Source organism: Sphaerodactylus townsendi, linkage group LG02 (genome assembly GCF_021028975.2).
Source record: "Sphaerodactylus townsendi isolate TG3544 linkage group LG02, MPM_Stown_v2.3, whole genome shotgun sequence".
NCBI lineage: Eukaryota > Metazoa > Chordata > Lepidosauria > Squamata > Sphaerodactylidae > Sphaerodactylus > Sphaerodactylus townsendi.
In genome coordinates, this window is record NC_059426.1 from 68,738,583 (window position 1) to 68,810,671 (window position 72,089).

General features: G+C 43.4%; 1 protein-coding gene across 1 annotated transcript; it reads right to left on the bottom strand.

Annotated features, from left to right (window-relative positions):
* Positions 1–755: 755 nt before the first annotated feature.
* On the bottom strand, positions 756–40,033 carry SPTB (spectrin beta, erythrocytic). The gene is made up of 23 exons (XM_048485781.1): positions 40,011–40,033; positions 36,401–36,518; positions 34,880–35,075; positions 33,847–33,964; positions 33,152–33,310; positions 31,180–31,482; positions 29,956–30,106; positions 28,281–29,151; positions 25,450–25,587; positions 22,565–23,321; positions 21,443–21,645; positions 19,469–19,559; positions 18,321–18,467; positions 16,177–16,440; positions 15,435–15,650; positions 15,106–15,195; positions 13,553–13,837; positions 5,913–6,043; positions 5,481–5,685; positions 4,233–4,607; positions 3,429–3,673; positions 2,370–2,508; positions 756–1,331 (listed from the first exon to the last, which is right to left on the bottom strand). The coding sequence occupies exons 3-23, from the start codon at positions 35,062–35,064 to the stop codon at positions 1,311–1,313; spliced, it is 5,094 nt and encodes a 1,697-aa protein (XP_048341738.1). The 5' UTR covers positions 35,065–35,075; positions 36,401–36,518; positions 40,011–40,033; the 3' UTR covers positions 756–1,310.
* Between the last annotated feature and the right edge of the window lie 32,056 nt (positions 40,034–72,089).

The window sequence follows — 72,089 nt, forward strand, 5'->3', positions numbered from 1 at the left end:
GCAAGTAACAGAGGGAGGTGGTCCCTTCTTGACTACCAAACATGTTCTGTGAGACCTGAATGACATAAAGCCATGCATGATGGGATTTGCCCTATGAAGTGGCCATAAGGAGCTCAAGGGCAAGACTGAATAGAAACACTGGTAGGCTCCAGTATAGACTGGTTTTGTTGAAAACAAAAACATTTTTTTACCCTTCTGTGATATGAACACCCAGACACTTAAATTCTTTTTCGTATTTGCTTCAATGAATGCTCAAAACATAGAGACTAGACAGACACTATATTTATATGCAAATCATTCAGATGAATCCAGCTCCCAATTTCCCCACCTTTCATGCACACACACAAATGCATAAGTAACTAATAACAACATTTGCATCACTGTCAATGTTCATGGGAGTATGATTTGTGAATGTCACCAACTTGCAAATTTACAAATTTGCTGTAACATACCAATGTAACAGTTATTCACTGCAACTCACTTTTCACTCCATTTAATCTGTCACTAGAAGTCTGTATATAGTGTGAGAATCTCCTTAATGACCAGGGCCAGGGTTGAAAGAAGCATGCAACAAATTGTGCATGGAAAAGGAGCTTTAGGATGTCTTTCTCACACAGTAGTTCTACTCCAGGCTCGGCTGCTGACAAGAGGGGACTGGGGGAGGGGACAAAATTCAGGCTGCCAAGTCAGCTGCATCCAGCCAAACATCTTTCTGCCAATTTTCCTTTTGATGCAGTTCTGAATGCAGCCACTAGGGGTACAAGCAAGCTGAAAAGAGTAAAAGGCCCTCCACTAGACTAACCTTGCAAAACCAAGGTAAACAGTAGTGTGTTGCAACAAGATAAAATAAACTTTCCCTTTCTTTTTCTTAATTTCCCTCTTTTCCACTCCTTTCTCATTCAACACAAGCTGCCCTGAACTGTACTGTTCTCCTGTCCTCCATTTCATCCTCACAATGACACTGGCTGAGAATGTGTTACCCAGTAACCTTCTATGTTGGATTATTTGCATATTAGAAGCATATGACAGTATTCTTATTGCATCTTGTCTTAGCGTTCTAATCAACCCCCCCCCCCTTTTTTGGCACTGCAACTTCCATCATTCTGGGAGGGGTGACCAGTTTTCAAGCGTGTGGCATTATTTTCTGATGACTTAAGCCTGTCACACAGAGATCATTAGCATCCATTGCAAATAGTGCAAGGGTGTGTATGTCTCACCTGGGGCCAGGATATTCCCATGCCTTTCAAGTTTAGCCCTAGAACTCCTACAGATCACCCTGAAGTTGGAGGTCAATTCTGAATCTCCTAGCTTTATACTCTGATGAGTTTGGCCTGCCAAAAAAGGACAAATGGATTGACATACTGATTCTTTTATTATTATAGTTTCATGGTAACAACAAGCAAATTGATTTGTTTCGTTATATTTGGTTTGGATCAGAGTCATATGGGGGCCCGGGTGAAATTTTTGTCCAGGGGCCCATGATGGCTCTTGGCAGGATGTCTAGTCAAACAGCAAGGAAGTTTTAAAAGCACCAATGGTGAAGTAGCGGTAGCAAAGTAGTTGTTATTTTAAGAGTAAAAAAAAGTTTTACTGAATGCTCAGGTCACTGGGACACATTAAGTAGCTCTCCATACACCTCTGAATATATTCTGACAGAAAAGGGAATGTTGATAAATTAATTCACTTGCCTCCCGGCTTCTTTAACCCCAAATGTTATAGTTAGCATCTCAGTGTAGAAAAAAATGGGGGCATTTATTTGTTCATTAGATTTTATTCTACCGTTTCTCCAAGAAGAACAGGGTGGCATACATGGCCCCACTCACCCCATGTTTCCTCATCATATCCATTTGAGATAGGTAGACTTAAAGAGAGTGACTGGTCCAAGACCACCCATTGAACTTCATGGCAGAATGGGGATTTGAATCCAGTTCCACATGGTCACAGTCCAAAATTCTAACCACTATACTACATCACACTGGGTTATCGTCTGTGGATAATTGCGACCCTTCCCATAAAATTGCTCCTACTCTCAAAATCCCATTCAATTCCTGCCCAATTTGGTTTCTTTCTTTCTTTGCCATAATTCTTGTCAACTGTAACATTTTTACACTCCACACCATTCTGCAACAAAAGGAAAACCATAACCCCCCCTTCTTTTGAGAAGAAATAGTGGAAAGTTCACTAGAAATGGCTGCATTGTTGCAGATTTAAAACCAGACTTGGGGAAGGGCTGGAAGCTCTTCAGTTCCTGCAATTCATTGTTTATTTACATCTCTATGAACCTACAAAGGAGGCAGTACATGTACCCACTTAGTGCAGTCTGTCTTACTCCTTATTTGGCAGCAAGGCTGATGCATGAAAACCCTCACCTCAGCCATAGCATGGTGCTTGCGCTGTAGCAACGTTTTGCCGAGATCGATGCAGGTAACAAAGCTTTTGTCTCTGGTGTCTATCTCCGACTTAATGCCCTGGTGGTATTTCATCAGAAGTTCCACAGACGAAACATCCCTTCAATGTGGAAGACATTTGAGAAATAAGCAGGACATTTTTAACAGCCAGCCGTTCTCAAAAAGGCAACATGCTCCACTGAAATATTCAGAGCTCCATTAGACATCAGACAGTTATGACACACAGTAACTCTAGAGAACTGTTCCCAAAGACATATAAGCCCTGTTTCTGACAACTGGGGCTTAACTAATGTTACGTTTTTCCATGGGTTATATCTGAGTTCCTCCTGCTGACTTTCAATCAGGTGCTGACTGAGAGTTTTCCACTGGGTACTCAATTCTCAAGTGCGGTGTGTGTGGGGGGGAGGGGCATTATTTGCAGAAACCTTTGCATATCCCATCTATTCACATGCAGCACTCCCAGAGCTTTTTTAGGTTGGGAAAACGGTGTGTGTGTGTGTGTTGGTGGTGGTGGCTTAAGCTCCTACTTCTCACACATCACAATCTCAATCAAAATTGGGCCCCCGCATGTTTGGGAATTGAGTTCTTCATGGCGATTTCATAGCTGACATTTACTGCTCCAGTGATCATAGAGAGAATATGTGAAAAATATAACATGCAGTTAGTTATGTACTGTTGAGGTTTTCCAGAATATTGCACCCTTAGAATGTAATAATAATTAAAAAGAAAGAAATTCCTGGAGATTTTTTTGGAGGGGGGATGGAGACTGGGAAGAATGGGGTTTGGGTGGGAGCTCGGTAAGTTATTATGCCATACAGTTCACTCTCTAAAGTAAACATTTTCTCCAAGGAAACAGGTTCTCTGTAGCCTGCAGGTCAATTATAATTTTAAGAGATCTCTAAGCCCCAACCTGGAGGTTGGCGACACTAGCTGAAATGCTGAAGCTTGCACAAGTTTCACCTGGCATCAACTAGGGAAAGGAACACGAAGGACCTTGGCTCCTTTCCACCACCTTGTTACCTGGGCTTCTCCTGAGTTTCGATCTGCCGTATCACATTTTCCATCCAAAATATCAGGTCCCGGACCATGATGAAGAAACGGAATTTCTCTGCTGTATCAACCAGCTGATCCCGCCGTCCCTCGCAAGCTGCAAGCAAGGCCTTCCAAGCTTTCACTACCTCTTGCTCTTGTTTCTGGATAGCGACGGCTTTTTCCCCAGCATAGGCTGCTTGCAGACGTGCTCCTACTTCTTGGAAATGCTGAACCTGTCATGGAAGTCCAGAGAAAAGACGACTTTGCATTGAACTGTGGGAAACCCTGAGTTCAAATCCTCCATTCAGCCAAGTCTAGATAGACAACTTTGTATCAGTCCTAGTTTTCCTAGGTTTAAAATGGGAATATTGCCTATTTCACCAAGTTCTTTTGAATGAAGGTCTCGACCAGGGCTCTGCATACGTAGACATTTGCCCTTTCTGAACCTTGGTCTCAGAGATATTTGGAAGAATCTCATTTAGTATGTTCAAAAATCTTTCAAGAAGAGTTGGATACAGGGGCAATTTGGCTGTGACATTTGTCACCCCACTGATCACCAGGGTTGCTCTTTCAAGGAGAGCTGTTCTCAATCAAGTCATCAACATCAACATTCAAACTGTCCCTTCAGCACAACATGCATCCAATCTGAGATTCCACTGGGTTGCAAAATAAATCAATTCGCAAAATGTGAAAAGATAGTGGATAACACCCCTGAGGTATTCTCATAGATATATTTTCTATTGTCTATTTCAGGGATGGACGTGACCTTCCTTCTAATAATGAAGCAGTTACCTGCACTCCCAGCAAGTGGATATCACGCTCAAAAGCTGTGTGCAGCCTGTGAAAAGACTCTGCTGTGTTGGCATCCCGGCCTAACTCCTCAGGTAGCTCCTTTTGCTTCTCCTCGATGAGAACCAAGATCTCACCACCATCGTAGAAGAACTTGTGCAGGTCATAGGAGGCAGCCAGCAGCTGCATCCTGGTGTCGATCAGTTCCAGTAGATCAGCCCAGCTCTCATTTAGACTATCCTTCATTTCTGCAATCGTGGCAGCCTCCGGGTGACCAGCATCAATCAGCTGCTCAATTATGAGATTGACATTGTCCACCCGCTCCTGCCCGATGCTTCCTGTTTCCCTGGCAAAATCACGAAACTTTTCCCGCAGCAGCTAGTCAAGAAACAAACCAAAATGAACAGATAAGCATTCTAAGAATTTTGGAGCCATTCAACAGTGGATGCATTTTTCATAATTTAATCCAAAAATTAAAAATTAAATGCTGAAACTTCAGTGCAATTCATATCTCATATGTTATACATGTCTGTATATATTCTACATTTTCTTGTGCTCAGGGATCATAATGGACACTCCTTCTTATAAGCAGCCACTCTTTGTATTAGCAATGTACAGGTCTTCTTGGGCTAAGGGGAATTCTAATGCACCCAACCATCTGTCAGCAATTTCCCCTCTAGATGCAAAGTAGCACTGCTGACAATCTATCACACTCATTCCTCCTTATCATGAAACCCAGCCTGAGAGAGCCACACTTGTTTCAGTAAAACTTGGGTCTTTTTCTCCAATAACTCCAACTAGCTGAGTAAACGATTTTTATTGAAAAATAGAAATCAAAGAAGTAAAATAAAATGCGGTTACAGAGATTGCTCTGCTGAATACATTCTTATGGATCTCTCCGGACATCCAGCCCAGAGGTGCTTCTCTTAGCTTAGCCCATCATAGAGTCATCTAGGTCTTTGTTCTTAGACTCCAAGAAAACTTCCCTGCTGGCCATGCGGTTCCCCAAATCTTTGAAGTGCCTTATTTGGGCATCTTCCTGTCCTGGGTGAATTTCCATGGCCTTTTGGTTTCCCCATCCGGCCAATCAAAGACCATTTGATCAAAGACCCTTTTTAGCACGTAAGTGTGATGCTGCCAGCTTTTACAGTACTATTCCACCACACTCCTGCACTATGCTAAGGCAACAGAGGCTAAGAAACATGGCCTTGAGGGTCAGGGCCAGGACACATTCTCACAGAGCTTGCTCACAGTGACATGGTCAAGGTCTTGCCCCATCTCTTGGGATGATGCCACTACATCTCTCTCTGCAATCCACTGCTCAAGGTCATCTACTTCTCGCTTCAGCTGGAAGAGGTGGTACATGTGCTCCAGCTTATGTTTGCGTTCCTCAGCTAGATCCTTCAAGCCTGCATACTGCTTGTCTACTTGCCCCTGCAACCGGATGATCTGCTCCCTAGAAAAAAACACACACATATTTTTTGAAACAAGTTTCCTGTCAAAGAAAGAGAAACAGCACAATCCAGTACATATGCACTGGACTAGGATTCTGGAAAACATAACAGTTTGGTAAAATGATATGATGCATAACCTTAGGTCAGACACCACCATGCTCTTTTACCCTCCTGACCATTGCTTGCTACTACTTCCAGAACTTAACCAGCATTGATTATAGATACGCACCCTTCTGGGTGGCCACTGGAGAGCAGCTTCTGAGCTCGGCCAGCCAGCTGCTTGATATTTTTTCCATAGTCTTCTATTGATCGTTGCTGTCGAAGTTGTCTTTTCAGCATCACAATCCCACTCTCTTCATCCTGCAACCCAAAATCCCTTCAGTCATTGAGCATGTGAGACATGGTAGTGTTAACTATCCTTGGCATTAGCAAGCATGTCTATGACTCCACTGGAATGAGGCCCATTTATGTAGCCTCTTGTGAAGAATAATTCCTCTGCTGTATCAAGCATTGTGTACTGATTTATTAATAAGCAAAATGCACAATTTCAGGGCCTAGAGTATGTAAGCTCCACAAGTTCTCCAAGAAATTGCAATTTATAGACACTTCTTTTTGTATTGATTAACAGTTAATAGCCATAAGTCACTACAATATAAGTTACATATATGGTATATAAACTGACAAATATACTCATGTATATAAAATGTAAAAAAGTGTATATACGTTGTAAATTCAAGATTAATAAATCAGTGTTAAAAACGTCTGTTAAAACTGTTTGGGAGGGATGTTACTCTCACTCACTATAAATCTGGCCAGTATCTTTTTAGCAGCCAAGCAAAAAGTGACATACTGTGAGTAGTAAAAGGATCAGCATCGGATAAAAGAAAAAAAAACTTCTCTGAGTCTGAGAAATTATTCAAATCTGTTAACTGCTTATCAAGAAATTTGGCCCTAGGCTCTGAGTAAAAGGGTCAGAAAAGGACATAATGTATTAAAGTCCTCAGGGACTCACGATCCATAAATTCAAAAATGCAGAGCCACCAGATTTGGAAATAGCAACAAGCAAGAAAGGTTGAACACAGTGTGAAAGCAAACTGAGGTAAAGGTCATTCATAGATTTGGTGAGGTTATACTGACTAAATAAGAAGCTCTGACCTAGAGATAACCTAACAATTTCCTGGTCTAAATTTTCACCTTGGTTTAAAATGATAAAAATTGCTATGTTCTCTCTCACAGCATCACACTTATACACTCCGTAAGGAATAGTAAAACCAGCAATAGGGGCCTCCGGGGTACCATTCGGTACAGAATACTAATAGAGAATGTTATTGAAATAAACTGTCCATTCCAAAGGAAAAAAGAACGTAGGCTGTCACTTCTAGATTATCATGCATTTAGTTCTTTTGTTTTCTTTTGTTACATGAGTTGTTACTGCTTCCCTCACCCTTCTGTTTCATTCATACAGAGAATGATTCAAGTCTGAAGTAGGGGAGCTCCATAATTAGAATTTCCCACAATTTTTGAAAGGCTAAAAGCAGGTTCCGGGGAAGGACCTCACCCGACCCCACTGCTTTAAACCCTACAGGAAGGTCTAATCATAGATCTTTCAGGCCAAATGAGGTTTGACTTCTGCTGCTGCCTACTGTACATATAGCAAGCAGAGCACCTCTACAGCCCAGATAGCTTCAAGAATGTAATAAAACCACTTAAAATCACGAGCTGCTGGATGCATCTGCCCCCTGTGCTCAGCAAAGTCTGAAGCCTCCACCAGCTTAAGGAGCCCTCCCTTTGTTGAATTGGCTCTTTATCCAGGAGCAGAGCCACTTATATTGGGGGATGTCTCCTTAGGCTGGAGGAAGGCTTCAGCATTCGCTCAGTGGCATGGCAACATACACCCCTGTGAGACTTAACAGGTATTGCCTAGTTGAATAAATTGGAGAGATTTGAACTGTTCCATATTGATTGCGAGTGGGGAGCATTACCCTCTATTCCCAGCTCCAATGTTCACTCACCCAGGCCCAAGTCACCACTACTAGCACCATAATTCCATCTCTGCTCTCTTCTTGCATACCTCCCAGAGGAGTCTGAGGGACAGGGGAGGTGCTGGTTCATTTTTGGCACCCAAAATAATCCTGAACAAGGCTGGAAATATACTGCTTAAGCACTTGTATCAGCATGTAGAAATTTAAAGTATTCTTCAAATCCTGCCTCTGAGTGATGTGTGAAAGGAGCACAGACATTTCTTGCTGACACAGCATTTCTGCCACTGCCTAATCTGGGGGAGGTCCATTGTAGGGGTGAGCCCGCGAACCCAGCAGAACCGTAGAAAGAGCGCCTGGGATGCCGGTGCCGGCTACGGCCTTCTGGGCGCACTCGCTCCCCCAACCCCCGTTCCCCCGTGAGTCACAGGTCATGAGATGCCTGACTCACGGTCACCAGATGTTCCAGACAAAGGGACAAAGGGGCTCTTGCCCCCAGGTGTGGATTAGACCCAGACATGGATGCTTCCTCCTGCACGTAGCAGCCCGATGAGATCATGCATCACATGATGATCTCCCGCTCTCCCGCTCTCCTGCCTCCCGGTCCACCCACATTGCCCCCCCCTCTTGTAAACCCTAATAAAGGAGGCAGAGCCTAGCACACCGCGGCAGAGTTGCCAGGATCCGCGGGATCCAGCGCTTCCTGCTACTGGCTCTCTCCACCAGATGGAGATCTCGGCGTCGTCTCTTCCCTTGGGGCCTGCCGTGGAGGCAAGACTACAAGCTGGTGCCGAGGCAACCCGGGGAATCGCCAGAACCTCCCGCCCGTGCCCGTGCAGCCTGAGAAAGGGCTTCTCGGTACCGATACCGTCCGGCTGGATCCGAGGCGGCATCCATGACGGATCTGCGTTCTAGGACACTCTCTGCGTCTGACGAGAACCACCCGGTAAGCATGAGAGCTTGCAAAAGCCGCGGCCTTATGACAAGCTTACGTTAGCGAGCTGAAAGCGCTTGCAAAGCAGGCAGGGACTCCAGAAAAAGAGGGGAGCTGCGCGAATTGGGTGAGGTGATTGACAGGCAATTTCCATGGTACCCAGAAAGGGGACATTCAATCTTAAGGACGCTAGCAGAGGAAAACATGGGAGCACTCTGCACAGAGAGCCTCGGCGGCGCCCGATGTCATTGCTACTGACGATGGAGACAATGTTATGCTAATAGCCATCAGCCTGCAGCAGGTCCATGAATTGTCTTTGCCGCTTGGATCTCCCTCCTTTAGCACGTCTTTCACCTACTGAATTTCAAGCCCGGAACTTTCTCTATCCACTAAGCAGGACACCTGTCCTCCTCCCGTTTCACTTGCTTCCCTCTCCCCATTCAAACTCTCCCATTTCTGCGTGCTCACCAGCGGCCCTGCCGCCTCACTCGCTTTGCTCCGCCTTCTGCTCCGCTTCCCCCCTCCCGTTTCCGAAGCCACCACACCTTTGTCAATGCCACATAATAGTGCGGGTTTCAAAACTCCTAGCAGGCGTATTTACCACGATCTCGCGGAGGAAGGAAACCCTGACAGAAAGAGCGGCAAGCCGACCTCCTAAGCATCATGTGCCCTGTCACTTCACCCGACCATGTGTGGGGAAAGAGGCGACACCAGCGAGTTGTCGAACATCGCCCCATAAGGTTACAAGCGTTCTCACTGAACTCCGCAAGGCAAGCAGCGCGCATAGCCACTGATTTGCAGCGGAAGAAGAAATGCACCCGGCGGAAGAAATGCCAACATTCTGGCACCATGCCCAGTCAATCTCAGCTAACCAAGAGAGGGACTACGACCTTGAGACCTCCGCCAAAATGCCCCCATAGCCAATCTACAGGGCAGGGAGGCCTGGGAGGAGGAAGATACTCACGCATAATGGCCTTAAGCCTAGAGTCCTTCATAAAGAAGAAGCCCCTTGGCCCCCTCCTCAGCAGTAGGTTCAAGCCAGATCTCATGGCCTCTGAGGCATGATGCAGAGTCCCTAAGCTCAAAGCACCCAGCAACGGCAAACTTCAGCCAGTACCTCTCAGGGAAGAGCAGGGATCCCAGCCTGCAAAGGAACCGCCCTCGCGAGATCCAGAGGTTAAGCTTCCCAAATCCAGGTGTAGCCATTCTCGCTTAAAGATCCAACATAATGCGTACCTCTAAGAAAGACCAGAATGAGTGGGTTGAATCAAGCCCATAGAGAACAAAGGCTTGCACGATTCCACCGTCGACCCCCACCTAAACCTTCTTTTTTCACAGCGTTCAGCTCATGTTGTTTCCTCCTAGAGATGTCCCCAATTGTATGTTCAATAAAAATGATCCAGCTTGGAAACACTTCCTACAGAATTGGGACAAAGACTAACCCCATTTCCTTTTCAGCTTTGTTTATATTGATGACTGAATTGCCTTGCTTATTATATGTGCTTTATGCTCTGCGTGTCTTGCCCGTTTAAAAAGGACCCCTAAGGTTTTCCCCTCATAAGAGGGATTTTTCCGTTGCTTCTAAACTATGCTCTTGTGCTTCAATCTAGAGTTTTCCTCCTTTTGGTTATGTGTGCCAATGCCTTGAAAGGTTTCACCCATTACAGCATCGGCCTTTAAAAGGAACACAGTCCGTGTACTCCCTAGGATGCCAGTGGAAACTGCTTCAAGCCGCCTCCATCTTAGCTTAAACCCTCTAATTCTTTCTCAAACCTTTCCTTGAGAACCTTTTCCTTTGTGTATCTGAGCCTACACTGCCACATTGGCGTGGCGCAAGTTTATATGTGAAGCCAGAATTATTTCCGTGCTCCCACATTTTCTGCTGAGTGCCACCTGGCTAGTCACAGTGCCAGGGGGGGGTCTCTCAGCCCCATCTATCTTACACAGCCTCCCACTTCGTGTGAAGATCGGGCGAAAGCTCAAACCAGCGAGAGTCTCCCTTACAGGAGGGGCAGGTAAGGAGTTAACTTCCGGACCCTTCCCCTCCCTTCTCTTCTGCACACCTCCTCCTTCTCTCTCGAATGGGCTGGACGCATTACTCCACCTCTATAGATCTAGGATTTGATAAAGGGTTTTTGCAAACCCCTCTCCAAGTTGCTCGTGTGATCAAACTCTCCAAGCCCAGGAACTGTTTCTTTCTTTTACATTTTTTTCTTTCTAAATCTTTTCCTATGGATTGTTTATATTCACGATATGACTATAAGTGTTGTGAATTGTTTAAAAGTTGCTTTTACTAAAACCTACACTCTAGACGGGTGATTGGGATTGTTTTGCAAACAAGCACCCGACCTGGAGTGTGACCCCTCCCCTCCTCTCCCTCCTCCCCAAGCCTTCCGGCCAATTCCTGTCTCTGCCTTGTGTTTTCCTAACGCCTTTGCAGATGTTGCAAGTGATGCGGGCCGGAATGGGCCCAGCTAACTGCACCTAAGGAAATCTTGGCCAAACAAACAAAGAAAGGGGAGTAGCCCCCCCCCCCACTCAGGGCTCAGCCCCACTCAGGGCTCAGGTTTTCCATTGTCATCTGTGAGGAAATAACTCAGCAAAACTAACTTCAGCCAGCGCACAAACCCCCTGAAAAGCGTTGCTTGTTTTCTCTCTTCCACACACAGGTTTTCCAGCTTTCGATGGGGCCAACTCAATCCCAGGGGATGAGGAGAAGCCCGGACCCCTATTGCTGAGAGGGCACGATCGCCCCCAGCCTGGGCCGAGGAATGGGAGGGGATCTCTCTGGAGCCAGCACACCTATTCTTCCATGGAGATCGCCAGCCCCCGCTGTCCCCCCCCCCCCCAGGGAACGGCAGCCTGGAGCCAGCACATGGCTCAGAGGTTGAGAGTGCTGTGTGTCAAGCTGCTCCTCATCTACAATCGCTATTCTCTCTCCCCTCTCTGCCGCCCTGGCTGAAGCTTGGAGTTGCAGCCAGGAACATTCCTGGGATAGGTTAACCTTTGGAACTTCTCTCGCTGTTTTCAGCCACCACTGATTGTTATCGGAACATGCCTTCTCCGCCGCAGCCTTAGCTCGCGGGAGTCACTGAACTGCTACAATGCCACAAAGACTATCAGTAGCTCTCCTCTCACGCTCTTGAGAAATCCATGGACTCTAACACCATTGCTCTGTAGCTTTGGTAGTCAAACAGCAAGAGCCATGCATTGGTTCTTCAATTATGCAGCCACGGGTTTTGCCTCCCCTTTCGCATTACATCATCCAGCTTATGTATCGCTTTTTAGCTTAATGCTTATTGTTTACTGTAACCCAACTGATGGTTGAAGTTATTGCATGCCTTGGATTTTAGAAGTTATATTATTTGTTTGTTTGTCCAACATCCCGCTCGATTTTTCCGCTGGGACTCTCTGCTGTCTCAGCCGCCTTACCATCGTCTTGCCTCAGGCTCCGCCCCGGGAGCCCAGTATCCGCCCTTCCCGCTCCGCCCTTCCCCTCGACCCCTCTTGCCGGAACAACGCTGGTTGCCGCTTCGAAGCAGAGTATAAGTTTCCCTCGCTGACTTCCCTTGTGCAGCCCAGGTCCCTGGACTTGTTTCCGGAACGCCAAGGAAATTATCGGCCCGTCATTGGCCCTGCGCCCTATACGAAGTCCATCAACTCCATTCCTCGACTGCTTTGGATGCTCCTTGGCCTCCGAGGCGGCAAGGTAAGAGCTAAGATCAAAGCACGACCTTAGATAATCAATGCCGCTACCGACAGTTGCTTGTTATTGTTGAGGATTCATATGACAGTGCGTGAGTTGCCGGGATACTGTGCTGCTGTTCTATTTCTGCATTGGATTTGATTGTATATGCCTTATCGTTGGAGCCCTTTCTATGCAATGTATTTCTAGCCTTGCTTATAATGTATGTAAGAAACCCTTTGACTTTTCCCTACGTCGCAACCAGGTCCTCATGTTGCACAAACAGCTCAACCAGCTTTCTCGAGCTGAAGTTCCTGGGGAGGCAAAAGCGTCCCCTAAATTGCCCAACTCCCAATTACACCGGGCTTCCTTCCTATAAAGCGCATTAAGAAAGCGGGGAGATGTAGGGGTGAGCCCACGAACCCAGCAGAACCGTGAAAAGAGCTCTCCTGGGATGCCGGTGCCGGCTACCCCGAGCCTTCTGGGCGCACTCGGCTCCCCCAACCCCGTTCCTCCGTGGGAGTCACAGGTCATGAGATGCCTGACTCCACGGGGTTCACCAGATGTTCCAGACAAAGGGACAAAGGGGGCTCTTGCCTCCCCCTTTAGGTGTGGATTTCGCTAGGACCCAGACATGGATGCTTCCCCTCCTGCACGTAGGCAGCCCGGGATGAGAGATCATGCATCATCATGCATGATCTCCCCGGGCTCTTCAGCTCTCCTGCCTCCCGGTCCGCCCACATTGCCCCCCCTCTTGTAAACCCTAATAAAAGGAGGCAGAGCCTAGCACACGGCAGAGTTGCCAGGATCACGGGATCCCACGCTTCCTGCTACTGGCTCTCTCCACCAGATGGAATCTCCGCGTCTCGTCTCTTCCTTGGGGCCTCGTGGGCAAGACTACAGTCCATTATAAACTTTCATTTTGCATGTGTGCATAAGCAAGCGCCCACACAGTGCATCACACTGGATACTATTAGTGCTGCTCTGAGATTCATTGAGCAAGGGATGAAGGAAAGGGAGAACTCTTGTTTGGTCTTTATGGCTGCAAAGTGCAAAAAATTGAAATATCTGTGAAATGCTACTTGCTGTTAGGCAAAGAAGCTCCAACTGGAGCCTGAGACATGGTAGTCTTAACTGTCCTTGGCATTAGCAAGCATGGCTCCGACTATACTGGAATGGGGCCCTCATGGAATGTAACCCCTTGTGAAGATTAATTCCTCTGCTGCATCAAGCATTATGTACTGATTTATTAATAAGCAAAATGCCCTTACCTTTGGCTTCTCATCTGTTACCGTGTAGAGCTCCTGCTCACTTATCCAGGCTTCCGCTTCCCCCGCATCCAGGTAATATCGCTGAGCCTCACTTGCTTCTTCCAGACGCTGCAATCTTTTTGAAGCTTCCTCTTGTAAAGTACCCCAGGAGTCCTTCAGCTGCTTAAGGCGCTCTTCAATATCCCTGAAGTCTCCATCCCCATCTGCTCCGGCCAGCATACTTTCCCCTCTGCAAAGAATATCTTCAATACGTGGGGCATGTCCAGCAATTTCCTTCTGCAGAGTCTAACAGGGAACAATTTTAATGGGGGTTTGGATAAGCTGCGGAACATTTTTGCTTCCTGAATAGTACTAACCTGGACTTCCTGAAAAGTACTATCTTTTCTATTGAGGAACCTGAACAATGGTCACTGTGGAAGGCAAAACAGCGATGGAAAAATTCCAGAACTCAACATGCGGATTTGTGTACCTGAATCTGCCCCTCCCCCCCCCTTCTGCAGCCTTTCCTATGTATGAAAAATATAGACAGGCTGGAAAAACAAACAGGAAAGCCTTTATCTCAGTAATGGAAGGGAAAGTGCTACCCTGTTTATCCTCCAGGATCATGCAGCTTTCAGTATAATTGACCACAGCACCTTTCTTATTTCAGGGTTGGCAATGGGAAGCACCTCACATTAGTACCACTCCTACCTGGCTCCACAAAGGTAGTGCTAGAGCACTTTAGCTCTATTCGGTGACAATTGCACTAAGGGCTCTTAGAAGACTTTATTTTGTCCACACTGTACTTTAACTTCTACTAGCTGAGGCTGTCAGGAAATTTGGAGTCATCAATACACAGATGGCTTCCATCCTTCCTTTGAGTAAGTACCGTGGCTGGGTTGGATGATAGCATATAAACTCAAGTCCAATTCACACATTACACAGTGCTCATGACTGCAACAAGGGTTTTTAATCAGATATGTGGGGCTTGGAGTTCCGCACTGGAAACTTAATTCCTAGATACATTTGGACCAGGACCATGGCATGCAATGAGAAGGGGCTTAAGTCTCCTCCCGCCATGCTATTTGCCTAACCTGAAACAGTCTCAGATTGCTTGTCTTGTTTGGGGAAATGTATGTGTAGCTATTAGTAGATGAGCGATTCTCAAAACAAGCAAATAGCATCATTTCTGATTGGAAAAACTGCATGAGGGGAAAGACTTAAGACTGTTCTTCTGTACTGTGCAGTTTTGATCTGAATTGGTCAGCACACTCCTGGAAGTTGTTCCCAAAAAAGGGACTCCAAGAACATACCTATGGGAAATCTGCATGGGGCCCCTATGAATTTCACAACAGGAGAATCAGCACATAGGCTCAACCCAGAAAAACTGAAATGCCACCGCACTGGGATACTGGTTAACTGTCTGTTCTAAATATCCTAAGGGACAATTCTTCTCATATTGTTTGTTATCAGTCACGACTGAGATGTTTGAAAATATCAATGAAGATCTAGTCAACCTGGAAATGGATTTCACAGACCAGGGGAAAAATACAGAAATACCTGGGTAGACTCACCTGGTTTTTCTTCATAAGCAGCTGTACTGACAGGAGGTCTGTGCCATGGTCAGTAGACTGAGCAAGGGGAAGACGTTCCTGCACCCATAGCTAGAATACAAAATAACTGATATGAAAATTCAAGCGTGTCAAAAGGGAAGTCCTTATTCAGCTAATCTTGGAGGAGTTGAAGCATCTTGCCCATAAGTGCCATCAAGTTGGGTTGTGCTGGAGGAACAGAGTATCCTATCCTCTAAATCCGAATCATAATGCTGTTCCTAAAGATCCTACAGTTAGAGAATAATTCTAGCTTTTTACTAATGATTCGTTCAGAGGACTGAGGAACTCGCCTGTTCGTCTGCCAGATCCCGGTCCAACTGGTACTTGGCCTTGGCTGTTTCTAGCTCCTTCCTCCTTTGACACAGTGGCTCCAGAAGATCTTGGAAGCGTCTCTCAATAACCTCATGCTTGCCATCCACTTCATGCATTTCTCCTCTGGCTGGAGGAGCCTGAGACAGCAATTCTTCCATCTCCCTCTTCCGCACGCTTACTTGGTCATCCAGGCGCTGAAACGAGAGAATCTCTATTCCCACGGCTATCTTGCTCACTTTAGATTTTCAGCCCTTCTAAGGCTCCGGTTTAATATTTACAGGGACTCCAGTTCCAAAAATAAAGAATTAATGCAATGATTCCTCCCCACCCCTAAAGAGACTTAACAGAAGTTTTCACCTGTCAGTCACAGCCTACCCCAGATCATGGACTGGGATGATGCCGGAGGTTACCTGGGAGAAGGAAGGGGAGGAAGGAAGCAGAGCCACAAAAATATGGAGAGCCTCTGAATGTAATGATGGAAGTACCCCCGGGGAAGTCTGAGTGGAAGGGGGATGTTTCAATCTGCAAGCAAATGTACCTATAGAAATATTGGGGGTGTGGCTGCCTCACATGTTCAGACTGTACTACATCACCACCACTGCCAGACTCAGCCTACCTCTTACCAATCCCCTGCAAAGGCCAGCAGCTGTCTACTTGAGTGACAGTCCATGTGCTTTTGGAGCTGAGGAGGGAATAAGAATTAAGAGGTTTGTTACATACTTTCAGGTTCTTCAGCAGGATATTGACACTGGTGAGATCTTTCCCCTGGACATCAGATTTAAGCTGCTCTTCCATTTCGCTGATCCATGCACCAAGGTCAGCATAGCTCTGTGCATAGAGGTCAGAGCGGTTGGCATCAAACAGGTGCTGAGCCTTTTCTTCTGTGGTTGCCTGCAACTTATCCCAAAGCTCATACAGTCCCACTAGCTTCTTGGAAACAGCACTGGCATATTGGGGCTTCTTCTCTGCCAGTAGCTGCCCTTCCTGGAAGAAAAGAAAGTCAGGCAAAGAAAACATGGAAGTATTTGTCAAATGCAGGGACAGCAAAGGAGAAAACCTACCTTTCCACTCCCTCCCTGCCCAAAGAAAATATAAGTTGTTAGAGAAAATAGTATTCTCTGGGAAATTCTGTTTAACTAACACAACACCACCATACTGCTTGCTGATGAACTGAGGACTGGATAAGATCCCTGCCCATTACTATTTGCAGTCATTGGTTAGCCATACTAGTGCTCTCCCATGGCATATATACAGCATTGCTGAAGTCAATAGAAAAAAATCCTGCATTTTAATGTAGCCCTTGAATTAGCTCAGAAAAGAGATACCCTATTCAGACACTGAGGAGGGACGAGGTTTCATGAAAATCTATCTCCTGATGAAATGTGCTCAGTCTTTCCCAAGATCTGATTCACATGAACCAAAAACCACAATGAAATGAAATGCAAATCTGCTTTTTCTGAAATCAGACTGCTGTGTGACACACTTCTGAGCCCTGGTAGCAGCATCATGTCATGCTCCACTGAAAAAACTGGTGCCAGGGTAACGGTGACACAATCACATTACTATTTCATCACACCTCAAGATCAATCTGTGTATCTTTTCTTTTTGCAGAGTCAGTCCTTTGTTACCATAATAGGTTTTTCAAACATTTACAATTATAAACAACTCTACAACACAACATACATTACAATGCCACTGCTGAATGTTATTAACAAGAAAAACATCAAAAAAGAAAAATAACATATTCCATTTCAAGTTACCTTCACCAACTTTCCTCAATAAATTTGTCTATTTATAACATTTCACAGCCAATCACAATATTATCATTCTTGTAATCTTGTAGAATGTAATCTATCCATTCTTTCCACTCCAATTTGAATTACGTATCAGATTTACATAAAATATAAACTGTCAATGTAGCCAATCTTACAAATTCTATAATTTTAACATTCTTGCACTGCTGGGATCTTTGAAGTTTTCCAATTCTTTGCCCAGATAATTATTGCTGCTGTAGATAAATAAATCATTAGGTCTCTTATCTTTCTTTACATCTATAATCCCTAACAAGTGCATTTCAGGCTTCATTTCCATCTTAACTTTTAAAATCTTTGATATTTCTTTATGGATCTGTTGCCAAAATACTCTAGCCTTCCTACATGTTCACCATTGTATTTCTTCTCCGCATTTCCAGCACCTGACAGAACCTTTCTTCATTTTAGCCAATTTGTGTTATGTACCAGAGGTGTATCTTCAGCCTTTTATCAACATACTTCCATGGTTTTCTAAACTGACAATGTTTTTGTTCCATTTGGAAATTATTGGTTCACTAGGTGCTATCTTCTGGATGAAGGTGAAGTCCTGCTGATTTCCAGAAAAAAGCATTTTTTAAACTGGCTTTAAATCACATCCCTCCAAGAGTTCTTGTGACAGTATGTATCCATTCCTCATACTTCTCTATGCATGATGGGTATCTGATGGGTATCATGGAATCTCCCATCAGTAAAATATTTTGTTATGCTTTTGGTAGGATTCCCTGACACTCTGAATTAGCTGCAGACATTTTCCCCTAGGGACATTACAGCCAGCTGCACTGGAACATTTCAGCCATCGCAGTTGTTTTAAACTATATTGCTGAGGGCCACACTAGTTGGTACAAGAACATAGTCTCCTTTTTCCTAGTGTCACAATTCAGCAAAGAATAAATCTCCAGATGGTTCAGAAATACTTATTTCCCAATTTGCAATAATCTAGGAATGGTAGTTATGGCAACAATCTTTAAATCCTTTTCAAAAATTCGAACCTCCAAACATAAAAATATAACAATGAAGAGAAAGAAGAGCTATTATAGGTGCCAAACCACGTACCTCATCTACCTTCTCTAACCATCCTTGATGAGAAGCAAGCTCTGCCATAAAAGCCTGGTGCTTCAGCCATTTGCTGTGCAAATTCCGCGCTTCATCATAGGATATGTCTTGAGCTGTGAGCATTTTCTCATCAATCCACAGAGTGAGCTGTGAACAAAAGTAATGGCGCGCAATGGTGAAAGTGGACTGCCTGTTTTTCCAGAGCTCCCATACTGTTTTGCTAAAATTGTAAGCTAAATGATGATGGTGAGATGAGGTGCTAAATTATTTGACAGTGCTCTGTACCTGTTTATTCCTGCCCACTTTAGTCACTGATTATGCTCTGAGAAGTTACTTAGAAACATAGTGTTGGAAATAATTTCAGCCTTCTACGAATAACACATCATTTTATCCTTGTATTAGATTTCATCTCATGCAGCCAACCTACCCAACTTCAATATGTCCAAGGAGAGAGGCCTTACATCAGGGGGACTCACCTTAGTGAATTTTTCTGTCAGAGTTGAGTGCCCAAATCACATTAGACTCTAAGTCCCCTTTTCTAATGCCAGCTGTAAATTGCTTCCATTCTAGTCCAATCTGAAAGTGATTACTACACAGGCTCCCCAGAGCCAATCAAAAGAGGGTAGGGAAAAGGGGAATTGTACAGACTTTAACTGCCTGCAATTATTGACACATTTCAGGAGTATCAACACTACATTTAATGCACATATACACCAAGGTTCAGCCATTCATCATGCATTTTCCTGGTATTAACAACCAACTTTTACTTAATATCATCTGCATGGACCAGCTTTGCAATCTCATCACAGGAATGATACATGGGTTAAAAATATCCAGACTTTCTGTGAATGTTCAGAACAGTTCGGGTTGGGCTCTACAGCGCCAGACTAAAAGAACAAGTGGCTGCAACAAGAATGTGCATGAAAATATGTGCATAATCCTAACCCAAACATTGCTCACATAAGAATTCATACCTCAAATTCTTTCTCTAACCTAAATTAAATACCTCAAATTCGTTCTCTAACCTAAACTGCAGGAGTACAGCCCAAGCAGGAGTGTTTACTCCTGATGTAATCCAGAATATGGAAATCAAAGGTAAGTACAGGCACCGACTAGATGAATAGTACCGATTGATCCAGCTTCCTTACCTCCTGGCAATTCTGTAGAAAGTTCTGCAGGTCATGATTGTTCTTTAACAACACATATGCCTCCTGAGATTTTGTGACATTAGTTCTATATCTAGACATGATGAATAATAATAGCATTGTTAAGAGCAATTTCCATTCTAGCAGTCCAACCAGTACGTTACACATTGATCAACATCCAGAGAGCCTAGTTATGTGCACCCAATAGGTCTTCAAGGATTTTCTCAAACAACTTCATATCACAAGCACCATACTATAAAATCAAGAGGCATACACCCATAGGGTTTAAGTCCTACAAATGAATAACAAATTGAATATAATCCTTTATAGACTAACCAACGCTAGGCAAGTATGGCAAAGCACAATGAAGACACAACAAGCGGCTTCCCTATCCATGCCTTATCTATGTTTGCCTCCTACTCTACAAATAATATATTTCAAACTGGAACCAGAAATTCAGAGCCGTGACTCACACTTAGTAATTTTTTTGACCTGCAGGATTTCCAGGAAATATTAAAACCGTGGGTGCCCGGGTGGTGCCTGTCAGCGCCTGCCAAGTAGTTTTAGAAAGTGGGCAGGGCCAGGTGGGGCTTTTGAAAGTAAGGATTTTGATTGGCAGTGCAGATATTTTAAAGTACTGTTGTGGCAACAGCTGCCAACAAACCTGAAGGATCTTTACTATGTGACTGAAGGTAAGCTTAGGCAACCATTTTGAAACTAGCTCCACATCCTGCTCAAGTCATTTTATGGCAGCCATTTGCAGCTGAAGCTGCTATACTATGTGGGAATTCCAAAAGTGCCCACAGGTTCAAAAAGGTTTGGGACCCCTGTAATAGGATGTAGGGAGCTTTGATTCAGTAAAAAAGAGCCCAGTTGCAAAGAGTGGTAAGTTGCAGCACTAGCTCAAAACTGATTCAGCTTTCCATCCTTTCAAGATCAGTAAAATGATCAGTAAAAAGTCATTCTTGGATTTCCTCTTGCATGTTTTCACCTCAGAATAAAAACCTAGGTGATGGTGTATCCAGGGACAAGGCTGCCTCCCAGCACCAGGCTGCCTGTTCCAACCCCTTCTTTGTCACAAATGTCCACCCAGGAACCCTGGAGCATTCCATAACTGACAGCCCACCCCTGAACTTATCACAAGGCGCAGGGACCTCCAGGAAGCCAGCAGCAAGAAGAAACAGCAGAGACATGGCAAGGGAGCTAGAGCAACAAGAACAAACCGCAGCAGTTCCAGGGACAGCACAGCCCTGGCCAAACTGCAATCAGCAGTGTTCAGCAGCCTCAGAGAGTGGGGCAGGGCCAGCACAGCCCCAGTCAGGCTGCAATCAAGCAGGAGGGCTGGGAAGGCTGAAGAGCCAGTCTCCGGCTGGCAGGACAAGACAGACAGCTCGTCAGCCACTAGGAGGATAGAACAGAGAGCTCCCAGGAGAGAGGGAACCAGTGGTGGGATTCAGCAGGTTCGCACCACTTTGGCAGAACCGGTTGTTAAAATGGTGCTTGTAAACAACCAGTTGTTAAATTATTTGAATCTCACCATCGGAACTGGTTGTTGAATTATTTGAATCCAACTCTGGAGGGGACCTCCTGAGATGGATAAAAGGGAGGCAGAGTAAAGAGGGAGGAGGCTGTTGTGAAGTGTTAACTACCTGACAGAAGTGAAGAGCTTTTGAATAGAAGCCTGAGTTGTGTCCTGTTTCTGCCAGAAGGATAGCTGAGCTCCTCTGAGGCCAAGGTCACCTACCCTGCAGTGGTGGCCAGCAGAGGGGGCACTCACAGGGTAGTTTCAGGAAGCAAGCCTTGTTGGTCAGCAGTAGAAAAAGGGACCTTTGACTCTGAAAAGCCTGCACTCTGAAAATCTTGTTGGTCTCTAAGGTGCTACTGGACTCAAATTTAGCTCTGGTATTATTCCTACATACCGACCTACATTAAAAGCAAGGACACAATGCACCACTGAAACAGTCCCACTGAAATTACCTCTCTTGAATCAGCTGGACCTTTTCCCTAATTTTATCAGAGTAAATATTCCCTTCAGCCACAAGTTTGTTCCCGCTGCCCACCAGTCCAGTAATTTTTTCCTCGTTAGCTTCCATGGTAGCAAGGAAATCTTCATATTTTCGGATAGCAGCTTCTGATGCTTCTAAGGTGTCTGGGGACTCTATGTGAGCCAGTGTGAAGTCCTAGAGCAGACATTGGGGAAGAAAACAAGCCATTAGAGTGTTGTGAGTTTCCTGGGTTGTATGGCCATGTTCCAGTAGATTTTCTCCTGACGTTTCGCCTGTATCTGTGACTGGCATCTTCAGAGATGCTACCAGAACACAGTCATACAACCCGGAAAATCCACAACACCCTAGTGATTCCTGATTCTAGCCGTGAAAGCCTTCGACGATACATAAAACAAGTCATCTCTTGGGAATACAGCATAGTTTTAGTTCTATTTAATAACAAACTAACAAAGTCAGCACTATATGCTCTTCAGCAAAGCCTGACACCAACTCCAGCCGAAGACAATCTGTAAGTTAGTTTAGCAACATGCAACCAATGAACATACGGTGGGGTCCATAGCAAACACTAGAAAAACTCACTTATGGCACAATGTGGCATGATAGTCAAGTATACCATTGTCATGCACAGGATTCTGCTTTCAGCATACATTAGAAAGCTCTGTTTTTCTAGCACTTCTCAAAATGGCTGAAAGGCAAATCCTGTCCATGGTGATAGTTACATCTAATCACCCAGAATGAGCAGGAATTTACCACAGTCAGTTTTTTCCTGTGGTTAACATATACTAGACTGCGGCTCTCCAGATGTTCATGGACTACAGTTCCCATCAGCCCCTGCCAGCATGGCCAATTGGACATGCTGCTAGGGGCTGATGGGATTTGTAGTCCATGAACATCTGGAGAGCCACAAGTTGCAGGACCCCTGTACTAGAGGATATGTCCGGTTGCACATTCAAATGCACTGTGAACAGTTTGGAAATCCCATTACTGTTTCCCAGTATAGCACCCATCTACTGTAAAAGCACCACACAGTAAGAGTTTTGAAGTACTAATATAATGGGAATAAAATTACATTAAAGTGATTCTGCTGCCATACCTGATTGGTAAGGATAATTTCTGCTTGTTTTGCATCTTTAAGAAATTCCTGGAAGCCCAAACATTGGTTGAGGAATTTCTCCTTGCTATCCCACATTTTACACAAGGCATTCCAGCCTGTGTCCATCCCCTGGAGCCTCTGCTCCAGCTGTTGGTACTCCACATCTGTTTGCCCACGAGTCACCCTCTCCCCTATCTCTTTGACGTTGCTATAATCATCTTTGTGTTGATCAATCTCTTCTTTCAAAGCAACATGTTGCTGCAGGAGGTGCTCAGCTTCCACCAAGGAGTTGGGCACCTCCTCTGAAGCTACACCCTTCTGTGCCTTGAATAGCCATGCCTGGAAGTCATCTAAGTCCTGCAAAAACTTGTGCAGCTTGCTAGCTTCTCCAAGAGAGGCCTCCTGGCTCTGCAACGTGTCCTGCAGGTCCTGCCAGACACCAGTGACAGCTGCCAATCGACGGTAGATATCATCAGCTAGGTCAGGATGTTCTCCAGCAAGTCGATGTGCTTCTTGTTGTAGGGCAGCAAGCCTGGCCTGGATGGCTGCTAGGTCACGCTCAATGCCGTATAACTTCCTCTGCATGGCAATCATACCTGCCAAGTTTTTACCTAGGTCCTGGGTAGATTCTATGACTTTGGTTTTCTCAAGGATCCATTTCTTTGTTTCTTCACAATCTACACAATAATTGTGAAGACTGAGGGCAAAGTCCACAGCTTTCCGCCTCTGAGCCACCATCTCCTGGAAAACCTTCCACCTAGGAATAGCAAAGAAACAGTACTGTAGTGTTGACTTTTTAAAACTCCTTCTGCATCCAATGTTTTTAGTATGCACAGGAACACACCGAACCGAACACTACTACGCTAACAGATTAACAAGGGAAAGCTCACAGCATGGAAAGAATACACCATCCAATCAGGCATCCTTTCACCAAGATTGATGTCAAGTGGGTTGGATGGCATATCTTTTCCTTGGTCTACGTGACAATCTTCAGTGTTTCTCCTATTAGTAACAAGTGGGACTGAAAATCAGTGATGGGTATTCATCCTATAAAAGCCTTCACTTGTCTTAAAAGTACCAAGGAAATAAATGGCCAAGACTTCAAGTAAGGTTTTCTACACGGTACTAATTCTAGCAGCTACTGATGAAGTTGCTAAAGAGACTACTAATTAATCAACTGATCTGTAAGGAGGCATCCTAGGCTTTCAACCTGCTGTCTCTTTCCAACGGATATGTCCCTACCTCAAGATGAGCTATGAGGAGAAGCTGAGGGTCCTGGGAATCAAGAAGCATAAGCTGTTCCTGGGCGGAAGTTGGGCAGCCCATCAACATGGAGGTAGAGGCAGAGACCATGGCTCCCAGAATTCATAGTATTTGGTCACTGCCTCACTGTAGAGCTGGGAATGATCTATGTGGTTGAAAGATTAAGGGCCAGTATTTGGCCTCTGACAGGGCCCATGAATGAAATAGAATATTCAGCAATATGTCCATTCTCATTTCCTGGGCTGCCCTCTTTCAAACTCAGAAATACATTTTTATTGTGATTCTCTACAACAAAAAATGGTTTAAATGCATAGTAACTGGGGGCTCCTTAGCATGACAGCTAGAGCCTTTCCAAGTTAGAGAAGGATGTGCAACATATCATCTGCCCTGCCTATCTAGTTACCCAAGTAAATGTTCAAGTCACCCTATCTCTTGGTTACTTATCCATGAAACAACCCTTTCCTACTGAAAGGATGCATTTTGTAGATATTTCTATGTTATATTCTGAGGCTTCAAGGTACCTCAGAAATGGAGAGGAGGAAGACAGAAGTACCCAAAGTATATTTCCTTAGGTCACTAATATGATACCAAAAGTAGTTTCTTTCAGCAACAGATTGGAATAAAATAAGACTACCCTTCCTTGATAATTTAAATCAACAATTTAAACTATTTAGAATTGCTCTGATTTAAATGGTGGCAAATGGCGTTCTCTAAGGGCCAAAACACATAATATGGCTGACATATGCAAGGTCGCGGGTGTGTGACTGGACTTACTGTCCCATGTAAATCAGGGGAACTCACCTGAAACAGTGCTCAATCACTAGCCACTGCTAGGGAGTGCTAGGAGTGGACAGTAGGAGCCTTTGGTTTCCCTTCCTCCCAGCTTTTGCCAGGAGAAAAGGGGGTGGCTTGGCTTTTCAGCTCTTCCCTATGGCACAAAGCCAGAGAAAGGGGGTTGAAAAAACACTATGCTGGTTTTGCTGACAAAAGCAAAAGGAAAGGAAGGGAAGATCTTTCTCCCCACTTACAGAGCTTCTTTCAAGTGTTGAGTGATTAAGCCCTGTTTGAGGTGAGTTCCCTCAATGTACATCTGACTGCAAGTTGCATAGTATACCTGTGACCCAGTATGAATTGTGTATTTTGCCCTAATTTTGTCCTGTTTTCCTGGCAGCAGCTATCATAGGAATGCCTAGCAGTTCATGTTATTTATATTTATGTACATATTTTAAAAAACCCTCATCAAGACCACCATGGTGGCTAACATATTAAATACATACATAATAAAATTGCTTCTATTAAACCATTAAATGGCATCTAATAAACCATTAAAACTCACAAAAATACATGTCGTTAAAACAGTGAAAACAGAACTAAAATATACATACAATTTATCTCAAACAGGAAATACTGACATCGTGCTGAAATATACCTGGAAAAACACATCTCTTGGAAAGGTAGAATTAGCAATTAGCATCAAAATAGAACATGCTCACCCTTAAAGGACTGTCTAAGAATACTTAACAAGCCTCAATAGATGAAATGAAGGGGCCCTTGGCCAAGTGAACATATGTAGGGCACGCTGAGCATCTTGAAGTTAAGTATAACAAACATATGGTCCTCACCTGGCATTCAGATGTTCTTGGCACTGTCTCACTTTTCCACTACGTGGGTGCCCACTTTCTATTAGGCCACTGGCAGCTCGTCTGACCCCTTCAATCTGAGAAGCCAAGTTATTAATTTCCTGCTCCAAAATATCAAATCTGAAATAAAACATAATTCATTAATTCCGTTTATAGCCCAACCCTATCTGAAGGGCTCACAAAAGATAGCATCAACTTTAAAACATGTGATTGACAGGGACTAAATGCCACCTTATTCTATCCTATCAGGCCGTGCCACTATAACCAGTTTGAAGAGCTCATTCTGCTTTTGGAAGTCCCCTTCACTATTATACTTTCAGTATCACCTCACGCTACGAAATTCATACCATGGAAGGTATTTTGACCTTTTGATGTATGAACTACTGGAAATCCCATGGAGACTCACATCATATGTGATTCTTGCTATGCAGACATATATCATGTAAACATTGGGGAGCTGTTGCCTACTGCAGCAAAAAACACATGTATGTTTATCACATGCAATGATCTACATTTATTTATTTATTTATTCATTGGGTTTATATACTGCCCTCCCCCGAAGGGCTCATGAGGTTTTACATCAACCTGACATTTTCTTATCAACTTGTGAGGATCCTCAACATAACTGAGTTATAATTTGTTTATTCATTTTTTATTTCAGTGCTGTTTCATAAACCAAAGGCTAAACTGGGAACAAGACAAGATTGCCTCTGAGTTTTTATTTATTTGCTTATTGGATTTCCATTCTGCCTCACCCGACAAAGCTGGGCTCAGAGTGGTGTACAAAACATTTAAAACAATTTACACATACACAAAAATTTACCCAACATATTTATCTAAAACAACCCAAGATGGCAACATATTTATATCCATAGGCAGCCTCTAAAAACTACCCAGCCCAGCACGGATAAAAAATTTAATTGTCTAAGCATGAGCAAAGTTGGGGGGGAGGGGGTCACAGAGTGTCAATGAGTTGGTTATTGTAGGTTATTGTAGGGAGACCAATTGATGATATTGGGGTTCAACAGTGGCCTCAACCAAAGGTGGAACATCTGGGTAGAAATCTGTGTATTGCAGACCCTGTTGAACTGTTTAAGGTCCCACAGGGTCCTGGTGTCAGCTGGCAGAAAATTCCACCAAGGGCTGAAATGCCCTAGATCTGGTTGAGGTCAATCACACATCCCTGGGGCCAGGGACTACCAGAAAATTTTTATCGAAGGACTGAAGTGTCCTCCGTGGGCAATAAGGGGTAATGCAGTTTGTCAGATACGATGGTTCCAGACCGCTCAAGATCCTGAACGCAGTCTCAACGGCAGGCCTGCGTAGAGTGAGATACAGTAATCTAGCCTGGAGGTGACACATGGATCACTGTGGCTAAGTCAGGGCAGGATAGATAGGGGGTCAGCTGTCTAGCCTGAAGAAGATGGTAAAAGTTTGACTACATTTCAGTCACCTGAGTTCAGATACATAAGCCAACCTTAATCCTGATATTTTGGTTTATTGACTAGTAAATTGTGGGTTTAGATCAAACAATTATGAGTTCTGTAGTTGTCCCCCCAAAAAACTGTAGTGGTGTTTGGGAGGTCACAATTAAGACATCACGGACTCTTCACTGCGTTTTATTTTGCACCAATATTAATAACTCAGAGAGACACTGAGATTATTATGTCCAACCCACTTTAAGAATTAGGGCTGCCTATTATGTTACAGTTTTGTGGCTGAAAGTCTATGCTTAAGTTTGATGACACACTTATTATGCAGGGCACTAATAGCCATGCAGTGGTGTAGCGCCCACAGGGCGGGGGGGTGCACGACACCCCAGGCGGAACCACAGAGGAGGCGTGGCCAGGCCAGGGGCATGGAGGGGGTGTTCTGGAGGTGTTCTGGGGTGGGGGCAGGCAGAGCCGTGGCAGGGGTGCAGGGTACATGCATGCCCCGGGCAGTTTCCCCTTGCTCAGCCCCTGTAGCCATGCCAGTGTCTCCCCTTCCCAGCATAACCCAGATGTGCAGAAGTCAGTCACTACTTCTGCCTCCAGACTTCTGCCTTTGACCTCTATTACATCCTTTTCATTTATTTATTTATTTATTTATTTATTTATTTATTTATTTATTTATTTATTTATTTATATACCGCCCTCCCCCGAAGGGCTAGGGGGGTGAACATGAACATACAAATAGAGCACAAAATAAAATCAACAAATCTCAAATCATCAAATAAATCATAGTAAATGGCTCTATAGTCTTTGAATCATTAAAACCCCATTAAAAGCAGCGTATTAATATCAAATACAATAAATAATACAATAAGAGGCGACCTACTAACCAATCCCCTAAAAGAGGGGAGGGACAGAATATTTAAAAATATTCATGTCCTCTTAATGAATTCTTAAACCTTCTCCCCACTTCTTATTCTCCCTCATAAAAAATTTCCCAAGCCATCTCCCCCATATGTTTCAAGACCAGAAATAAACTAAACTTAGCGAGGAGAAAACCACCTTGGGATAGGATCAGTGTGAAAGGGAAGGACTGAGCAAGACCCTCCTACTGCCTGATCTGCTTTGCAAATGACCTCTGCTCCAACATTCATGTTATGTCAGGACCAAGAGTTTGGGAGCCTTTATTTGCTGTGGTAATGAGCTGTTCCATCCAGAATGGTCTATAGCCCATGAAAACTCATGTCACAATTAAATTTCCTAGTTTTTAAAGACATAACAAGCCTCTTCATTGTTCACTTACCTATGTCACACTCCCTACTTAGTTATAATTAAATGTGCTAAACAACCAATAGACATTGCCCAGGATATTGCTTTTACCTGTGCTGCACAACATCCAGGTCCTCCAGGGTATCAGGAATCTCCATTTGTTCCAACCATTTCTCCTTCTCACTCATCCAAAGTTCACACGCATCCGTCTCACTGAAAACTGTGTAGAGATCTAGGGCATCTTGCAACTTCTGCCTGCGCAGATCTGCCAGGGATACAACCTCATTGTACATTGCCTGGATGGCTTTCAATCTATTCTCACATCCTGGCACATCCCGAAACTCAGTGGGAAAACTCTGGGCTTGCTTGTTTAGATTGTCCATGACCCTCTTGTTATCTGCTACTTCATCTATGAGGTCCCTGTGCTTTTTAACAAGGGCTTGAGTGGAATATTCATCATGCCCGACATCATCACTGGACACCAGGCGATAAGCATCCTGCAGCCAAGTCATAAGGTCATCTGCATCCACCTGGAACTGGAAGAAGCTCTCAGCATCCTGCAGGTTCTTCTTGCGAAAAGCTGCCAGTTCTTGCAGCTGGGCCCAAAGGGCTTTCACTTCCTCAATCCTAGTACGGATTTTGGGCACTCCAAAATGCTTCTGAGCAATCATGGCTTCTCCCTCTCTGATGGTCTGTTGCAAGTGGGTTCCCAGGCCACGCAGCTCATCCTCAAAGGCCTTGTGCTTTCTCTGCAGGATGAGAATGCTGGTCAGGTCTTTTCCATAATCTAGGGAGGAATAGATCTGTTCTTTCTCCTTGATCCAGCTTTCAGCTTCATCCAATTCCCAAAAGAACTTCCAAAGACGTCTGGACTGCTCCAGGTGAGCTTTTCTTTCGGCAGCCAAAGCCATTAGTTCTTGGTGACACATTTCCAAGTGGTTCACACGATCTCGTATCACCTTTGGGTCACAAGGCCGATAACCTAGAAGAGTAAATGGATAGAAAGAAAAAGTAAACTGAAATGCATGCTGAATATTTCTTAGAGGGGCTTCCAGGGAATTGGTAGGCTGAACAGTACCACTAGTAAAGTGCTCCAAGGCTTATCTTACCGTGGGACATTTGAAGAGAGACATGGCAGCTAAGAAGGATTACTTATTTTCCCCTCATCTCTCCCAGAGGGGGAGGCCAAATTTGACAGCTGAATCCTTGCAGACCTGATAGAGAGCTGTGGACTTCTGATCCCATCCAGAACAGTGAGCCAACTGCAGGCTAATATAGCCTATAAAACCTGCCTCCCTCTTTTTATTTATGTTCACCTCTCTTCTCTTTTTAATTTATTTTATTGTAATGACTCATCTTTCCATATAACTGAAAACTTGACTAAGGCAAAATTATGTCTTGTATCCTGCTTCTTGGGAGTCGTGTGATAACAAAATGTATAACAAAATGTAAGTCAGATGTATACTGCCAATATTCTGCAGTTTTGAGGGTCATCAGCACAGCTGATACTAAGTGAATATCATGATCTAGCAAGAAATTAATTTATGCATGCCGGACCACACTGTTAAAAATGAAGTCACTTTGGGAAAAAGCAGGAAGGTAATTCAAGAATCCAGAGGCATTGGCTTCAGACAAAAACACAAAAAGTGCATGCCAAAGGCTGCATACAGCCTGCCTCTCTCTTCCTTCCCCATTTGCAATTCTGATTGGCCAACATACATTATTTTATTCACCCACTCAAGGTAATCAGGCAAATGAATGAGGTTTATTTTGGACGAACACCTACCATCTCCATTGGCAAATTTAAGGGCAGCTGTGCTAACAGCATGGACCTTTTCAGCCTGAATGGCCATGTCAGCCTCCATCAATCGATGCTTCTGAAGCAGGTCTTCCACTTCCAATAGATGCTTCCCAAATTCAGGGGATAAGAGTTTAATCTAGAAAAATACAAAACAAGAATACATCTTGTCTCTCAATCAGCTAAGCACATATTATGCATAACTAGGAATAATGGTGTTCCAGCAGCAATTTAAAAAAGAGAAAAAAAGGCCACTTTGGAAGAGGATGCCCTTGAGCAGAGAAGAATTAATCCTTTTTATATCAACCATTCCTCTTTTCCAAATGACACCCCCCAAAGCTGTTCTTACTCCCTGAGCCCTACAGGGATAGGGAGGGATATAAATTTGATAAACAAACAAACAAACAAACACATTGCATTCTGTGATGAAATTTACCTGAGGAAGTGACTCAGAACAAAGAAATGCCAGGAAGAGACAGGGTTAAGGCTTCCTACTCTCCTGCTATTTCACAACTTAAACCCTTTCCAAAGTAGCTTTTCTTTTTAAAAAATGGCATTAGGGTTCTGTTACACATAGTTGGACATAATTTGTCAATATTGCCATCCTTTCAAACCAAAGCTGGCTATGTTGCAGATGACTCATTTATAAAAGCAACAGTAAAATGGAAATAGTAAAATGGAATTGTACAGGAGAATGCTTCTATTTAATGGAACTAGGGCTGAAGGCTATGGCGTTGTTTATTGTATGAATTACCTTGTTTTTAATTGTTTTCTAATATCTCCCCAAAGCAGGAGCACAACCCCCTAGCCACCCTTCATTTTAGGTCTGAAGTCACTGGAAAGGCTCTGCCTCAGCCTATTGAAATCATGAGTGTGGTTACAAGCAGCGAGATATTCAGTGCTGGCAGCACTTGCACTCTAATGGTGGCCAAGATATTTTTAGCAGTTGTTCAAAGAACTGGCCGGTAAGATAAATGCTGCTGATATTAGCTATTTTATGGTCTAGATTGTTAAACTGTTTGCTTTTTATAAGGTTTTGAAACACTATTAGGGACATTCTATGTCAGTCATTTTGGCAGAAGGCAAAACATTAAGCTTAATAGTAGATTAATTAAATAATCTGGGCTGCTTTGGTTTCCAAAAGGACAAGCCTCTCCTTAAAAGTGATTTCATCCTAGCAACCTACTGAGTTCCACCCATGACCTTCCTTACTTTCATTTCATCCATCCAGTCAATGCTATGCAACATATCTTGGAACAGCTTCTGCAGTGTAAAGTTCATCTCCAGCCTCTGACGTCGGGCTTGTAGCAGCTCTAGCAGGTATTCCCAGAGTCGCAGGATGTTGTCCTTGCGAGCATTGATGCGCTTGATGTCATGGTAGTTCTCCATTTCTAACTCCCTTGCCACCTCCACTATCGCCTGGACACGTTCCTTGTAGGCAGCCGTGTCTGTTTCAATGGCTTCATGCTTTTTCTTTGCTGCTTCCACAGCTGGCAAGTCATTCCCAAAGTTATCCTACACAAAGTAAATATTGCTTTGGTCAGCAATATCAAGGCTGCTTCTCATGCTATATAACATAAGAGGGGACAATTTAAACAAAAACAAAAGCAATTGAAGTACCACTAGGCTAGTGACCACAAAGTGATTCCTTTTGCATGCTTGGAAACTACCGGCTGCTTCCAGCAGACTCATTTCAAAAAACTGAGAACCATATAAATGCTAACAGCTGGACTGAAAGGGCAGACTGTTATGGATGAGAGGAAGATGGGCAAAATAGGCTGTACAGTTATGGTGATGGAAGGGTGCACTGAGATGGGCAGGGTATGGGAAAGATGCACGTCTCCAGGTAGAGAGGGTCATTTACAACCTTAAGGTAAACCCTTTGATGTATTAAAACCTCTTGATTGGAGGGTCCATGTTCTGGTGGGCTTGATCCTCAGGACCTGGCACCCTGATTGGCTAAGGCCCTATGAAATTATATGGGGAGGAGTCTGAAAAAGAAGGGGCTGTTCCTTTGTTTGGGGTTCCAATTTTGGTTGTGGCTGTTGAGGGAAGCATACTCACTTGCGTCTGTGTTGTCATGAGTGATGGTAGAGGGGAATGATGCTAGAGGATGCTTGCTGGGATAGGGGAACCGTGCAGGTGGCAAACGCCAGGCAGGGACACAGACTTCCCAATGGGAGGGAGAGAGGTGGAAGGGACAGGGCAGAACCTGGTCTATGTTCATACTTAGCAATCTCTATTAAATTACTCCAGGAAGAAATTATTTATATTTCCATAAACAATTAAACATGTAGCCTTAAAAATTTCACTCATAACAGTTTTTATTTCAATTAAAGAAATAGGACTCTGTAAGAAGAGAGAAAAGATGTCATGAACTTCTTCACTGAGACAATTTGAGTACATATTTAATTTGTGTTTGAAGGAAATACTTGCTCTTTCTCGCTTTTGCTCACAACTTTGTCTGAACGTTTGACTGGCCCAAGGTCACATAGTCTGCTTTGTGGGGGGCTGATTGAGTTGGGGAACAGGCAGAGGGAGCAAAAACGCTGGTGTCTGGCCACCCCACAGCAGGCAAACCTGGGCCACCACAGTGCCACACTGGTGTCCGAGAAGACTCCCAGTATTGGGGGGGAGGTGTTCCTGAGGGTTGAGCCAATTTTAGTTGGCTTCCACTGGCATTCCAGCCCAGGAACGCTGACCCCAGTCCTGCAGACAAAAGTGCAGTGTAAACCTGTTTGTTCTATGGGGCAATTTGTGCAGCCAGCGGGATTTAAACTTTTCCTCCTTTCCACATCATCTCATGACTAAAGACAGGCATTTTCTTTTTCTCTAAAGTGTCAAATCTCAGGATACTAAAACCTTCTTAACTTCCAGTATGTCATCATCACATGAAATTGCCTTGTAAAGAATCAAACCTTTGGTCTATCAAGTCAATACTCTGACTGGTGGCAACTTTCCGTGGTCTCAGGTGGCACCTATCATTTGATCTTTTTAACTGTGAATGCTCAGGGTTGAACTTGGGAACTTCTGCATGTAACGCAAATATTCTACCACTGAGCCACAACCCCAGTCTGTCACCATGTTTACATGCATGGCTCTCTCTTTTTAAGGCATTCACTTCCTGAATCTTCCAGGAAGAACTGAAACTGGAACCAGCATATTCCCAGAAGTTCCCCATTACCTGTGCAACAAGACGCTGGTTTTCACTGAGCCACGTCTCCCGCATTGCTGCCTTGCGATCAAAGCGTCGAGCCAACTGCTCCAGCTTCTCCTGTCTGATAAGCTCATTTCTCAGTGCCAGCTCCCGTCCATGTTCTGCCTTCTCCAGCTTCTCCCAGGCCTATGCAAATGCGTTTCAGGGAGGAAAGACAGTTCAAAAGACTGTAGCTATGGACATTTCCGAACAACAAAACACAGTTCACTTTACAAAACTTCCCATTCATCTGCTGGCTTTTTCACTCTGTTACATCAGCAAAGTGATGCCTCTTTGTTCTTTTGTATTTCTCTTCCTTCAAATGTCTACAAAGCACTTAAGATTAGTTACCACAATAATTTTTTTGTACGTGTGAGTAGTACCGATTTTCTTCAGGCACCCAGTCATGTGAATAAATAATAAATGGAACAATAACAGATAATAGCCTGCAGCGATTTCGATGATCACCAATATAACCATTACCTTTCCAAACTCTACCAATAACAGGAATTGCTGCAGTCTGTACTTGTGATCACCCCATTTACACATCATCCATGCAACCATGCACTGAGGGACAATCAGGATTGCAAAGCTTTTCTGGAAGCATTTGCCGCATTTGGATGAAAACAAAGACTCTGAGAATGTGAGTCCATGAGCTGACCATAAATTAAAGTCTTAAGTACCCGGTTGATGTCAGATACAAGTTTGCCTTCATGAGGAGTATATACTTTCTGGTTGTTGGCTCTCATTCTTGACTGGATGGTGAACAGCAGGACCTCCAGATTCCCCTTCTCCTGAAACCTGTCCAAGAACAGAGCAAAATTCAGAACAGGCTGGGAGTAAAGGTGACATGGTAAACCAGATGTGTTTCCCCACTCCTACACATTCCTGCTGGGTGACCTTGGGCTAGTCACAGTGCATTCAGAACTCTCTCTGCCCCACTCACCCCACAAAGGACACTTTGTGAAGGGAAAATGAGTTTGTAAGCCCCTTTGAGTCTCCTACAGGAGAGAAAGGGGGGTAAAAATCCAAACTTCTTTTTCTGACTTCTATCACTGAACTGTTATTAACAGTATGTTCTGAACTCAGCATAGTTCAGGTTACCGCCCCCCCCCCCCCACACACACACACACTCATTGCACTAATTGTCCCTCTAGCAGATTATTATTAAAATTTGGGATTGTTATTGCAATTTGTTTGTCAGGAAAGAATGAGAATTATAAAACTGCCATTTAACACTATAGCCACTGAGTTAAACTACAGTTTGGATGTAATCTTTATGTTGAATACTCCTACTCAATAACGTAAAAGAGGAAAGAGATTCTTTCTCTTTTTTTAAGGTAACAGCTAACCACTTAATTATTCAGATATTAAAATTTACTCTAGTACCATTATTACCACTCTCTGGGAAAAAAGGTCAAAAAACTGAAGACATGCATAAAATCACTAGAGCTGCACTTCATTTTGGCACCATAACAAAATGGCATTGAGGGTAGATCATCTACCCTTTCCCCCTTAAGCTTGGCTTCTTACAGTAATTCATTACGGCATAATCATCATCATGAGCCAATCTTCTCTTCTTCAAAAAAAAACAAAAACAAAACTCAGACCACAAACAAATGAGTCATGATGCAGATGGGCTTAGCATAAGCCAGTTAAAAAATGATACGCATCAGCAAAAAACCTCAAACACTCTTCTAGTTGGCAGGTGCTTACTTGGGCGGTTTTTCCACTGTGCGATATGTGCTGAAGGATTGGAGCTGCTGCTGCACACCTGTCAGAGAATTAGCGAACTTGCGGCTGTTGAGACTGGAAATAGTCTGTCCTATCCACATCAGCAGGTCAGAAGCCAGCCCACCGTACTTATCAATCATCTTCTCAGTCTCCATTGCATGGTCCATTACCTGTGCAAAGAATAAACAGAATATTACTTACTTGGCATCTGTGATTGTTGCTGGAAATATGTCAAAACCCTTTATCAGTTAGAAGATACTGCATAGAGGAATCTTCTAGTGTTAACAAGTCTGACTCTAACAGATTAGAAATTCTGGGCTGCATTCAGAGATGACTGTGTAGAAACTTTAGGCTGTCAGACCAATTAAACAAGAAGGACCCTTCTGGATCTAAAAAAAAGTATGTGAACACCCTAAGGAGCAGCAGTGGCGTAGTGGTTAAGAGCAGGTGTACTCTGATCTGGAGGAACTGGGTTCGATTCCGTGCTCTGCCGTCTGAGCTGTGGAGACTTATCTGGGGAATTCAGATTAGCCTGTACACTCCAACACACGACGGCTGGGTGACCTTGGGCTAGTCACAGTTCTTCTGAGCTCTCTCAGCCCCACCTACCTCACAGGGTGTTTGCTATGAGGGGGGAAGGGAAAGGAGTTTGTCAGCCCCTTTGAGTCTCCTATAGGAGAGAAAGGGGGATATAAATCCAACTCTTCTTCTTCATGCTGGCAATGTTCTATCAAATATTAAGATATTCAAGGAATTACAAATTATCCAACATAAATCACATTGTAACTGTACATGAACAACTGTTCACATAACCCCCTAGTTCACATAGCCATACAATTTTTACCAATAATGACCCCTAAGAGTCCTTTGAGATACATGGCAATATCTGGATGCAGAAAAATGTCCCAGAGAATGACAGGTATTTTCTCTCCCATGGAGCCAGCAATCCAAAACCAGAGAAATTGACTGCTGAAAATACAGTCTGCTTGGTCGTGCACTGATGATGTATGTTGCCTGAATCAGTTTAAGCGGAAACATCCCAAACAATATGGCCTGTGGGACTAAGAGGTTGAGATAAAGCACCTAATTCCCAAAGTTAAAACAGCCTGGATGCGACCACATCATCCATATATATAAGCCAGTTCCTGCTTTCATTTCAGCATGATCTTTGCAGATAAGACTGGGCTTGATTTCCAACAGCTCGCATTGACTTCTATGGCACAGGGTAAGCAAGCAAACATCCACATTAACATGATAGTGAGTATGCAAAAAACTACTCATACCCCCTTTAAGGCATATTTCTAGTATTCTAAAATTATGATTTCACACTGAAAAAGGCTCCTCTGCCCCCAGAGAAAGAGTAATAAACTGCAAGACAGGTCTGCTGAGTTGCTTATCCTCATTAAGTAATTATACTTTAGTGTCATTCTCTACAGGAAAACAAAGAACTTGTCCGCTGCCCGTGGGTGTTAAATCTCATAGCCTTTTACTCTTTTCTCTTAACTCTCTTCTTTCCTCTTCTACTGCTTGGCAAGCACTCTTTTCATCTTGGAAAAATAGTGGTAGAAGGCAACCACATAAGTGATGATGGATTTCTCATCAGGATTCTCCGTGAAGACATCTGTACAGCAAACATGTTCCAAGCAAAACGGTTGAAAATAAAAAGCAGTAGATTTGCACAGCACTTGAAGCCTCGTTCCTTTTTTGTAGGCTGATAATGCAATGTAACATCATGGACCCACCTAACCCAGCCAGCTTTAGATAAGAAACAATGGAATGCATGGGAGCAAACCTAGATTTATAAGAATGTTTTTCCTACTTGGATACTATCTTTGTGTTTAAAAATAACAATAATATGTGAAACAGACGTGACTTTCTGATAAACAAAAATATGCAAGTGACTGTAACCTTAACAGTGATGAATCCAGGGGGTTGACTTGGAATACGACTAAAAATAAGAGAGATACTCCTTGTGAGAGAATGATAGCAGGAAAATCAGCATGTCAAATGAACTCTGGTAATCAGGATTTTTATAAATCAAGAAATGTAATGCATGTGTTAGGTGAGATCAAAACACTTCTGACATACAGTGACTCTATGAATTAATGACTTCCAAAATGTCCTATTTATTGAATTAATCTGTCTCATCTTGGGTCTTCCTCTTTTTCTGCTGCCTTCAACTTTTCCTAGCGTTATTTTCCAGTGACTCTTGTCTTCTCATAACATGACAAAGTATGTATGATAGCTTCAGTTTAGTCATTTTAGTTTCTAGGGACAATTCAGGTTTCATTTGGTTTAAAATCCACTTATTTGTCTTTTCGGCCATCCACATTATCAGTGAAACTGTCTTCCAACACCACATTTCAAATAAATCAACTTTCTTCCTGTCAGCTTTCTTCATTGTCCAACTTTCTTCATTGTCCAACTTTCTCACCAATACATAGTAATAGGGAATACCATGGCAAGAATTAACTTAATCTTGGTTACCAGTGACACTGTCTTGCACTTAAGAACCTTTTCTATAACTCTTTCATGTTTGCCCTTCCCAGTCTTAATCTCTTTCTGATTTCTTGGTTGTAGTCTTTCTTTTGGTTGATGATGGAGTCAAGCAATTTCAGTGAGAGAGATCTTACACGCAGCCTCTCCCTCCTGGCATACAAAGTTTGCCAGCTCTGGAAACATTTTGCCAGTGTCTTCCTTCTTGGCCTTTTGCCCTCTCCCCTATTATCCTTTCTCCCCCCTTCCTGGTTCTGTCTTGCCCCAATCAGGGCCATGGGTTGGGAGCGCCCCCATCCTTTCTTGGCCCCAGTGGCCTAATTTCCTGCCTGTCTTGTGTGAGCCCCATCTCCCCTTTGACTCTTTCCTGGTCCTTCCCAGTTCTTGCCACCAAATGCAGAGGCATGGCGCATGGGCCCCAGCTGTACATACCAAGCGGCACGGACTCGCAGCCTCTGCTGGCTTGGCCTGGAGCTATCTGCCACTGTGCCAGTGAGCCCTGGTTCTGCACCCTCTTGCCTGTGGCTGCCGGCTCCTCTGCTCCTCTGGGTTAGAGAGATCTCTCAGCTGTGCAATGCTGGGAGAAAGAGGAGGGGCTTGGCACTGCAGTGCTGGCTCCTGTGGGCAGTAAAGGGGTGTGTGCTGCTGCTCCCGTAGTTGTGGGCAGTCACTGAAGGGGGACAGGGGTGACTGATGAGGCAAGTCCTGGGTGGCAAGCCTGCTCGAGGATAGGCCCTGTTACCATCTTGGAACAGGAAGGTAGAGGTCTTGAAGGGCATTATGCTCTCCACCTTTGATACAGTTCAGCTGTCCTCTGCTGACTCAGTTAAGGGCCTTGGGTTATGGTATTATTGGTGAAGCAAGTTAATGTAGCTGCAAAAAAAATGCTTTCTCCCAACTCAGCCCAGCCCATAAGATGCCACCTGACTTTGATACAGCTGATCTGGCCACCTGGATCCACACCATAGTAACATTGAGATTAGACTACTGTAAGACACTGTACATCAGTCTCCGCACAAAACCAATTTTGAAACTTCAGTTGCTGCAGCTTGACTATTATCAGAAGCATGTATGTAAGTCCCATTCTACAGACACTATGTGCCCATCAATTACCAGGCTCAGTTTAACATATTGGTTATAAAGTACTGGCCTACATGGACCTTCATATCTGTGAGACCATCTCTCCCGCTATGTTCCACCATGGCAGCTTTGATCAACAGAGCATGGCCTTCTGTAGGTGCCAACCTGCAAATGGGCAAAGTCAATCACTGCCCACACCTCGTGCCTTCTGCCCTGTGGCCCCCACCTTGTGGAATGGTCAAATTGAGAAGGTCAAGAAGGTTCCCACTCTCTTGGCTTGCCACAAATTATGCAAAACTGAGGCTTTTCTGCTCAGGCAATAGGGTAGCTCTGTACAAAAGGCTTCATTTTAGACAAATTATTGGGGACTGTGGTCTTTACAACTGTTTATAGTTTGCTGTGGGTTGGCTCCTATTGTGTAATTTTGCATCTTTCAATATGTCATGTTTACATTTATACCTTGCTTCAGTTCTGTTTTTAGACCTCTGGTTATTCTACAACCCTAATCCTATTTCACTGTGTGAACGTCTACCTTGTTTATTGTATTGACTCACTCTGTGTAATCCACCTTGAGTTCCTATTAAAAAATGAACTACTATTAACATAAGTAAATTAATAATTGTACTCCTCCACTTAAAAAGGACTGTGTGTGTGTGTGTTGGGGGAATTCACCTGTGCAAAAGTATAAGAGTCAAGAAGGACACAAAATTCTGCACTTGTTGTCTAGTACAAAGAAAATTTGGATAGAGAAATTCAAATCAGTTTTTTTTAGTTTAAAATGACAGGTACAGGACTCCATGACTTATACTGGAGTCACAATAAGGAGATTTTAATTTTTTCCACCTCGTGCAACTTTCTATGCAGACTTCAAAACAGATCCTGGAGTTGCCAGCTGCTCCACCAGTTAGTTTTCTGTATATTTCCTTCAGTGGGGCAAACAGCAGCTTCAGGAGGCCATTTGAAGTTGGGAAAATGGAACACTGAACAGGAATTACGCCATTCCCCCTACATCACCAGTCAGGGCCCCTACAAGCAAATATGAGAAATATCAGATGTTAAAATGTATTTTTTTAAAGTTCCACATATATTAAAAGCTCCAAAGAGAATGAAGGGGAGAAGATATGAGATAATGGAAGAATGACTCTTCTCCCAAAAGGAATCTCCACATATTTCATACTAAATGGAACACTATTGATTTGTCCTTATGCCATTAAAGGTTTTGGAAATTGGAATTGTTGATTTGTTTCTATGTGCAGGTCTGATGTAGCTCCCATTCAATTCAAAGTGGGCTGTACAAGACAGAGAGCTTTCTGGTGGATCATGCCCTACCTGCCACAGAAGCACACCACTGCAAAAACATTCAGATTTACTATAACTTTCTCTGGTCAGCAATTCTGCAATCAGTGCAAAGGATTCCTCGGATGAACCACCACCTCCTCAGCTCTCATTGCTGCTGCTTCCATATAATTCATATTTGAATTGTCAGCTCAATTCTTCTCAGTTTCAAAAGGGCAGGCACTGAGCCACATGAACTCACCTTCTGGGTCAAGAAGCTGGGTGATGCCAAGTTGCCTCTCTGCAACACTGAAAGCATGCTCCAAGTTGTGCCTGGCATTTGAGTGCTTCAGTCTCTCAAAGTCAATTAGGTCAGGCCTAAAAATGAAAGTGGGAAAACAATCTTCACATAACAAATATGTACTACATTAACAGCCCAATCCTATTGGGGGGAGGGGAAATGGACAAAGAGCCAGTGTGGGACTGTGCTGTGCGTTTGTCCCCTCCTCCAGGATAAGGGGCACCCCTGGTGGGGGAAAGGGCAAAGAGGCTGGTGTCCAGGTGCCCTACAGCTCTGCAGCAGTGAAACCCAGAAATGGACTCTGCTGTGGAGCTACACAGGCCATGGGTCTGTGCTGCCCTGGAGCTAAACTGGCCCTCTCTGCCAGGTAAGGGGCACTCCCACCAGAAGAGGACAAAGATGCTGGTGTCTAGGTGCCTCATAGCAGGCGTCACCACAGAACTATGCTGGCATCCAAGCAGACCCAGAGGCAGGGGGGCTGTGGCATTTCTACGGGTAGAACCAACTGTAGTCAACTTCCACCTGGGCTTTCAAGCTGGGAATGTTGCAGCCAAGGCCTTGTATTTATGCCAGCTGAATGGTACCATAGCTCCATTCAGCCCTATGGAGGTCTTTCTAAGCAGTCAGGGTTTTTTTCTGCTTTGCAGCCTCCCTCCGCTGCCTGAAAGCCCTCAGGAGGCAGCATGGTGGCAAAGCCATTCCTGGTCAATACAGCCTCCCAATTTGGCAGCCCAGCAGCTCTACTATGCAAAAGGAAACAAATTAAAATTTATAAAAGTTTTTACTAAGCACAATTAATAAAGGAAGGAGTATGAGATATCTATAGTGCAGCGTAAAATGCCATAGTTAGAGTCAACCCTCCAAATGTCTGTCATCTAGAGATCACGTGTAGTTCTGAGAGATCTCCAGGCCTTACCTGGGGGTTGGCAAGCTACGATCTACTCAATATGTTCCAGATTTCTGCAGGTGCTTTCAAGTCCTTACCTATGTTTGTGAATAAGAGCATTGAAAGCCAAGCCATCCTTCCAGCTAGAGGTGAAATTGGTGACATTAACATGGGGATACCTGTGAGAAAAGAAACCAAAACAGAGGGAAAACGATAAGAAATTATCATTCAATCCTTAAAGCTACTCAATGGTCACTTAACTATGACCATACTTTGACATAAGACAGTGGTGGCGAACCTATGGCACTCCAGATGTTCATGAACTACAATTCCCATCAGCCCCTGCCAGCATGGAGGGCAATAGGTTTGCCACCACAGATTTAAGAGGATCTATTTACAGCCAATGACCCAACAGTCTCAGATATGTTGGCATAAATCCAGAGGAAATGTACTACAACTTCAAGCCACTTCTTTTACCTTGCAAAATGCCAATGAAGAATGGCAAGGAAGCAGACATAGTTTCAAAACATAAAGGCTCTTCCAATCACAGAGGACTATTTGGTTTGAATGTTTAATTCTCAGGTTCAGGGCCCAGCTAAAGTCCCACAGGCAGGATGAATCTCCCAGAATATTCCTAACCTTTCTAATGCACCTGTACTTTCAGCCACATCAAGAATTACTGTTGGATTATTTAACTTGAGAATAGTAGAGTGCGGAATAAGAGACCATGAGACAGTTGCTATAATTATATAAAACAGTTTACTTACTAATAAGGGAAAGGGTTTACATGGAAGAAAAACAAAGAACAACTTTCTATTCTAGCACTAACTTGGTTACATTGCTTAGGTCCATGTGAGCCCACATGGTGCCTATCTAGCAAGGCAGAGATTCACCTCTTAAGGTGATCTTGTTGTAACAAAGAACATTGTGGTCCAAGTGTGTGTGTGCGTGTGAACGAGGCAAAGAAACATACGTAACTTTATAACCTCTGACTATGTGACTTGTCTCACATAATGCCAGGGGTTAGCTGACCAATAGTTTATTCAATGAACTGGTCATAAAACTCTGACCTCAGTAACTATTTAGAATGCACATAGTTAACCCCTTTATGTCTGAATTGTGACATGCACTTGCAAATCCCAACAATTACTTAATCAGTAGATCCTCAGCCTTTATCACTGGAAAGGGATATTATATGTATTTGCTTGAGAGATTCTGAGGATGCTCTGAGTATAAGAAGGTACCAGGGGATAGTTGCCCCTCAAGAGTTGTGCTTATGCCACAGATCCACACACAGGACAGTCCTAGGCAAAGTTCCTCAAAAACCACAAGAGTTAAACACCACAAGAGTTAAGTCTTGAGAAGAGATACAAGAAAAACTGTGTTTGGATTTTGACAGGAGATAGTTATTTTACATATTATAAGGTCCAGAATTACAAAAATACCCAGGGGCAAGATTTTAACATTGAAGTGATATTACTCAGTTGCTGGGAACCACCTGTGGTTCTTCAGAGAATGCTGTTTCCAATGTGGCACCCATACCATACTCCATGACAATGGGTCAGGCCGTTACCCTATAGGCCTTACTGGTTGACAGGCAGTTTCCCCTTGAAATAGCCACTGCAGGAGACACTAGACACCAGCTAAGCTGCTGGCTTTTTCTGAGCTGCAGACCTCATGCCAGGGATACAAGGCAGGGATGGAACTCTCATTCTAGTACCCGAGCAGCTGCCAGGAGGAAAGAAAATGGGCCACATAGAAGAGAGAATAAAACAATCACCACCACAGTACTCACCTGGGAAAAGAGGTAGAAGGCCAAAGCAGGGTGGTGCTAAAGGTTTTATTCTACTGTGCCTCATGCTGAGCAGAGATTCAGAAGGCAGAGAAGGAAGTCTTCCTCAATTCAGATACACAAGGGCTAGCTAAGGTTCAACAATGTTTGGGAGAGGAAACCTTACGTTTGCTGAGGTACTCTGGCAATTTAAAAGGTTGTAGTTATATATTTAATATTAATATGTGCATTTGATAGTGTGCTGCACAGGTCATCCAACAGTCATGTGGCTCTTGTGGTTGATGGTAATTGTAAATGTGGCTCTCTGAAAGTCACAGAGTGAATATCATTGCTCTAGAGGAATAACAAATACTGGCCTTTTGGTATACTAAGGTTTCTCTGAGCTTGTTTCGTATTTGCCTGGCTTGTACTGCAAGTTTAATTCTGCTGGTTACAATATGTTTATTGGGATGTAATACAGCTGCTTTCATACCCTGCTGTTTTCATTTGACACCAGAGTAACAATGCATCCTTCGCAGAACGGGTCTCCCGGCCTTCTTGAGTCTGAACAATGATGTCTTGTATCTAAATTGGAAGAAAAACATTCCACTTTACAAAAGCAACCACATCAGATGCTTGACTTTGTGTTGATGTACAGTTTTCTATGTGCAGTCTCTGGATTCTAACATGTACACCTTGGTTAACACCCCTTTACAACAAATCTGGGAGAAAGACAACAGATTAAGACAACAGCTTTCATTCCTAGCCACAACATTGGCAAAGAACCAGATGAATTCACACTGTAAACAGATTCTGATTCCTCTTCTATTTGATAATATTGCCACTTGGTTTTAAGACAAGCAAAATGAATCATCCATTTCAATTACGTAATACTTGTCTATGACTGTACTCCTAAAAACCCACATAATATGAAACAATTTTACTACAACACTGGAACTTTCCCAACGCGTGCTGCTTCAAACTCATGCACTGCAATTTTAAGCATGTTTATAGTGGAGATTAAATATGCTGAACAGCCTATGAAATACCACAAGCCCTTTCAACCTTTTCAAATATGTCTGTTTCTAGTAATACACAAAAGACATCTTGCCAGAAAATCTACCCTTTGTCTCAGCCAATTTTCCAGAGGCTAAGATGTGTACATATGCCCATAGCATGACCTCCTATCTGCAGTATAAAGAGACAGATTCTGTACTATGGTGTTGTAGGAGGCTTGGTCTGACCTGGATGGCTCCAGGGAAGGGTAGCTGTAGAAATTATTATTTTGTTTATTTATGTTATTTACAGTCTGCCTTTCTCACAGGGACTCAAGGTGGATTACACTTAATAAGTCAGTACAATAAATAAATGAGACATTCAATAAACAATGCATTAGCATAGTAGAAGTCTGAAAGAACCAGAAGGAATTGAAACATAGCATAAGTATAAGCATGATGCTTTAAGGGGGACAAAAATTACATAATAGGATCCTACTTACAGTAATAATTGTACAGTACAGCACAGTAATAACTTTCTCCCTTATACCACAATGCTTAATCATTTGTCCATGTAGGTTTGTGAACCATTTGGAATAGTGCAACCCTGTTATTTTGACAGAAAGACCCTCTTGAATAATTCAGTTTTGATAGTTTGAAAACCAGGCGAGTGGGAGCTTTTCTGACTTCCTCAGCCAGCCCATTCCATAACATGGGAGCCACCATGGAGAAAGCACATGTACAAGCAGTTGCTGATTTTGCCTACTTGCAGGTTGGCACTCACAGAAGCTTCTACTGATATGAATGAAGCTGTTGTGGCAGAGCCTGAGGGTGAGGAAGTCTGCAGATAAGAGGAACCATGGCCATGAAGATCTTCGATGTGGTAGCTGGTGGTTTTATTCTACCAATGCTTTAAGTATAGCCTGGTAACAAATGGGCAGCTAATGGAGTGGCTGCAGAAGGGGAGTAATATGCATGCTCCATCTAGCTCCTGGTCATAGCCAAGCTGAGCCAATCCACACCAACTGGATTTTCCAAATTGAATTTAAGTGGAGACCAATGTATAATGCATTATAGTAGACTAGACTCAATGTTACTGTCGTTTGCATCCAGGGGGCCAGATCAGCTGTATCAAAGTATGGGGGCATTTTATGAGTTAGGTTGAGTTGCGAGAAAGCATTTTTTGCAGCTGCATTAATTTGCTTCTCCAGTAATAAAGCTGGGTCTGGTATAATCCCAAGGCTTTTCACTGAGTCAGCAAGGGGTGTGTGAACCCTTTCAATGCTGGGGAACATAATGTCCTTCAAGACTTCCATCTTCCCACCAGCATTACCTCGACATTGTCAGGGTTAAGTTTCAATTTGTTCACTTTTAGCTAGTTACCCATAGCAGCCAGGAAGCAGTTCAAGACCTCGACTTCATCACCAGAGATTTGGATAAGGATACATGGATCTGAGTATTATCAGATATTAATGACAACCAATCCCCAAACTATGAATGATTTGTTCTAAGTGCTTTGCATAGAGATTGAAAAGCATTGGGTGACAAATTAGCACTTGGTGAGGTCGCGTGGTACATTGGAGCAGAGCCCAGGAAGAAGCTGAGCCCAGTGGCTAAAGTCTCAGGTCCCAGCTGTAGTTATGGTCTGGGATTTCAGGTCTCTTATGCTTCACATGTGGATGTGAGGAGGTTATGCTCACTGTATCCTTCCCCTCCCACTGGGGTGCTCCCTACTTGTCCCTTCTGGTCCTCTCTCTATGCTGGCAGTTCCAACAGCCTCTTTGCCTGAGCCTGAGAAAATTTAAGTAGGTATTCTACAGCTTTTACAAGCTACACCCGCTATTGCTTGAACAAACTCTTGGAGTCTTCTTCACATCTCTCCTGCTGGGACTCCATCCCGCACATCCCCTCCTGGCCAATCAGCTCCCTGGCTTGATCTCTGGCATTTGATGGGGTTGGGTCCTTCTTGTGCCCTGCCTGTGCATTCCTGCTGGCCAACTGAGCTGCACAGGTGTGACTGACAGAGCCCTGTTTTCCTGCCAACCCCCCACCAACCAGCTGAACAGTGGAAAAGGCAATGACATCTGGCTGTCATTGTACCATGTCCTTTTTTTTCTGGAACAGCCTGTTGGACCCCTGGGGTGGCCCACATTGGGAGCCTCGCTTGGACATCAAACAGGATGGGATGGGGTGTGCTGCTCACTCCCAGCCAGGTTTATTAGTATTTCTGTTGAAAAAGAGCTAAGAAAACAGTCACATTTAGCTTTTTCTGCAGGTTAGTATAGAAACAGTGACATTCCCAGTCCCAAAGACTTACAGTTAAACTCCTTTGATAACCTGCATCCCCTTTCCTCATATGGAGTCAGATTAAAGATAAAGACAGTCCCCCTGTGCAAGCGGTCATTACTGACCCATGGGATGACATCACATCACAACATTTATTAGGAAAACTTAGTTTATGGAGTGGTTTGCCCCTGCCGTTCTCAGTCATCTACACTTCATCCTCAGCAAGCTGGGTACTCATTTTACTGACTTTGGAAGCATGGAAGGTTGAGTCATCCTTGAGACAGCTACCTGAAACTGATTTCCATCGGGATGAAATTCAGATTGTGAGTAGAGCTTTGACTGTAGTACTGCATCTTATCACTCTGCATCCTGAGCCAGATTAGCACAACTAAAAATTATTAGTTGCCTTGAAGTGGTAGTTTGTATGCATAACATGTTTGCACAAATTCCAGAACAAACACATATAGTCCAGATTGCTTCAAGGCAATTCTAACAAATATCTTCAATATCTAGAACAATCTTACAAGCTACAATGGACAGCATAGTAGGAGTTACAATATCACAAAAACAACAATAAACCAAATCCCCCTTCCATTGTCTATGTCATACTTAAGGAAATTGGTATTAACAATTGCACTGAGACCTTCCAGTGGAGCTTGGTGCAGAGGGTGGGGGATGGGGGGAAAATAGGGCTCCTGACAGTGATAGATCTACTGTCTTTATCCGGAGAGTAGGAATTTCATGGCTCAGGAGTTTAAACATCTAAAAGCATACCATTACAGACTCACAGTAAACTCCCCCACCCCTAGGAGGCAAGACCTCACTGTTCCCTCTTTGTTCTTTATACCTTTTAACAATGTGAAAAGTCAGAGGAGACTAAACAATATATTGAAGGTAGCCAAACCAATTAACACTTAATGAAACTCCATTTTCATCCAGTTTCTTTCATCTGCTGACCAACTATTCTTTCCACAGCAGTACAAGAACTGTTCCAGCCAGAGAGATAATTTGTTCTCAGCAAATGACAAGCAGGGACACAGCTCTGAAAATTCCACATGTTAGTTTGCCAGGAAAAATCTCTACTTATTTTGTCATTGCTGGAGTAAAGCATTCAACGAGCAGCCTTTTCTGTTTTCTGCAGGATTCAGGTCCAGCACTCACCTGGAAGCGTAGAATGATAGTCCAGATGAGACCTAGCACCAGACGGTGATTGCCATCTACAATGTCATGAGAACCCATGTTCTCCAGATGCACACGCTGCTCCTTGAGGAATTGCAGGGCCTTGTCCACATTCTCTAAGCAATGGATTCGCATGCGCCCCTTTGTTGGTTTGGGCTGTGAAATGAATGCACAGTGTTTGATATAAAGCTGCTGCCAAAAGACCATTCTGCTGTATTCAACAGAGAGAGCCCAGTTTGGATCTACACTTTTCTGAAAAACAAATTCCAGTTTGAGCAGAAAGTAACAGGGCCTCTCTGATCTTCAGTGGTGTGGATTCTAGATCTCTGCTATACTCTTTTCCCATCAAAAAATGAGAGTAGAATTGTATATTCATCTGCCAGATGCTGGCTCTTCTTTGTTCTAGAATTCTCTGCATGGGTCCTAATGCCTTGGGGACATTCCCCTCTCCTCCATTTTATCGTCACAAAAACCTCGTGAGGTAGGTTAGGCTGACAGCTTGGGAGTGGCACAAATTTAGTCAGTGAGCACCATGGCACAGTTGGGAATTGAACCTGGATCTCCCAGATCCCAGACTGAAATTCTAACCATTTCACCACAATGGCTTTCATTAATCACCTCACCTCAACTATAGTGCCATGGATTAAAAAGGTCACCCAGGAAAGGATTCTATCTCAAAAGGACTTCACAAGTTACATTAATTCCTATGTAAGAAGTGCTTGCTTGTGGTTTCTCAATAAGGCCATAGCTAAAACCTGCTGCTCAACAATAACAAGCAACTATGCCTGGGTGCATCATGCAAGTCAGCTGGTAGCAAGTCACCTAGCCGCTGCTGGCAAATCTGGCACTAATAAGTCCTCTCTGAACAGTACAAGCAGCCTTGGCAAAGACCCTGCCCCCTTCCTGCCTTTTACTCATAGAAACTGAGGCTTGAAAGCTGGCAATATTATTGTGGTTGCTTAGCAACCCACTCAGCACCCACTGCATAAGGCATTCATTTCTTAAATGTATAAGTGCTGCATCTATTAATTTGGATTTTAAAAAATCCCAAATGTATTTTTTTAAGAGTTAAGATTTTTTTCCTAATCTGGGACCTTTCTCAGGTTTACAGAATGATCTGACTTGTCTGTTTGTGGCTCCAAATCTCCAGATTTAAGTATCCGAAGATGGATCCATGTTAAGAATTACTGATGACAAACAACCAGAACTGAGTGTCACACAGTCAAGTCCCAGTACCTAGGAATGTCCCCATATATCATGCTCTTCAGTAATCACCTCAACTATAGTGCCATGTATTAAAAGAAGAACAAGGGTCATTTAGGAAAGGACTGCTGCTGAAAAGGATTTTGTATCAGGAGGACTCAGAAAGTTACATTAATTCTTATGCAAGAAGTACTTGCCTGTGGTTTCTCAATATACACATAGCAAAAAAAACCCTGCTTATGCAATTATTACATCCAGACTACATATTATTTCACACACAAACATAGGAATTTTGTAATACATGGAAGACTTTTAAGCAGCCTATGAATGGAGATTCCTAGTTGTTACTTGACACACATTTCAATTACAGTTATCTTATGTAGAAGGGGGTAAAATAAGAGGAAACTGTACCAGTAGCTCTCCTGAAAGAACTTCAAGAAGTTTAATTAACATCCTTCCATCTCTGAGATCCATATAGAGATCAGAAATGCGACAAGTCACTCGTGCAAGATGGGAGTTCACCCATTTGGTAAAGGTTTTCTTCTGTACACCTTCCCGTTCATCTGGAAAGAAACCAATCATATGTTTCATCCAATCATATGTTTCAGCCTAATCTACCTCAAAAGCGGAAGTGAGAGAAATTTTTCTCAGTAAGGGCAAGATACAAAATAACTTTTTTTCCTCACAGAGTTTCCTATAGAAATGGAAAATTATTCTAGGTACTTTCCCACCTTATCCAGCCAGCCCCTGGATAGAAAATATTAGCCAAAAAAAAGTTTCTTGCTGCCTCCATTGCTAAATCTCTTCCAAACGGGGCATGAGATTGATTACAATTTGTGTCAGGACCTTTTGAGTGATGTCCCTATTAGCCATGTACAGATGACACGAATTTTTTAAAAAAGACACACTGCTGTGATTCACACTGTATTATTTTGAGGGCACTAGAGAATGGAAACTTCCATGGGGCATGTGTAGGGTTGCCAACAGACCTAGGAGATAATGTACTGTCCCTTTAATAGAGGTGTAATGTGGGGAAATGGGTCACTGAAACTTTTCATGGTATGGAGGTAAATGACATCTATTGAAGAGATTTTTTTTCTCCAGGTGGTTGGCAACCCTATGCATGTCTGGCCACCAGGGGAGGAGAGGGGAGGGCACAGCTTTTGGATCTGCAACAATTTGCTAAATTTCATTAACTTTACTATGTGAACTAATTAACTAAATAATTGTAAACAAAAATGGGGGCCCCCAGAATGCTAAATTTAGAATTGGTATATTAGGGGACTGAGTTGGTACCATTGTCTGATCAACAGAGCAATGTATTCAGCCTGCAACACTTTGGGGGGTCAGCAAAAGCTTAAATTACTTTGTGGGGAGAGCAAAATGCTGAAATATGTTTCTGAACCCAACCAGGCCGCTATTGAAGTTTTGAACATTCCTGAAATTCAGTGACTCAAACACATAAGACATGGGCCCACTCAAAAGGAAGGATGCAGGTTTGCTTTGAAGGTCTTGTCAAGAAGTTGCTTGTTTTGGCAGATACTTCTGCACTAATTAGAGTTCTCTGTAGCAAAAATGAACAGCACACAGCTCATCTAACTGCACCACTTCATTTTAATTTAAGGTATTAATGTTCATTGTTCACCATTTCTCCTCTGTGTGTGTGTGTGTAAAAGAAAGAAGAGGAAGGCAGGGAGCAATCTTGAGGGAGAGAAAAATGAAGGTGATTCATCAGCTCTCCCATTTGAAAACAGAAACTGTCAGTAAGGAGTGAAGTCAATTTCTGGGAAGAGACATGTGATGTGTCAGTCGGAATATCATCAGGGAACTGAGACTGTCCATAAGAGCCAGCGCGGTGAAGTGGTTAAGAGTGGTGGTCTCTAATCTGGATAACTGGTTATAATTCACCACTCCTCCACAGGAGTGGCGGACTCTTTCTTATCTGGTGACCTGGATTTGTTTCCCCACTCCTACCCATGAAACCTGCTGGGTGACCTTGAGCTGCTCACAGTTCTTCAGAACTCTCTCAGCCCTACCTATCTTACAGGGTATCTGTTGTGGGGAGAGGAGGGGAAAGGAGTTTGTAAGCCACTTTGAGTCTCCTTACAGGAGAGAAAGACAAGGTGTAAAGCCAAAACTCTACTGTTTTCATACAGTTTTAAAAGACAAACACCTGTTAAATTCAGATCAACCCACCAATGTGGCCTTCATTTTCCTATGGAAAACAGAATCTTGTTTCCACAGAGAATCTTCAACAGTGTGCACCTAGGATTATCTGAACAATTGTTGGAAGAAGCCATTACAGGTGGATTCCGCAAAGGGCAAATATAATGGGTAGAATGTAGAGTGCAATACTAACCGAGTTTTTTTGGAGGGGGGACACTTTGCACAAGTCCCATCCTCAAAACGAGTTTGTCCCCTTTTATTTCCCTCGACCCGGGATTTTCAAAAATCGCTAAACCAGTGATTCTTTTGCAGAAACCCAGGTTGGAGCCACTCCTGCGTGAATGACCAGGCAGAAGGTGCTTTATTTCCCTTCATTCCACCATGCCGTCCACAGTCAGGGAGAATCTGCCTGCCACAGCAATACATTTATTATTGTCCTGCCATTTTTTAATTTTGCATGTTGCACACAGGTGCAGCTAATTGGATTGTGGGACGATCAGCCTGGCTGTGGGGATTGATTTCTGTATGCCTGCACAACTATGCATGTGTTGCAGGAAAAATTTTTTAAAAAGAGAAGTGTCTCCATGCAAAGGCTTGGAAACAACCTGGATTGTTTCCATGGGTTTCAACTGCTGCCTGCATGACATGCATGTGAATGGAAAAAAAGGAAAACGGGTTCTTTTATAATGACTGCAACCTGTTATACATTTGCTGTGCAGAATCCACCATATCTTCAGCTAGCATTATACAAATAATTTAAACTGGTTTAAGTGCTATAGCTTCCCTAAAAGAATACTGGGTAGGGCTCAATAAAGAAGTGAAATTGTTGAGCATCCTTTATTAAAGCTGCTTAGCCCATTCATACGGATACAGTCCCCAATATTTTTAGACTGGAGGCCAGGGAAGTTAAGTAGGTTTTAAAATTGGTTTAAATTTGGTATCTCCTCTCAGAGATGGGGCAGGTTTTTCGCTTAGTTATGGTTTTAGGCTGAGTTCAGAAATAGACTGTCCAGCATTCACCTACAAGACTGCTGAACTAGGTTATCAGTGTGGTTTCCTCTGCCTTTGAATTTTGGCCCTCAACAAAATAAATCCAGCATAAAGAGTTTCATTACAAGGTCATCATAGTGGTCTTGTAATAGGTGACAGCAGCAAAGCTAGCATTAGAAAGAATCCATGTAAAATCACATGTGCACTAAATCCCCCAGAGCTGTTTCAGCATTTAGCTGAGGGCAACCTAAAGGCCTTTCTCTAGCTGAAAATAAGAATTTTTACTCCTTGCATCAATCCATGCACAAATCTCCATTCATTTGATATGGCTCCTCTATCAGAACCTATGCAATTCAGCAGGTAACAGATAAACCAGCTCTTTCCCATCTAAATGCACACAAACCTCTGTTGTACCCACCCTCTTCTTTTCTTCTCCTAAGAAAGAGTGTTGAATTTGGCAGCCATGACAGAGCATTGCTATGTTTCCCTAACTGGTGAAAAACAGAGTTGTGCTATGGCTGCTACTCATGTGCACAGTCTTCTCATTCTTCTATTCTCACAAAAACAGGCAGAGATAGATGGGACAAAGGAAGAGGACAAAGGATCACAGCAAGGAATGAGTTTATAAGGTTGGCCATTGTTTATAAGGTTCTGTCCAAGTCTCTAAGATGCTTAGAAACTAGCCCATGATAACCAATGTTTGAAGGTCATGTAGCTTCTGAGTAAAATAATAAATGTCTATAGTACTGGAGTTCTAAGACAGGACTATACAAACTCACACTCTACCAAGTCACAGCTCACTAGCCTAGAACAGTACACCATTAGGACTTGATTAAGCTCCTGTTTTTCTAGCCTGCCTGCTACTGCAAAAGTGGGGATGTCATCAAGAACCTGGTAGGCCTCAGCATAAGGGTGGTGTGCAACGTACTGTATATGGCATGCGCTTAGAGTGCTCTTCAAAAAAGAAAGAATCAACAGGAAAGAAAAGCTCCCAATGAATGTGCCGTAGCCCCAAAGAGGAGAGAGAGATAACAACCAGCAAAGAAAGGACAATCTCCAAGAGCGAATGCAGCATCTACCTGCCAGAGCTTTGATCCGGGATCTTTCAAAGAGCCTGGCTGAACTGTTGTCATTGTCCAGCTCATCATCAGAGGCTTCCCAGCGAGCGTTGATCCGGCTGTACTGCTGCTGAATCTCCAAGTGATCAAAATCAGTGGCTGATGTCATGATCTGGTTGCTTTGCAGTTTTCCTTGTTTCAGTTATCATGAAAAGGCCCCTGAAGAGAAGCAAATCAAAGTGTTAACTTTTCAGGGAAAACATAGTTTCATTCCAAAAACATATACATACTACTCCACATCCCGGTATAAGTCAAGAAGGCAGCAATCCATGACTGCCTCTGAAATATTTTCCTAACTCCAGCTTCTGCAGGTTATGAAATATTGCAGCAGGAACAGTTACACCATGATGTATGAATGCACCAGTTAACTATGCCCAGTAGATGGGGATATAACATGCAGGAAAACTGCAGTTCCAAAAGCATTAGCCTGCCTTTGTATGGAGCTTGCCAGAGTCTCAGAAAGAACACAACCTTAGTCTCAGCGGAAAGATATGCCAAAAAGTGCTATCCAGAAATTAAATAATCCTTGGTAGTAAAAAGAGAAAAGAGTAGCAGGATCTTTTATCGAACATTCTACCAAAGCAACCACTGATTTAATTTAGCCTCTCACTCATACATGTCTCTAAAACCATAAGATTTTGAAGTGTTACCGGTAGCTGTCCAGAAGAGAATTTGGTTACACTGATATAGATTTTTTTGTTTTTTAGTGTGAATATGTAACCCCCATGCCCTGAATGGATTGGCCCAGAATGGGTTGACCCAGTAAGGGGGTGGAGACTCGGAGCAGCAGAGAGGCTGAAAGAGCTCTTTTGCAGAAGAACAAGGCTACCAGACTTGGACCTTGATTTCTATAAGCCCTTAACACCTTGTTAAGGTTTTTCTTGTGTGGTTGTAATGGGTGAGAGTTCTCCTGGAGACCTTCATCATGTTGCAACCTGTTCATCAAGCCCTTGGAGTCTTCAGGAGCCAGCCAACTTGCAAAGAAGATTTGGACTTGGCAATATCAGTAGACTGTAAATAGAAGGACTTGAAATGCAACCTGAACAGGACCTTGAATTGTAACGTTAAATGTTGATGTTTTAAAAGTGTTAATTGTAAAGAGAAGTAAACTGTTTTGTTTAAATTTGGTTCTTTGCAACTCCTTCCAAGTACTGCCCCACAGAACCCACAAGCTGAGGTTACAAATACACATAGCCTTTGATAAAACTTAAACGTTAAACAAATATAAGGAAAACAACAAAAATAGGGTGGTAGATACAACCTTTTCTGAAATTTCAGAAAGCTTTCTAATTGTTTTGGAAAAAATGGAAGCCCAGTATCCTTTATCACATACCATTGTTCAGTACAGATGGAAGAAGCAGCGATTATTTAACTATGGTTAGACACAGCAGGAACAAATTATGAGATCATGCAATCCCACCCAAACCCTAATACCTACTGTTGCCTTTTCCTTGCAGATTTCCACTCTTACATTATATTAGAATCTATACTAACAATGATTTCAGAAGCTAAGCAGAGTCAGTCTTGGTTAGTATTTGGATGGGAAACCACCAAGGAATTCCAGGAGAGGAATGCAGAGGAACACAATGGCAAATTACTTCTGTTAGTCGTTTGCCTTGAAAACCACACAGGGTCGCCATAAGTCAATTGTGACTTGATGGCACTTTACATACACACACACACACAGCAGACTAGTATAATCTCTGGTACATATGGAAGGATGCAGAACAATTTACAATGGAGAAGGGAAAGACTGGGGGGGGGGGGCGGGCATGGTCCCACTCCTGATCATCTTCTGAAAAGTTGTATTTTTTTCAACTTGTTTGTTTTGACAAGCAATAGTTTGAATCACATTTGTCATTTTCAAGCGCCCAACAGAACTGAAGGAGACAGAATGAAAAGCAAACACATATGCAACCAATCAAGGCCACTCAAGCTATTTTGCTGTGCTGGGCAAAATTTAATTTGTACACACAGAGTCATATGTTGTATGAGAGGGCTGATTTGTGTTGCCATCTCCAGAGTTCTCCTGCACCACACCAACAAACAAAGACTTTCACTCCATTCACTTGTACAGATGTGAATGGAAAAGACACAATTGGAAAAGATGGAAAAGACACAATTGGCCGCATGCTTCACATTTTGTAGCCGAAAGGTTTAGGGTAGGGGAGAGTCAGTTTTCTTATTTAGTATGGAACAACTGAATTTTCCCTCTAGAAGCAGCTACTTATACTCTTGTACACTACATTTTCTTAGTTTTTGATGCTTTTTCTCCAAGCCTCCCAGCTCTAATAAGCCAGTTTCACACAATATTTTGCTCTCCTTTTTGAGCACCCACACAGTATCATCCTGCAATCTTCAGGTTTCCCCTGTTTCGTTACATTTTTGCCAAACCTGCTTCGGGACAACCTTTTCTGAAAGATCGTAGTCAAGTCGAGCTTGCCAACCTCATGGGTGGCAAGGTGCCAATTTTCAAACCTCTCCGCTCATATCAGTGCCATTTTCCTTCATTATCCCCTCACATCCACCATTTCCCCAATACCACCTGAGGGCTTTCACCCTGTGTTTAAAAACTTATGTCAATACTTGCTATAGTACTGTGATATACAAACTGCAGTGATATACCTACTGTGATTTTTTTAAAGGAACGAGCAAAACCCTTTTGGAGCTTAGGGTGGGACATGGCAGACACAACAGATACCGAGGAAAGCAAAGAAATGTGGGTACTTTGCTGTTGCTGTGAAAGCTTCTATAGTCTCAACAGCAATACACGAACACCAGAGAATTGTTGCCGTGTGAATGCAGTCACAGTGAAACAAAAAAGTTTGGATAAAGAAACATTTCCAATTAGCAAAACAGCCTTCCAATAATCTAGTGCAAGATTTCTAATTCAGTTTGCAATCTAGACTAAAAAATTGCAGAACAAAAAAGGCAGGATCCCCCTGAGATATGTGGAGAACACCATCTAGATGTTTTCAGCTAATATACAAATACTTTCCCCCAGCACTCTCAAACACTGCACAGTTTAGAAATCAGAGCTCTTCAGTGTTTCTTACTATTCACCACCAATCAAACAGAACATTTAGGTTTGGATACAATCAATGCAATTTTACTCCACATAAATTCTCTATTCCTGACTTCTGAAATTATACTGAGCACAAGAGGAAGTTCTAAGGATTACTGAATTCCCACAACCTGTAGAGCTGTCACTGAGCTGGCCATGCCAATCTAGTCCATACAATGACTTTACAACAGCATGCATAATAGACACATTCACCATGTACCTGTTTTTCACCTTCCTGACACATACATAAAGCATCAGAGTATTGCAGTTCTATGCTAAACCTCTTCTAAAAATAAGGTATTTAAAAAAGCAGTGTCAGAACAGCACAGCTAATGACAAATGGAGGTTTATTTCTCCCTCGGTATTTTTGTTTCTTTACTGTTAACTACACCTGTGTTATATAGGCCTTTTCCCCACAGACAAAATATCCTGGGATAGACCCGGGATCATATATCTCAGGGTGTTTTTAATCCCAGTTTCACCCTTTGCACGTCAGTGCGTTCAGGCCAGGAGGAAGAATTCCAGTTAACTATGCACTAGCCCCCATTTATTTCCATTTTCCACATGAATGTTTAAGTTTACGTTGTTTGCATTCGTTTACATAGATTCTGTATTTCCAATGTTCTGATTGGCTGCAGCTAAGGGTCAGGGAGAGCAGGTGGCAAAGCCGGAAAAATCCCGTCTCCCGTGGTGTTTGCATGGGAGCAGGATTGGTGCAGGCTTTTTCAATAGAACTTTAGGCTTTTTCAATTTCATCATTTTTTGAAAGCCATGGGGTAAGGGAAATCTTGTGGGGTGGCCCCAAGTTAGGCCTGGAAGCCATGCCCAAACCAGATTGTTTCACCTTCTTATCCCAGGATATTTTGTCCGTGGGGAAAATGCCATAATGAGCAGGAAAGCAAGAGACAGAGCAGAAATCTCATCAAAATAATTTCTGTTCAAAGAAGAAGAGTTTTCTCTATTTCAAAATGTCTTCCTTTTCTCACCTTCCTTTCCCCTCCTAACAACAGACACCTTGGGAGGTAGGTGAGGCTGAGAGAGTTCTGAGAGTACTGTAACTAGCCCAAGGTCACCCAAGCAGACTGCATGTGGAGGAGTGGGGAAAATAAATGTGATTCACCAAATTAGAGTCTGCCACTGTTAACCACCATGCCACGCAGGCTGACATACACAATTTGGGCAGAAAGGCAAGATACAAATGATGTAAACAAACAAACAAACACATAAAGTTAGGTATGCTTCATTTCTTTTTTAACATTTATTTTATTAGGGTTCTATACCGTCTCTCCCCTTTCAGGATTGGGGCAGTTCACAACAATTCATAAAAATAAGATAAAATATAGTGAACTATTAAAATCAGTATGATCCAAGCTCAAAGTTAAGAGCTTTGAAAGCCTGCTGATTCCAATGAAGCTTAGGCTGCTTTCTCAATGGGCTGGAAAAGGGCCCCCTCAAACAGACACACTGCCCATCTTTGATTGGACCACGTACAATCTTTATATGTTTTAGCGTATTATTTTTATTATGATTTTATGTATTATAATTTTATTGTTTTTATACTGCTGTAAGCCATTCTGAGCCCACTGTGGCAAGGGACAGCAGTATAAAAGTAAATAAATAATGCAAGCAGCAGCAAGCAGAATGGAGGTGAGAATGAATGGCATTTGCATGCTCCTCCCTTGTACCACTCACTGCTGTTTGCCCTCCTATCAGTGCAAAAATGACTGATGCACTGAAAATACCATTGGGGCAATCCTCTACTTCCCTCTTCACAGCTGAGCCACAGTTAAAGGGACACCACAGATGGCATGGCCACATCTCTGTTCAGATGTGAACAGTGGGGGAAAGCCTATTAAACAGCTGAAGCGGGGGGGGGGAGAAATGCCCCAAGTTGGCTGTGGGTCAACTACATGGGCATTTTGCCCTCAACTGCCCACATGTCCAGTGGTTAATAGAGTTGAACTAGTATCTGTGAAACCAAGGTTTGAATTCTCACTCATGCCATGGAAGCTTGCTGGACAACCGTAGGCCAGTCACACTCTTTCAACTCAGCCTACCTTTCAGGGTCGTTATGAATATCAAGTGGAAGAGAAGAGAATGATGCATGTTACTTTGGGTCCCCATTGGCGAAAAAAGTAGGATATACATGAATTAAATAATTTTTAATTCTTTCTTTAAGTTCGAGCAAAGGAGATTTTTCTTTGGTGTTACTCAAAGGAAAAAGTTCCAGGACTGCCCTGGGCCATGCTTGGAAATAACATGGCGTGTAGAAGCTTTAAACAAATGCAGGAGCACGCAGCGTTCCATATGGGGAGAGGAGGGAATCTCTATGTGGAAGCAACTTTAAATGAGGTTCATTTTCTTTTGATTGCACTGTTTCTGCCTGGTGCTTCCAGCATAGCCTTTGAAGAAGACACTGACACAACCCTTAATTGATCAGATCTTCTTAATCAGAGAAACAGGCCCAGTAGTGCTAAATGTGGAATTACAGCTAAGAGTCTATGTTTAAACTGCTAATAAGGATTTAATGTCCTACACAATTTAATAAGCACTCATCTGATCAGTGATCACTGACAGCCCAACCAAGACGTTGAAATCCTGCTGGCATAACTGTTTTCTCCAACAGTTATTGAATAAAAGACACACTCCAAATGTAGCAAATAGAGGGGAAAGTCATCCTTTGGACAGCCTGTAAAATGAAGTCCAGACCCTAGACAGATAACTAGCAACTTGTGGAAACATGGTCTGTGGATGTATTATCTACCAGCATGAAAAAGTTGTATTGGACCCTCCTGAGCAGTGCACATCCATCCTGCTCTCCTCTATTCACTGTCCTTTTATTCTACTCTACTCTAGTATCCTCCACTATGGAGTTCTCCACTGTGCCTGTCTATCTGAATGTGGCCATGCTGTATTCAGTTCTGTAACCTACACACATTTTGGCTGAAATGAGATGTGAATTTTCAAGAACATTGTCATCACTTGGGGACATTCCCTTGCTTCAGTTAATGAACATCACTACGAGTTGTGTTTCTCCTGTGTGTCATCACACACCCTTCTCAGCCAGCACAGGAAAAACAGCTGCCTATCCTAGATACTGGTCTATGTTGTCCTATGAGTGTACTCAGATAGAAATCCATAATACCATAATTGGAGATTAACCCTATATTCTGCTTTAGCTTTACATTTGCTGCTCGGCTATTCTCTTTTCATCTTTGGGCTCAGGTGAAACTGATGAGGCATCAGGAAACTTTGTCACTTTGTTCAGTCTTTCCCTGGCTGGTCTTTCCTAAAACTGGATCCCAACTGTATCAGTTTCATGAAAAAAAATTATAACTATGCCTACCACCTCTACTAAGTATATACATTCACTTTTTAAGGAAAGAAAGCTTATGCAATTGGCTCATGGGGGAAGGGGCAGTGAAGGAAACTGTGTTTGCGAAGTACCTACCAGCACGAAAAAGACAACTATGTAAAATTGGCAACAACACCCCTTCACACTAAGCAATATTTTAAAATATTTAAATGATTGGCTTTAAAGGAAAAACATGGATAAACATTTGAGGCACCTGGAAAAAGTAAGTTTCAAAAAGACTACTGAAAGGGCGAGGGATAAAATATTTACCATGGAGACCAAGTTAGATACATGTGACAAATAGGTAGCATTGACAAACATCTTACCCCAGTGCAAAAACATGCATTCCTTCCCAGAGGGAAGTATATCTGTCTTCATTATAACTCTGCTTTCCTGTATGGTAACCAGTTTAAAAATCTGATTAAAAATATGTTAAAGGACTTGACTTTTACACATGTATACTAATCATAATATCAGCATTCAAAAGAACTTTTAATGGCATGTACAACATTTGTTCTTTTGTCCTTTTGACACTTTCCACGTTTCCCAGAAAATATAGACCCGGCCAGCCTGCCATGAGATTTTTGTGATGCATTTTGAGGATAGCATCACTCATAACCACCCTGACTTCAGATTCCACATTTAATGCAGTTCAGTCTCAGCCTGGTGACATTGGAGTGCAGTCTGGTCCTGGTTGTATGGATGATTTTCTGTTGGTGAGCCCTGATAAAGTGGACAAGCTGCTCTGGAGTGAATGGCCGACAACATTTAAAAGCGACCCTTGCCCTTTTTGGTTGTTGGTATCGAGCCATGCTGAGTAGGTTGAATTGATCCAGGAGATACTGAACACTTCTCTGTGGGAGGGCATAGCTCAGCTGCCTTGTAAGAGGCAACTGCACGAACCATTCTGAAGAAGACATCCCTGGATCCCAACACGCTGTTTTCAGGCAAGGTGCTTGAGCAGGTGTTGGCTAAGCAGCTTCAGACAATCTTGAAACAGATGGATAATCTAGATCCATAGATGATCTTTGCTGGGAGACTGAAAGGGGAATGTATCCCTTTTGATTTTCCTGGACCTCTCTGACATTCCATATCATGGACCACAATATTGTTCTGGAGAGGCTGATGAATGAGGGTGGGGGCAGGGAGGTACCATGCTTTGGTGGTTCTGCACTTACATAACTGGTAGATTTCATAAGGTGTTACTGGGGAATTGCTGCAAGCCCCCTGGTGTTTATGCTACAGGTCCTCTAGGGTGCCATCTTGTCCCAAATGCTGTTCAACATCTATCTACATGAAAATGCTGGAAGAGATCAGCAGAGGATTTGGAGTAAGATGCCACCAATACTTCTCCTTAGCAGCTGAGTTAAGTGGGCCTGTGGAAGTCTTGAATAGGAGCCTGGAGACAGAAATAGCATAGATGACAGCCAATAAACTGAATCTTAATCCAGACAAGACTGAGGTGCTGCTAGTCGATGAAGACAAGTTGGTTTTCAAAGACTAAGTATTCAACCTGTCCTGGAGGCAGTTGCCCTCCTCCTCCCCCCCCCCCCGAAGAAACAAGTGTGTGGCTCAAGCAGAGCTGATGTTGGATCCAAGCCTACAATTGGAGACTCAGAACTCCTCTGTGGCACACAGTGTCTATTAACAGATTTTGCTGAAATTCCAGCTGTGCCCATTCCTTGAATAACATGATCAGGCTGCAGAGACAAATCTTCTGATTATGTCCAGGTTAGATTACTGCAATGTGTTTTACATGGGGCTGCCTTTGAAAATAGCCCAAAACTTCAGCTCATCTAAAATGAGCCTGGATATTGTTATGGTATAGAATAAAGGGATCATATCACTCAAGAGCTGAAAGATCTGCACTGGCCGCCCATTTGTTTCTGGGGTGGGTTGAGTTGTGTGGTGGCCACTAGGCCAAGTCCAGTTCCACAATGGCTGCTGGACTAGGTCTGGCTGGATCTCACTGCATGATGGCTACTGGGCTGGGTCCAACTGTATAGTAGCGATGTGCTGGCCAGCTGATGTGGGCTATGAATCTTTGGTGGTTGCTACTAGACCTGTCTCTGGTGTGTCCTCCATCAACAGGAGACATGACCAGAGAAGGAGAATGGCTGGACCCTTTCCAGGACCTCCAAGTCAATCCCTGATTCTTCCCCCCAACCCAGCTTTGCTGTACAGAAATCAAGGCTTAGTGAAAACCACCTATCTGTTAGTCAACAATCTGAAATTACTCAACTAGCTACATGTTAGTTCGTGCAAAAGGCAACTATAACCATATAAATAGGTGTGGGAAGAAAGAGGCAGTTGGCTGCATATATTTTATTTATTTATTTATTTATTTATTTATTTATTTATTTATTTATTTATTTATTTATTTATTTATTTATTCGTTCCACTTTTATACCGCCCTCCCCCAAGGGGCTCAGGACGGTTTACATCATAATATAAACAAGCGGATGAACAGAATAAAATATTAAAATTCATATCAGTTAAAATGCAGTGTTCCAAATTCATAATCAATTAAAAACAGATGGCGTTCGACCATTAACTCCTCAACTCCTCTAAGAGGGGAACAGCGGATCTCAGTTGTTAATGGGCACCTATCAGCAGCCGGCCTCCCCAAAAGCCCGGCGGAATAACTCAGTCTTGCAGGCCCTGCGGAACTTGTTTAGGTCCGCCCAGAGGGTCGGACAGCTTTAATTGGGAGAGCATTCCACCAGGCAGGGGCCAGGAGCATTAAAAGCCCTGGCCCTAGTGGAGGCCAGCCGACTATCATAGAGGAGGCGGGGATCTCAGGTAAATTGGCCTCTGCCGGCGCCAGAGACCGACGTGGAACATATGGTTAGACGGGTCCCTGAGGCTACAAGGGTCCCAGACCGCCAGTAAGGCCGTGAAGGTTAACATACCAATACCTTGAAGGCGATTGAGGAATTCAACTGGGGAGCCAGTGCAAAACGGTGCAATTTCCGCAGGCGTGATATGGATCTCTAGAGGCACCGCCCGTGAAACAAACGTGAAGCCTTAGCCGCATGCTGGACCAGTTTCAGTTTCCGGATCAGCCTCAAGGAAGTAGGCCCATGTAATGGGAGCGAGTTGCGGTAATAGTCTAATCCTGGAGGTGACCGTTGCATGAAATCACTGTATGCCAGATCCGCCTGGGAGAGGAAGGGGGCCAGCCGCCGGGCCTGGCGAGATGGAAAAAAGCGCAACCGGAAAGTTACATGGGCCACCTGGGTCTCCCATGAAAGGAGAGAGAGCCGAATCCCAGGTGGACCCCTGAATAACGCGAACCGAGGGGGCCGGTGCCAATGAGACCCCCTCCCACACCGGCGGCTGGAAACCCTCCGCCCCCCTCCGGCGACCTAACCAAAGGATTTCCGTCTTTGCTGGATTCAGTTTTAACCTGCTCTGCATCAACCAGCCAGCAACCGCCTCCAAACAATGCTGTAGAGCTGCCAGGGTGGTTTCTGCTCCCCCCTCCATCGACAGAATGAGCTGGGTATCATCAGCATACTGATGGCACTCCAGCCCAAAGCTCCATACCAGCTGAGCAAGGGGTCGCATATAGATGTTAAATAACAGCGGGGACAATAGTGCTCCCTGAGGCACACCGCAATAAAGCGGGCACCTCCGGGAAGCTTGGTCCCCACACCACACTTGTTGACTCCGGTCCCAGAGGAACGAGGCAATCCATACTCAATCCATTGAGTATCAGAAAGATACTCAAGCAGACAATTTTGCTTTGGATCCCCCACTATAGTTTCAAGGAGAAAGGAAGGTCAGAGGAAGGTCTTTCCACTAGATGAAAAGTCACCTATGAAAAATTATCTTCCCCACAGTCGCATACTGGTAAAGCAGTCTAGGAAGAGAGGATGGGGAGACAATGAAAGAGCATGGAACATTGTACAAATTGGGTACTTTTGCAAAGATGGATATACATGTATTTATTTTGATTGAATCGGACAGGCTTTGTACCCCACATCTTTCCCAGCAGGATTCAATCGGTCTGGTGAGCAGCTGTATATAGACAGCTGATTCTTGCCGTTACCCCTTCCCTTCTCGTTTAGAAGTTATTTTCTAGGTCATCTTCCCTCAAGTAGAAATGTTCAATCTTACTGAGCAGGCTTCGTTCATTTACAAAGTTACTACCTTATTTTATGGTTAATTGTGGTTTACATCATTGAAAGTAACAACCTATTTGATCACCTAAGTGGACCTTCAGCAAAGGTTTTGCATTCATGTGTTTGACACAGAATTTTTCCTTCTGTTTGTAAACCTACAAGCACTAGTCCTTTTTGGCATGGGCACCAGGCTCTCTAGAAAGCAGAGAAGCCCTGCTCTGACTGCCATGCCAATCACTGAATCATGCCTTCTTGGCTCCAACAATCCTGTCACCACAGGATACCCAAGTATTGAGATATTTTTGTGTACTGGAATTGCTTTCAAGATCACTGTAACTGGAGCCCACTACAGCTCTTAACAGGAAGTGAGCTAAGAACGTACAACAAAACAATCATCTCTAGAGTAGAAAAAACATAAATGTTTGTTGTTTCCTCAGTTCTTTCTCAGACCCCCAGGCACTGATTTTTAAGTCCTCAGCTTCACTAGTAGTATTAAAGATAGGAAGCCAGGAGAAGAAAACACTCAAACTTCTTGGCAGTTAGTTGGGATACTAATACAATGAAAAGCCACACCCAGACATCCTATGGCAGTGCTGATGGCCTCCCCAACCACAATTAGGTGATCATCTCACAACTCTGGCTGCAGACAATTAAACCTAAGAGGGAAGAAATGTTTTGGAGATTAAAACGCTAGAAATCTTACTGGAAATTTCAGGAAAGGCTTCTTTGACACACAGAAGGGGTGGTCAAACAAAGGTAATAAAACTCCTTGGCTAGGAGAGGAAGGTCCACTGGTGTACCGAGGAGGGGCACAAGGGGGCTAAAGCCCTGGATGCCACTTCCTGGGGGCGTTCTGCCACGCTCCCCTCGCAACTGCACCCTGGCCCCATTTGGGCCTCGGCACAGTTATATGCTGGCCAGCAAGGTTGGCCCTATTCCTGAACTCCATGGCCGCTTCAGAAGGTGGGCTGTATGGCATTACACCCATGGAAGTCTCTCCCCGCACCAATTCCCACCCTCTTCAGATTCCACCCCCCAAATCTCCAGATGTAAGCAACCGGGCCCCTCCTCTCATTAAGGGGTGCAATAAGGGGGTTGGGAGAAACTGGCATAAGAGTACAACCATGTTTCTTTGTTTGAGCAGACATGACACCACCACCACAAGTACGAGATAGCAGACAGGTACCAAGATGTAACCAAATGTACAGTAATGTAGATGTGTAACAGGAAAGAAAGGATTTCTTCTTTTATTTCTATGTAACCCTCCCTTTATAGTTAGTACACTCATATATAAAAAGCAACTGAGAATCTGTATCTTCTGTTCAACTCTGCTTACACACACACCCAACAGGTTGGCTGTAGTCATCCCCGCAGGGTCGTCGCTAAGGAATAGGCGAGACGCGGAGGGGGTGGGCCCAACGTTCTACCACGGTGCTGCTGGGTCAGCAGTGCATTACTACAGTTGGCAGCTGATCTTTTGCCATGGGTCAAAGGTGTGCCCGGCTTGGCAGTGGGGCTAGCTAATCTCCACTGTGTCAACCTAAGGCAGGAATCTTCAAACTATGGCCCTCCAGATGTTCATAGACTACAATTCCCATGAACCCTACCACTTGGCCATGCTGGTAGGGGCTGATGGGAATTGTAGTCCATGAACATCTGGAGGGCCATAGTTTGAAGACTCCAGTGCTCCAAGCAGACCATTATTTTCCATGTCTGCACCCATCGCAGCAATCAATCAGTATTCAAGACAATAGCCCAGGTATTCTCTTGGATCCTGATGATTCATCCAGTTTTTCCTGTCTTATTGCTTGAATTCTGGAAAAGTAATTAATTCTTTGTTTCTGGCATTCCTGCCAGCTTGCTTCATACTGTCCCAGGATCCATTTTTGGATCAATCCTATGAGTACTCATAGTGTGAGTGTTCTGGACCCTTCCACTTGCATGAGGGCTCTTCCCTTTTTGCTCCTGGAAATGCTGTCTGTTTTCCTCTTCAGTGCTGCTTTCCCTGGACATCACTTCAAAATTGGTAACTATCATCTACCTGAAACCCTATCCAACTTCCTCCCTTTTTCTCTCAGTCAGCTCTTGAATGCCTTGTGTGTGTATGTTCATTGCTTAAAATATTATTTTTTGTTATCCTATTATATTAAAGGCTATCCATGGTGGCAACAACTCACTTCCAGCACACGGCTTGGAGGCGGAGCTTACACAGAATGGGTAAAAACAATGCAACCAAAACAGCGGAATGTGGTGCACTTACCTGTCTCCCCCACTGCTGAATAATTACAGTCACTGTACTGTGTGCAGTTGCCTGAGGAGTAGCAGGCACTAGGCACTGGCATCTCCCCGTGGAAGGGTCATGACTGCTTGTGGCTGTAACTGTGCTATTAACTGCTGTGTGGCAATACAGGTGTCTGAAAAAAGAGGCAGGCGTCTGGGAACAGGAGGGAACTACTTACGTGGGGCAGAGGGGGAAGGAAAGGCAGAAGGTGTCACCTCCTGCAGTGGCTGCCATTAACTCTTCTGTGCAAATGCAGGCATTTGGGAAGAGGTGGAAGACAAGAAAGGAGCTGGTGATGTGGGGTCAAGGGGGGAGGAAAGGAAGGATTGGCCCCCTTAGTGGGCACTGCTAACCCATCCACAGTTTACTAGAGTCAATTGAATTTGTAGTTTTATTAATAAAACTCAGTTGTTAATTGTAGAACTGCCTGCTCATTTAAGAGTTCCCACCTGGACAATCCTGTTATACATAGGTGATCGATCCCGGTTACTCCCTCTCGCTCTATGTCTCCAGCTAATTCCCCCAAGCTTAAGTGAGATTAGCAGCTTAGGGTAACACGGGTATTTCCAAGTCCAGAGCTACCAACCCTGCGGGAGAAGCGAACTCCATAAAAGCTATTCAAAAATGCAGCCAGAACATAAAACAACATAAGACAAGGAAGCTACTTAAAACTGGTTTGTAAAATGCTGGGTTTTTTAAAAAGTCACTGATTTAATTAAAACATTAAGTAAACATATATTCTGCCCTAGTGTCTGCAAAAAATTAGTTTAGGTGGGCCTGATGGAAGCTGATTCATAAAAGAAATTCAGCATGGGTAAGGGATGAAAAGTGATACAAATTCCATCTTTGCTGTGGTTTGAGCAAGCAGGTATCTACCTCAGTTCCCATCAGGTGAGGGGTATCCTAAAGCCATATGCTGAGCTTCTCCTTTCCACGTCTTCTCTGGGCTCCTCAGTGCCCTTATTCTTGGGCTACCAAGAGGCTATGTGCAGCTGCATGTCCAGTGGGAAAGCAGATGCAGAAGGAAGGAGGGAGGGAGGGGGTTCAGTGTCTGTGCCTAGATGCGCCCACCCACTAGCCGAGACTGTGCCATGGCAATGCTTTGCAGGGAGCAGTCCAGGTACCCCTTAGCCTCTTCCCTGGTTTTCTGTGTGCAGAAGGATATACCTGGTCCTGGAGCAAGGTAGGAGGGAAATTTACTATGCAGTATACTGCATGGTCAGCAGAAACAAGAAGGAGGTCTGGGCTGTAGCACAGGGGCAGGCAGCCTTTTTTTGCCCAAGTGCCATAAACATGCAACTATCTGAGAACATGAACATATGCCATGCAAATATAAGAGGGAAGGCTGTGAGACTATAGTTGTCATTGGCCAGACAAACTGAATAAACTATGCCCTTGTGGCACTGCTAGTTCCTCAGGGGTTTGCTTCAGACCTTACTGGTAAGGTTAGAAGGCAACAACAAGCATAAATTATGCTTGATCAACTGCTCCCATATCACTGGCACTGCCACCACCTGATGGGCTTGGGCAGAGAACTTTGCCTGCTGAGTGAAATGGTCTGGTGTACAGCTGTTCAACATACATGCAAGGAGTTTCCTGCTCCCCTCCTTTATAAATTTACATCATTTACATAAACTGATATCTTCCCTTTCCTCCATAACATAGCTCAAGATGGTATTCATGAGGTTTCCAGAGTGTCTCCCATCAAGGCATTGATCAGATCCAGATCTACTTAGCTTCACCAAGCTGAATCACTTCTCTTCCAACCATACCTTTGGTCCCCAGGATATACGAGCCCTGTTCACAAATTAGTAAATGAGCATTCAACCCGCGTACACTTGATTTTTCTTTCCAGGTGCACTGAGAAATTCTTATGTTACAATGAATGCTCATGCAGCTCAATGTGTGATTTAAATCTCACATTTATTAGTCCCAGGCTTCATTTGTGAAGTAAACATCTATTGGCATCTTTTTACAAAGATATGCAGGACATACATGTGCTCACTGTAACATGTGAACAGGGCTACATAACAGAAATATGCATACTTTATGACTATCATGGACAGCTATCGCTGGACATTGCCAGCACCCACTCATAAAGCAGTTTGACTATTAATTTTTAAAGATATCCTAATTTTAGTTCTAATACTGTATAAGATAATTATGTCCTGGATAAATGTTTAAAGTTGAAAATAGTTTGAAAAAGGCACCAGTTTTTATGGTGTATACACATATTTGTGGTGTTGTTGCTTAAGGTTCAATGGGTTTTTGAAACAATACAAAAACCTGTAAAACTTGTATACCAGAAGCAAAAAATAGTTAGAACTATTGTCTACCCTTAGCAAAATGAAAAGACCTCCAGTTTCCCTGAAACCAGCTCTAAACTGAGACACACCCTCCTGAGGCCTAACTTCTTTCTTCCGTGAGCTATCTGTTTTTATGCCTTGTCTAGCCTCTCCTCTAACCCCACCCACATAATCCCATGTGCACAAGTATTGATATTAGTATTTTTGCCTAGCTGTTACCAGAAAAACACTTTACTAAGTAGATACTGTATATGCAATATTTGTTCAGGATCCAGTGTATTCTGGTTTGTTGATTCAGCAATGTTTCATTTCTTCCCTTGAAGAACATCCCTTTCCAATATCTAGAGGAACTATTTTCTTTTCTTTTAAATTATTAATTTTTCTTTGCTATTCACTTCAATGGAACAAGGAAGGATAAAAAGCAATATACCAGACATTTGGGAGAATGTGCGTTGCACAGAAGCAGAGATCTAAAATGATATACTGGAATAGCAGCTTGAGCAAAAATTCTAGTTAAACTCCATGAGGAAGGAAGCTGCAGAAAATCAGAGAAGAATGGAGCAAAAAAGATTCCACAGTAAAGATTTTAGGTCTGAAAAAGTAGAGACTGCAAGTGAATGGGAGCAGAATTACTCACCTCACTCCCAGTCAAATTGAAGTTCACTGACTAGAGCAGCCTGACTAGTAAAGTCTTAAGATGTGCAATTAGTAATGCAGAGGACAGTGGGAAAGGCTATTGTGTAGAGAAGGGTCATTTCTTGAAATCTGTCTTAGGCAATAAAATTCAAAATCACAAAATATCTTTCACATGTAAATTCTGTCCTTGAATCCACAAAAGATCTCTGATCTCGTAACTGTTCCAGTAAGATCATTCCAGAATTTTACAGTCAAAACAAATCCATTTCTGATTTTCTAATGTAAATGATGACTTTCTCTATCGGGTATACATCAGTTTCTCAAATTCTATTGCTCCCTTTTTTTGACCCAAGTGGCTTCCACACAAATTCTGTTTTGAATAATGCCTGTCTAGCCACAAGCCCTGCTTCCAGTGGAATGTGACTACAATCCAATTAACATGGAAGATCTATGCAATGCAGCTGTTTCACTCCCAACAGAAGTTGAGCAGTCTTAGGCTGACAGACACCGCTGCTACATTCAAACTAGACTCCATTAAACTTTTTACCAGTCTGCTCTACAGACAACTTCTGTTTCTTCAGAATAATGCTATTGCTAACAAACCTGAGGCAAATTAGGAGCAGAAATGACAGATATAAAGATTTATTTACCTAGTGAAGATGAAAGACACATACTTGAAGTATTCTTTTCACAGAAAATAACATCTTTTTAAAAGAACCAAGATCATGCAGTTTCACCTCCTCTATTCCTTTCAAATAGGGCTGATTTTAAACACCACACCAAAAAGTGCTGGGACAAAGTATTCAAAAGTACATGCAAGGCCAGTAACATTGCCATAAAATTTACAGATGAGCAGTGTATCATGCAAAACAGCTGTTGTTGACCTGGTGCCATTGCTGGAACATAAAACAAAGAAATGCTTCTTACCACCAAAAAGCTCTGAATTCCTTCTCACAGATCAGAATTAGTCTGAGGTGTGCCTGCTGCAAGGAATTTTCAACTCCATATTACTTGTAGCGAACGACAACTGCCAAACTCTCTTCCCCTCAGCAGGCTGGCATGATAGAGAGGGTGGGGGAAGTATGTGCATGCCACTGCAGGTCATTTGAAAGATATAGATAGCGAGTGTGTGTGCATATATCTAAAATTGTCAGCAAGCAGCTGTCAGTTCAAACGACTCTAAGAGGATCAAGTTCTCTCCTCCATTCCTACCATGTATTTGTGGAGCATTGGCAGTAATTGGGAGTCACCATCCGTTTCTACAACACCTTTCAGCGTGCAAAGTCTTTTACAACTGCTGAACCATTTATTCTGACAACAATCCAGTGATGTAGGTCATGCAGCAAAGCAGTTACTTGCTCAAGGCCATTCAACAAAGCTTCATGACAAAGCAGGAATCTGCAGCTTGATTGACCACACCCAGGTTCCAACTCTCCACACACTGCACCATGTTTGAATTAGATAATATTATTGCTAAAAACAAAAGAAAGTATAACAATATAATAGGTTGCATTTCAACAGATGACTCCAAATGGCACAGAATAAAAAACTGATTTAGAGTTTCCAGAGAGAAAACCAACATTTTACAAAGGCAGGAAGAACAGTGGCATATCAGGAATATTAGGCTGCGATCCTATACATACGTACCTGAAAGTAAGTATTCTATCAGACAATTTTAAGTACATACATATAAGACTTGGCTTGCATATCTAACACTTAAATTTGTTTTAAACAGAAAAAAACCACAAGTTGTTGGTTCCTTTATAGCCTTGTAGTTGATGGAGGAGGGAATTCTGCATTGCCAGAAAACCAGCTCCACACCAATGCTCTTGGCTATCAAAGATAAATTAGATGTCCATGAAACACTTTTAAGATCCCCTGTGCCACACTTGATCACAAAGGACTTCTGTATAACACATAAACTTGCAAAAAAGATGCTGTGCCACAGCAAGTGAAAGGGCAAAGAAGCACAAGGAAGGACACCAAAATGCCACCCAATGGATGTCTCCTCCATTTGATCTTCCTGCTGTGACCTTGACTAACAGACTGCCACTAAACAAGGACCATTGGAGTTACACCTGTTAGGCTTCATAGTGTTACCCATAAAAATTGGGAGAATTATATATATGTGTGTATGTGTGTGTGTGTGTGCGTGTGCGCGCGTGTGCGCGCGTGTGCGTGTTAAGATTATTAGTAACTTAGCTATCCCTTTATTTTTATTATATAGAAGAGTATAAGAGATTCTTAACTGTTATATTAGCATGTATGAACCCCAAAACTCATATTCATGTATAACCCATGTGTGAATGTAATGGAAATGTGTTACTGATGTTCTCCTTCTCCAAATATGAGAATGTATTCCTGTAAGAGTAAGAGATTCTATAGAATTACATTAAGACAGGAAAACGGGAAGAATCCACTTTGAGATATTCCTTTTAATTTTATTGTATTAATAGAATGAGTCTCTTAGGGTTACGATAGTTTTTAGTTTAGCTAATATTAAATCTCCAGGAAGTAAGTTAGAAGATGCAAAACGATCCAACGCCCTTCTACAATTAGGTAAATCCATCAACTCCAGCAAAGGACCTTTTGGATTTACAAGTGATGGGATTAAGGTGTGCCTTGGCCATTTGGAAGACGTCACCCTACTTCCCATTGGACTATTTGAACTTTCCACTGACAGGATCTCAAGACCCATTGAACAATTGAATTTTCCTTTGACAGAATCCCAAGGAACTAGCCTCAGGCAAGAAGGTGCAGGCTTTTCTTTGGGGACTTAATCCCATCAGCAAAAGCAAAAGACTGTCTTCCTCTTCTTTGTTTTAGATCGAATCAAATCAAATCAAATACCTTTAATGGCATATAAATAATTCAACATCAACATGAACATCAACACCACAAGGTAACAACAGCCTTTACAACTTTGGGCGAGTTAAAATAACGGCATTAAAAAATTTAGCCACGGCTTCCAACAACTCGTAGCTGTGGCTATTTAAAAGATATATAACCTTCTGGTTATCTGTAATACCTTCATTCCCTTGCAAGAAAGGAATTATGTGCTTCTTCCTCTCTATCTCATAGAAGGGACAATTCAACAGCATATGAGATACTGTTTCCACAGAGCCCATACGACACGGGCATTTCCTGTCTTTATGTGGAATTCCAAGGTGGCGTCCAAGACTAAGGGAAGAAGGCAGGGCATTACACCTAGCTAAGGTGATTGCTCTACGCCACCGGGCCTCAACCAGGAGATAAAGATACCGGGCTACGGTTAACCTATCCAAGGGTATTCCCAGGGAGATTGGGGAACAGGTTTTATTAGCTTCCTCTAGCACAGGGGTCGGGAACCTTTTCCCCTCAAAGAGCCATTTGGCTCACCCCCCCTCACCCCCCCACTCGCTGGCACGCCCCCCCTCTGCTCCCCCGCCCACTTGCTCGCTCGCGCCCCCCCTCCGCCCGCTCACACACACACACACGCCTGCAGGGCAGGCGTAGATAGGCCCGGCGGCTCGGCCTTGCCGGCTGCCGGGCGAGTGATGCGCCCGCCCTGCTCCTCGCAGGGCGGGTGAAGAGGTGCCCGGCGGCTCGGCCGGGCCGGCCGCCGGGGGAACGATGCGCCCGCCCTGCTCCTCGCAGGGCGGGTGAAGAGGTGCCCGGCGGCTCGGCCGGGCCGGCCG

Excerpts from the sequence above, each read along its gene's own strand:
- SPTB (XM_048485781.1), bottom strand. The coding sequence starts at position 35,064 with ATGGACCATGCAATGGAGACTGAGAAGATGATTGATAAGTACGGTGGG. Across the intron at positions 33,965-34,879 it reads ACAGTGGAAAAACCGCCCAA|GTTTCAGGAGAAGGGGAATC; the intron begins GTAAGCACCTGC and ends GTTCTTGGACAG. Across the intron at positions 5,686-5,912 it reads TCCAGTGGCCACCCAGAAGG|GGAGCAGATCATCCGGTTGC; the intron begins GTGCGTATCTAT and ends GTTTTTTTCTAG.